We start from the raw sequence: 69,903 nt of genomic DNA, 5'->3' as shown, positions 1-69,903 counted from the left end.
CAAACGAGGAGACCTGGGGCCACGGGGAGAGGCGCACCCAGGAGAAGAGCCGAAGGAGCGACGCTCGAGACCAGCACGCGAGCCGCCGTCTCGTGACACCCGGCCTCGGGCTGGCGGCGGCAGCAAGACACTCGACCCTCGACGCCGCTGGCGGGAGAAACCGCCGCCGGCCCGCGGTCTTCTGGGACTTGTAGTTCGTTGTGCCGAACGCGCGCACTTCCGCCGCCCACCGGAAGCGCCGCCATTGCCCCGCGCTAATAGGTGAGCCTTGCGTTCGGGGCCCGGGACGGAGACTTAGATGTTGGCGCGGTGCGGCGGGATGGAGGACTGGGCCAGGGCGGGCTGAAGGGACCTGGGCCGCGCCCTGGGATGGAGCGGGCCTGGGCAGCGGCCTGTCAGGTTCAAGTCCCTCCGGCTGCGTGAACGGGGCGGGAGCGGGTCCGGTCAGGGCCCCGTCTGCAGCGGAGCCCGACGGGGTCTGATCTGGTCCGAGGCTGCCTTGCTGCAGGACGGGGCCTGGGCTGGGCTGGGCTGGTGGACGCTCCGACCGCGGCGTCCCCTCAGCGCCCAGCTGGTGGCGGGGACCTCGGGCGGGCGTAGGGGATGGGGCTCGTCCGGCAGCCGCGCCTCACGTCTCGTTTCCCCCTCAGTGCGCTCACGCCGCCCGCCGTGGGAGGCTCTCTGTGCGGGAGGGTAGGCGACAGCCTCCGTGCGGCTGCCCCGGGACGTGGACACGTTGTCTTCCACTGGTACGTGAACTCTGAACTCAGTTTGGAGAGAAAACGTATGTTTCCCAAGCGATCAGAGAACTAGGAGCCGTTCAGGCGGGGCAGACGGCATCCATGAACCCCGGGGTGTCGGGGCCTACGTTGCTTGTGTTCGCTGGCGCCCCAAGTTAGGCGCTGGAGAGGCGAGCGGGACTCGGGTGAGGAGAGCAGGGGCTCTGGTCTGGAAGCTTCCCTGTCCGTGAGGGCTCGAGCCTGGGTTTCAAGGAGCCTCATGCAGTAGAAGCATCTGGCTGTGGAAGTAACTCAGTGCAAGGGGGAGTGGAAAGAGCTGAGGACTCTGAGTTTCCACTTCTAGCGAGGAGCCAGGATGGAGGTCACAGGGCGAGAGAGAGAGAGAAGGAATTCCTGGTCTCTCCAGCGGTGTTGAGTTTAGGATTCTGGAGTGTGTGGCTGGATGTGCAGGAAGGAATGGCAGGGACAGGGAGCCCTGGAGGCAGGCAGGTCTGGACTAGAGACGGAGCATGGGGCGGTCCCTGAAACCCCACCCCACTAACAGGGAAAGAGGAAACCGGAGAAGGAAGGAGAAGAAGCACCCTCTTCCCCAGCCTTGCAGCCAGACTAGTCCCCTTCTGGGTGCAGCATGACGAACGAAGGGGACTTTTGTGTGCAGGTATAGTGATAGGACTAAATCTGCTCTGCCACTGCTGTGTGTTAGCACGATGTTAAGGTCTATAAATAGTACTCATTTAGTCCTCACAGCAGCACCATGAGGCAGGGCCTGCTATTCTCCCAGAAGTCTATAGATGAGGAAACTGAGGCCCAGAGAGGTGAAGGAGGGCTGTTCAGGGTCCTACAGTGGCAACTGGTGGAGCTGGGACTTTGAGACCAGGCAGGCTGGCAGCAGAATGGGTGCTCCCAGCCCTCACCCTTGGATGCCTCTGGACAAGGAAGGAGAGAACAGAGGGTGGAGGTGGACACAGACAGTGGGAGACTGCCCAAGGATGGGCAGGAGTGTCAGGACAAGATGGCTTCATGTAGAGTCTTGGGCAGCTTTCTTAGGTGTGGTGTACATTTGTGTGTGTGTGTGTGTGTGTTCCTGAGTGAGAGGGCAGGGAGAGGACGAGACTGGGCGTGTTGGCCCCTCTGCCAAGGGCTCAGCTGTTGAGGAGCAGCAGCCTAGGGGTAAGAGCGGGGCGCTGGGATGCAGGAATTACTTTGACCAGAAGGAAAACCTCTCCCCTGAGAAGTTGAGAGGACCCACTAGGGAGGGTGCAGGCCTAGAGGAGTTTGTGTGCCAGGAAAGTGGAGTTGTCTAGGGTCATCCCTTGGAGTGAATTAGGAGGCAGGTTTGTCTGCACAGAGAGGATAATGGTGAGAGGGGCTGGAAGAGGGAGTTCGAGCATGGACTTGTTGCTGTAAGGGGGATGGAGATGGAGTGGATGTCGGTATCGCAGTCTTGTACCACACAGGACTCAGAAGCCAGCAGGGGCAGGCTGAGAGGGCAGCCAGTGGCGTGGGGCAGATTGTGCACAGCACCCAAGTGAGAGAGGCTGACTGCTGAGCCCTGGATGGAGGATGCTAAGAGAGAAGGCAGGGGCAGTGGACTGGGCAGGGGTGTACCAGAGCAGGAGGCTGAGAGCTAGGATGGCAGGGTGCTTAGGGCCATGGGTGCAGAGTTCCTGGCTTCCTACTCCCCAGCCATAAGGCCTTGATTAGGGTTTATTCAAGCTCTTTCTGCCTTGGTGTCCTCGTCTACAAAATGAGGACAGTACTGTTAATCTTCCTTGTGGGGTTGCGGGGAGGATCAGATGCATGAATTCAGGCAAGTGCTGGGCACAGCACCTGGCTTACAAGAAGTACAGCCTGAGTGGTTGGTGGATTCTGAGGGGTGAAATGCAAGGAGAGTGAGGCAGGGGAGGAGGCTAGGGTCAGAGGCCCCGTGGTGTTTTTTTTTTTTTTTTTTTTTTTTTTAGTGTTAATTTTTTTTTTTTTTTTAAAAATTTTTTTATTTTTTCCTTTTTCTCCCCAAAGCCCCCCGGTACATAGTTGTGTATTCTTCGTTGTGGGTTCTTCTAGTTGTGGCATGTGGGACGCTGCCTCAGCGTGGTCTGATGAGCAGTGCCATGTCCGCGCCCAGGATTCGAACTAACGAAACACTGGGCCGCCTGCAGCGGAGCGCGCGAACTTAACCACTCGGCCACGGGGCCAGCCCCTCAGAGAGCAGCTTTTTACGTGGATCAGCCATGCCATTTATTTTATTGTGAATTACCTGTTCATGTCTATCACTTTCTCCTCTTCTTTCTCATGTCTTTATTTTAATAAAGAAGCTTGAGTCTAATTTTGTCAAGTTCAAAAAATAATTCTGGTGGCCTTTTTATTGAATTTACACATTAAATTTAGGGGAGTTAATTATTTTTTTTAACAGGTTTTGGTGTTCTGATCTCAGAGCAGAGGGAATCGACCTCTCTCACACATTGTTGGTGGGAGTCATAGTAGTGTGAATGCAACAGCCATTTGCCGGAGCTTCTGCAACATTTACTGAAATTTTTAAATGCAGCCATGCTCTTGGCCTTGCAGTTCTACCTCTTGGCATTTCTGTTTCAGAAATCCACAAGTGTGTAAAATATATGTGCAAAGAGATTTGTTGCCCATTGCTTATAATAGCCAAAAACAGGACAAACTTAAATGTCCATCAGAATAACTTATGGTCCCTGTGTAGAGTGGATGATCAGATAGCTTTATAAAGGAATACAACTGATGTGTTTGTATGGATATGGAGTGGAGTCCAGGAACCGTAAGTGAAAAAAGCTTCCAGTTAGTACACGTTGATTACATTTGTGTATGTGCCTGTGTGCAGATGAAGCACATATTTTATATTATAAAGTATAAAACACAAGCTTTAGACACGACATTTCTGGAAGGATACACAATAAATCACAGCATTCTGTTTTGAAAATGGGACAGAATATTCTGACTTTTCATCTTGCATCTTTGTTTTTTATATCATGAATACGTTTTTGCTTTTTAAACATTATATCCATTATGACTGTGATGGTGTTTGATAAAGAAATAAAAACTTTTAAATCTTTTTTTTTAAATCTAAACTGTCGTTGTTAATTGGTTATAACTGTTATGTAGGTTTCAGGAAAGGGTTTTTAAAGGAAACCAAGCTCTCTTTAAGAATAGAAAAACATAATGTTTTTGGTAGGCAGAATAATGGCCCCAAATATTTCCCCATCCTAATCCTCGAAACCTGTAGATATATTAGGTTACATAGCAAAAGGGTCTTTGCAGATGTGATTAAGTTAAGGATCCTGAGGTGGGGAGATTATCCTGGATTATCTGGGCGGAACCAATGTCATCACAAAGGTCCTGATAAGAGGGAGGCAGGACGGTCAGAGTCAGAGTATGGGATATGAGGACAGAAACATGGGATTGCTGACTGTGGGCTACAACCAATGAATGTAGGCTCCTCCAGGGCCCCAAGGAGTGCGGTCCTGCTGACACCTTGATTTTAACCCGGTGACCATAAAATAATAACTTTGTGTTGTTTTGAGCCAGGAAGTTTATGGTAATATGTTACAGGAGCACTAGGAAACTAATACAGTGTCAAATTAATCTTCTGAACTGTTTCAGTAGAAATTGAGGATTGTGAGGAGGGCAAAACATAGATGTTAAAGAGGGTTGAATTTCTTGTCTCCAAGCAGGCAGGCTTACAAGAAATTAAATTATTTAAATTAAAAGATATTTAAATATCTTTATGTTGCTGGTGCCCAGTTTCTTCTCAGGCTGGCAGATCTAACTGCCTGTGTAACATCTCCACTTGGAAACTGTGTCCAGTCTTAACCTGTCTTGATTCTCCTCCCCCTTTTCTGTTTCCACAAAAGGTACAACCTTTTTGTAGTTCTTCCATCCAGAACGAGAGATGTCATTGGTGACCCCTATCCCCAACATCTGTTGCACAAGCCATTCTGCCTCCAAGGTGGAGAATGAATCTGCCCATTTCTCTCCATCACCCTGCAGTCCCCTGAGTCCAGGACTCTGGCTGTAGCGCCGCCTTTTCTGTCACCACAAGAGAACTTCCTCTTGCTACCTCTTTGTATTCACCCGATCTGTACCCCATCCTATCCTTTGGCAACCACTGGTATGTTCTTCATCCCTATGGTTTTGTGTTTTTGAGAATGTTTTACTAATGAAATCATACCTAACTTTTTAAAAACTTTTTGTTTTGAAATAATTATAGATTCATAGGAAGTTGTAAAAAAAAAAAGATGTACAGGGAGATCCTGTGCACCTTTCACCCAACCTCCCTCAGTGTCCACCTCTCTCATAACTATATACAATATGAAAACCAGGACGTTGATATCGGTACCCTCCAAAGAGCTTTTGCAGATATCACCAGTTTTACATGCACTCATTAGTGTGTGTGCGTGCATCTGTATAGGTCTATGCAGTTTTATCATGTGTTGCTTCATGTAACCAGCTCCGCAGTCAAGATACAGAACTGTTCCATCACAAGGCTCCCTGCTACATGTTTATATGGATACCCACTCCTTCCCCCTAGTCTCTAACTGTGGCAACTACTAATCTGTTCTCCATCTCTATATTTTTATTTTAAGAATATTATAAAAATGCAGTGATACAGTATGTAACCTTTTGAGCTTTACTTTTTTCACTCAGCATAATTCCGTCAAGGGTCATCCACATTGTTGCATGTATCATTACTTTGTTCTTTTTTGTAGCTGAGTAGTATTTCATGGTATGGAGGTATCACGGTTTAACTGTTCACCCATTGAAGGACACTTTGGTGGTTTTCACTTTAGCTTATTACAAATAGAGCTGCTATGAACTTTCGTGTACAAGTTTTTGTGTGGACATAAGTTTTCATTTCTCTGAGATAAATGCCCCAAGTACATCTGTTGGGTTATATGGTAAGTCCATTTTTCGTTTTAAAAAACTGCCAAACTATTTTCCATAGCACAGGTGGCCGCACCATTTTACATTCCCACCAGCAATCTATGGGTTATCCAATTTCTCCACATCCTCTCCAATACGGTATTGTCACTTTTTAAAAAATTTTAGCCATTCTAATGGATGTGTAGTGATATCTCATTGTGGCTTTTATTTGCATTTCTGTAATGACTTACTATGTTGAGCATCTTTTCATGTGCTTATTTGCCATCTGTTTATCTTTGGTGAAATGTTTGTTTCATGTCTTTCATCCATTTTCTAATTGGATTTTTTTTGTTTATTTAATGTTGAGTTTTCAGAGTTCGTTGTGTGTTCTAGCTATGAGTCCTTTGTCAGATATGTGGTTTGCAAATATTCTCCTAATGTATAATTTGTGTTTTTCATTCTGTCCACATGGGCTTTCAGGCAACAAACATTTTTTAAAATTTTGATGTCCAGTTTATCGTGTGTTATGCTTTTGATGTCAAGTCAAAGAACTCTTTGCCTCATTGTAGGTCCTGAAGATTTTCTCCTATTTTTTTCTAAATGTTTTATGTTTTATATATGTCTGTGATCCGTTTTGAGTTGATTTTTGTGTAAGATGTGAGATAAGTTGAGGTTCGTTTTTTTGCCTATGCATATCCAATTGTTGGCACCGTTTCTTGGATGCTTTTCAGTCCTCCATTGGATTCTTTTATACCTTAAAAAAAATAATAATAAACTGGGCATATGTTTCTGGGTCTGTTTCTGGGTTCCCTATTCTGTTTCATTGATCTAGGTGTTCATTCCTCTGCTTATTCCGCACTGTTGATTACTGCGGTTCTGTAGTGAGCCTTAATGTCAGGAAGAGTAACTTGTCCCAGTTTATTCTTCTGTTTCAAATTTGTTTTAGGTATTCTAGGGCCCTTCTCTTTCCATATAAATTTTAGAGTAAATTTGTGCGTGTCTACAAAAACCTTGCTAGGATTGTGATAGGATTGGTTGAACCTATAGATGAATTTGGGGAGAATTGACATCTTTACTATGTCAAGTCCTGTAATCCATGAACATGGTATGTTTCTCTCTCTCTCTCTTTTTTTAATTGACCTATGAGATTAATGTTTTTCACTAAATTTAATGCCCTTGAGAGCTATCCAGGTTGTTACATGTATAATAGTTCATTCTTTTTATTGCTAAGTAATTTCCCATGTTATATATGTACCAGCCTTCAGCCATTCGCCCATTGAAGGACATTTTGGTTGTTTCCAGTATTTGGTTGTTATGAAAATTTCTGCTATGAACATTTGTATACAGGCTTCTGCATGCGTGTTTTCATTTATCTGGAATAAATGCCCGAGATTGTGATTGCTCTGTGACTTTTAAATAAATTAAAAATTTTAGAACTTTGAACATTCCTCATGAATATTATTCATTGAAAGTCTTACTTTAAAGGTTCCACAATAAAATATCAAGAGGATGTTCCACAGACTGCTTAACTCTTACCATCAAAGATTTAGGCTACACCCCCACACACCTTTTTTTTTTTTCTTTAACCTTAAAATGTCTTCCATCACTTTGGTGATGGGATTTCTAGACTTGAGACCTTGATAACTCAGTCTCTTGTTATACATTGCCATGCTGCTCTCCATTTGTAACAGATTTCCTCTGAGCAGTTCTCGTGGCCACACCTCAGCCTGCTTTTGGAGTTCTTGGTTCTGGTGAGGTTGGGCAGCTTCCTGGGTATTAGTTTACTCGGTTCTGACTTGGCTGTTCAGACCTCTTCACTTTTACCTATTGGTGACTTTTAAAAAGAAAATCATGAGTTAGGAATGCCCTCCTAGATGTTTTATAGCCTCAGCGCACCCATTTCTCAGAACAAATTGCAAAGAGATGAAAGCAATAAATAAAAAGGGCATTCAGCAGAAAAGCTTCTTGCCTCCAGAACTGTGGGAGAATAAGTTTCTGTTGTTTTAAGCTACATGTTTGTGCAGTTTGTTTCAGCAGCCGCAGGGAACCGATGCACCAGGTGAGCAGCTTGCTCATCTCATGCAGTTTTGTCAGCAGATTTCTTAGCAAGTAGGGTAGGGGTACTGTGGGTTCTGGTTTCAGTTTGAGGCCTCCACTCTGGTGCAGCACAGCCTGGCACGTGGTTCATCCTCTCAGGCCACAGGAACCAAACCCCAGCCTCTGCCAGCTTCCTGCATGGCCCCCAAAAGCCCATCGCCCAAGGACCCCACACCCACCACCACTTTGCTGTACTTTCCACTCATCCATGGAGACTTCAGTGCTGCTTTTTATCTGTGCTGTGTCTCTTATATGTTTCCTTTTTGTATCTTATCTGTCAAAGGATTAGAGTGGACACCCCAATGTGTGAACTTCGCTAGAAGCCCAGAGTTTCATTTGCATGGCCCCTAATTGGCATGGAAACAGAGACTTGAGGAGTCAGCAAAGTGATGAGGTGCTTGTCAGATGGGAAAGCACGTACCAATGACTAGAGGTGCAGCATTGGGAGCACGGGGAACTGAAAGATGTTCACGTGACTGACACACACGGTGGGCATCTGAACCAGAACTCCATGGGTGGTTTCAATCTGGAAAAGAACTTCCAGAGCCTGTGGAGGAATTTGGAGTTTAACCTGAGCACAGCGAGAAGCTGCACTTAGAAGAGTGTTGTGATAGATGCTGCATCCCGTAGGTCCCCATGGTTTCCTGGGAGAACAGGGGAAAGATAAGAGGCAGGACCCAGTCGGGTCTGCTGTGGTATCCCAAGCAAGAAGCAATAGCAGGGCCAGGCATTGAGGACCAGGGGTGTGTGATATTTGAAAGGCAGGGTCCCCGGGTTTTTGTGACTGACCGAATGTGACAGTTGAGCATGGAGGAGGTGTCAAGAAGGACTTTTAGTGTCCTAGCTCGGCCCCCCGCATTCTTGGCACAAGGGTGGGGATCAGGTGTTAAAATAAACATTTCCAGGTTGGGAAGTACATACATGAGTGGTTTGCAGCACAAAGGGCAGGGACAACGTGTTGGTTAACAGCCCAGCATCCTCTGCTTTTGTTAGCACCTCTCCTCCTCCGTCCCTGACCCTCCTACCTCCCTCTTTGTAAGGAGCACTGTGATGACATTGGCCCACCAGAAAATCCGGGACAATCTCCCCATCTCAGGATCTTGAATTGAATTTCATTTCCAGAGTCCCTTTTGCCATGGGAGGTGACATAGTCACAGGTTCTGGAGATTAGCACATGGACGTCTTCTGGGGGCCATTTTTCAGCCAACCACAGTCATGGTAAAAAAATTTGCAAAACTTGGGGCTGGCCCCGTGACTGAGTGGTTAAGTTCGCGCGCTCCGCTGCAGGCGGCCCAGTGTTTCATTGGTTCAAATCCTGGGTGCGGACATGGCTCTGCTCATTAAACCACACTGAGGCAGCGTCCCACATGTCACAAGTAGAAGGACCCACAACGAAGAATGTGCAACTATGTACCGGGGGGCTTTGGGGAGAAAAAAGGAAAAAAAAATAAAATCTTGAAAGTTTAAAAAAAAAAAAAATTTGCAAAACCCCAATCAGTGTGCAAACAGAGGGGTCAACTGAGACACTGTGAGCAGAGGAGGAAAGAGTGGAAGGGGATGTGGTCGCAGGTGTGGTGGCATCCGGTGGGTGACAGCCTTTTGTGGTGAGTGAGAGGTGAGGATCCTGAGAGCTAGCTGTCACTTCTGACCTAACCAGCCTCTGAGTTCTCCATTTCACTCAAGAAGAGAAGTTAGTGAAAATAAAGGGGGCTGAGTGATCTATAGCCTCAGATTTTCTGCAGATATGCTGATCTGTAAGATTGCCCTGAGCTGAAGAATCCTGGTGCCCCCGTGACGCAGCATTGCCCTCAAGTTCCTGTCTGTCTGTGAAGCGGAATCTCTCGTCCCTGGCACTTTCCACGCAGGAGGCCGGTCATTCTCTGGTGAGGCTGTCCTGTGCGCTTCGAGATGCTTAGTACATCTCTCACCTCTACCCACTAGATGGTAGCCAGTAGTTTTCCTCTCTACATCCACCCCTTGGCAAGTTGTGACAACCATAAATGTCTTCAGACATTGCCAGATGTCCCTTGAGGGCAAAACCACCCCCAGTTGAGAGCCACTGCTCTACAGAAATGGCCGACTTTCTTACACGTCCTGGAGACATCTTCCTCTTGGTGGCCTTGTCCTTTCATTGAGTCTGGCACTCACTGTGGAGGGGTCCCCGAGGAAACAAAGACATTTTATCAGGCAGGATATCCCCAAGGACTCAGAGGTGACCTCCCTGCAGCTGGTCACGGAATAGACCTTTCCTTAGGTTGTGCAGGACGTGGAGAACTCAGGTCTGCGGAGTCAGCCCCTTGTGTGCTGGCCATGTGGCCACCCCATGTTGTGGATGGATGGAGCTTTTGCCTTTTTGGGGGGAGGTCATTTTATTCTTTGAGTTTAATGCTGCGAGTCAGGTAGACGTGTGCTCACACCAACTCTAAGAGACTTGAACGTTGAACGTTTGTTCACAGACTTATGTTCTGCCTTAAACATTTTTTAGTGGGATATGAATGGTTTTCCCCCCAAATTCCTTATTTGACAGCAGTTCTGATCATTCTGGCATTCCATCCGTTGCCTGTGCGTTGCTGCCGTATCTCCTGGTCGGGTGCCAGGTCAGACACAGCCCTGCAGTGTGAAGGCATCATCTTCTGTGTCAGCATGGAAATAGCTGCTCAGCTTGCTTTCTCTTCATTTTCTAGTTATTCTGAGAGGAGTTGAATGCTTGTTTTGCCTGAAGAACCGTAAGTTTGTGTGAGAAAGAGAGATTGGGACCCACCGCCTAGATTGTGCCCAGAAGGAGAGCGTCCTTGCAGAGTTAAGGGAGCTCTCAGACCCCAGCTGTGTGTCGAAGCAGTAGGGTTCCCAGAAGAGACTGTCTTGGAAATAAGAGCTGGCGGGAAGCTGCCTTGGAGGGTTTCATGGTTCCAGTAGCTGCAGGTGGTGCTGGCCCTGTGTTCCTGCTGTCAGTGTCCAGGAGCGGCCCCCCGACACACGCTCTCGGGAGCTCAGGACCTAAGAGAAAGCCCAGCACCTGGAGAACCACAAAGAGGAGATGATGCTGGTGGAAGAACTTACCCAAGCATTTGAAGACAAAGGTGAGACCTGCCAGAAACATGAGGCACGGAGAGAGCATGATTTCCCTGACTTGTGACTCGATCCTTGGTTCTCCAGGAAAATGGGTTTTATAGAGAAAGTGAGGTGAGGAAAATGCCAGTGTTCAAAGCTGGGAGAATGGTGAATGTCTGCCTCCTGGAAGTCACGAGTGACGGTCGTCGTCCCTTGGGGCCTCTAGGCCAGATGGTAGTTCCAAGTTTCAAGAGGGTGAGAGTTCACCCACAGGCGCCAGGTGAGTGAGAGGCGCCATCTGGCCAAGTGAGCGGTTGTTGGGTGTGAGCAAAGGCACCGCACAGGATGCATTTCTGGGGTGTTGGGCCATCCCGCTGACCAGTGACTGGGGAGATGGTGTGCGAGCACGGGCATGGGTGTGGGTGTGCTTTCAGTGGGGTCAGCTGGAGTCAAATATGGGGAAGGATTGGGGGCAAGATTTAGGAGGGTTTTTGCCTGGCTGTCTCAGTGGGACAAGCAGAGTGTGGGAAATGATGACGAAGTGACGGAAGGCAGAGGGTGATGAGTGAGCCACCCAGGCTGTGGGACAGCATCCTTGCACCTCCAGAATGGCTCGAAGGAGGGTATGCCTGTGACAGCACCCCATCATCGAGTGTCCTCAGCTGTCCTCCTGGGAATTTTCATATCTTCCTTATCCCCATTCCCACCCCCCCAGACCCCTCATTTTTGGAAACCAGCCAGTGTTTCATTGTGATATTTAAAATTTTTTTTCAATCAGCTCATGTTTCACTGGTATCTGAAAACTAAACAGGTTTTTTTGGAAACCAGCTGATGTTTCATTGGGATATTTTAAAATTGTACTGTTGTTTTGACACTCTGCCTCCTCCTATTTGGTCTCTTGAAATGACTGGAGAAATTGGCCCTTCCTTCTCTGACTGTAGAGGGACAACTGTGTATCTATGGACTCGTGGTTCTGACACCCCAGTGCGTGCCTGGGCACTCACCTCGAGCCTGGGGCAGCCCAGGCCCAGACCCAGGCAGCTGGCCCACTCTGCAACTGGAAAGCCAGCTTTACCACCTCGTCTGACCTCAGAGCCTTGGCGAGGTCGGAGTCCTGCCTTCCTGCTCCTCACACCCCAAGAGAATATTCCTCAGCTGTACCAGCCACCTTCTCGTTTGTTGGGGGTCGGGGGTGGGCTTGTGAGCCTGGGGCTTCTGAAGTGGGGCTGAATCCCTAATTATTCCCCTAACCCCAGCCCTGCCTTCTGAGGATCTCTGCCCTCTTCACGACAACTTTTTCAGCTATGAGGAGGAAACAGAAGCGCATTCTCAGCCAGTCCCATCCCAGGTGAGTGAGGGACCTTCACTCTCTTTGCCTCAGTCTCTTCGGCTGCAAAATGGCTCCATGAGTAGCACCAGCCTCCTCAGGCCGGCACACATGGGAGCTCAGTAATGCTGCCTTATGCCTTCGGGAGACGCCCAGGGGCTCCCTGCCTTCCTTGTGTGAATGGGCCAGGAGCTCCTAGGACCCGACCCAGCCTGAACCTCCCTTACTTCGTTCCATGGGCCCAGTCTCTGCTTCAGACCTCCTGTTTGTGGTCGTTGCTCAGTGGGCCCTCGAGGGCAGGCAGAGTGGAGCCTCCATACCCTTAGAGACCAGCAGCACGCTATGGGGTAAGGAGCGGGTCCCTGACCTTGTTCAGGGTCCCAACACCACAGGCATTGTCTGCATGCTTCCCGGGTGCCAGGGCCCAGTTCCCCTCATGTCCTGTGAGACTCCCTGATATGGGAGGCTGTCTTCATAGTCATGTCAGGGCAACTCGTGCCAGAGAAGTTCAGAGACATGTCCAGATGTCCAGCTAGTAAGTTGTGAAGCTAAGATGCCAACTTGGGCCTGGCACCAGAAAAGGCTGCTCAAGCCTGCTCTCAAGGAAGGCTGGCAGGTGAAGGGCCATGTGCCTGGGTCTGTGTTTGACCTGAGTACAGCCCAAAGCCAGGAACCTTTGGGGCACTCCTGGACATTATCTTCAGTGCACGTCATCTCCGTCCCCTGTGCCACCCCAACCTCCCACCCTCCACGTCGGGAGGCAGGGCCTCATGGTAACACAGTGATGTTTCAGCCCCCTGTGAGCTTCAAGGACGTGGCTGTGACCTTCACACGTGAGGAGTGGGGACAGCTGGACCCAGCCCAAAGGATGCTGTACCGTGACGTGACTCTGGAGACCTGCAGCCACCTGTTCTCCCTGGGTAAGGCGGGCTCTGGGGCTCAAAGCTGTGGCTCTTCTCATAGGTGCACCTAGGCTGGGAGGAAGCATTCCAGAAGTGGGTTCCTTTGAGATGCAGATCCTGGGTGGGCCACTTGTTCTGCCTCCACGGCAGGTTTGTGACCTGTAGTTCAGGGAGCAAGGAGTTTGCTTGGGATGGTGCTGGGGCCTTCCTAGTCCATCCACATCTGACCCCAGGGCAAAGGGCCGGGCCCGAGGACGTGGTTCTCCTTGTCTCCAAGCAGAGCACCAAGTCCTGTGTTTTCCCCCGTTGACCAGGGCTTCTGCTTTCCAAACCGGACATGATCTCCTGGCTGGAGCAAGGGGAAGACCCATGGAGGGCGAGGCAGGGACCTCCCCAAGGTGAGAGCAGGCCCACAGCCCAGTCGGTTAACATGGGCAGAGGGCTCTCTTTGGGCCCCGGGTCTGAGGAGGAGGGAGGCCATTTGTGGGGAGCCTCCTCGGTGTTCTCTGCTGCCTCCTCATGTCTAAGAAGGCAGCCACGTTCCCATCCACGTCAGCCTGTCCCTCTGTCCCAGGCCATGAAGAACACATGTCACTGTCATCCAGCCATTTGTCACATGAAGGTTCACTCTGTTCACATCTTCCCTTTGGTCTTCACCCCTCAGCCAACTTGTCTTATTCCCAGGTCCTTGTGCCGCCTCTCTTCCTTGAGTCCCTGATCCTGACTTGCACCTGGGGCAGCAGCTCCTTGGGCCTCCCCTTCAAGCCTGGCCTTTGCCCTGCAGTTGGATGTCCACCCCTCCTCCATGTTGGACGTTTCCATGACTTCTAGGTGATCCTGAGGTGTGATGAGAACTTGTGTGACCTACGAAATGGCAGCAACCCTTCCAGGATTCCTACTAAGTGGCCATTCCTGGACCTGCTTTCCCGCCTCTCCTCATCCCATAGACCCATCTCTTTATACGTCCCAGTGTGTCAGCCTAATTGGAATTTTTTTTTTTTGCCAGCTGTATCAAGATACAATTCACATACCATACAGTTCACTACTTTAAAGTATGCAAAGGCTTTCGGTATATTCAGAGTAATTTCATGTTTACAGAAAGTTGAACAGAAAGTACAGAGTTCCCATATACCACCTGCCCCCTACAGTTTCCCCTATTGTTAATATCTTGCATTCTGTGGTACATTTGTTAAAATTGATGAACCTGTATTGATAACATTATTATCAATAGAGATCAGTAGTTGACATTAGGTTCACTCTTGGTGGTGTACATTCTGTGAGTTTGGACTAATGTATAATGTCATATATCCACCATTATAGTATCATACAGAGTAGTTTTACTGCCCTAAAAATCCTCTGCCCCACTTGTTTATCCCTCCCTTTACCCTAACTCCTGGCAACCACCAATTATTTTACTGTCTCTCTGAGTTTCGCCTTTTCCAGAATGTCCTGTAGTTGGAATCATGGATGTATAGCCTTTTCTGACTGGCTGCTTTCGCTTAGCAATAAGCATCATGTGTGTCCTTCACATATCTGACATGCCCCTGGCCTGGAGGTGTTGAATTTATCCCGTGTATTCCTGCTCCTTCTTACCCTGTGACTCTCACCTGCAGCCTGTTATGTCTTCCTCTGAAGTCTCACCTACATGTACTTATCTTTGGTTCTCAAATGACGTCATTCTGTATTCGGTTTACTGGCAGCGTCTCCCTTCTAGTCTGTCATAGACGTTACTTTCTGGCTGACCTGCACAGTCTGTCTTCCTCATTTCATGTTCCTGATGGAGATACTGCTGTAGAATGTTTAGCCTCCTTTGCCCATTTTCCAATGGCTAGGCACAACTTGGACATATCTTAGCCAACCAAAGAATTTTTTTCCTCCTTCTCATCCTCAAATACCCTTTCACTCTCCTTTGTTGAACCATTGTTGCATTTGAAAAGATTCTTTATCAACAGGGATTCCAAGGCCATACTCCAAAGGAAAACTGGAGAGTTTTAGGAAGGAGAACTATGTTGATTGTGGAGGATGTTGAGTGTAGGTAAGGACGTTGCCCAAGAGAGAAAGAGGGTCTCTGACATGAGGGAAACATCCTCTTGGAAGTTAAGGGATGGCTAGAGAGTGTAGTTAATACTTTGCCAGAAGGAGGATCTTTGTCTCCTTGGCAGGCCTGGAGAGCAAAGCATGGGGACTCAAGCAGAGGCCTTGATAGCACTGGATATGAGTGGCTACATGACTAAAATGGACAGAGTGACAAGTAAAGGGGGAATCTTGGAGGACCAGGCCAGAGTCCTGAGCTGAGAGCCTGTGGCACTCATTGTTAGACGCCCAGTATCTTCAGCAGAGGGGGGAGTCCCCAGTAGGACTGTAACAAGTGTGACTTTATCAACAGTACCATGTGCTAACAGTGCACCATGTACCACACACTGTGTGAGGCTCACATATTGACTCATTTACACCTCACGGTAAACCTTGCAAACTACACATTCTTGTTCCTGGCTTACTGCCCAGGAAAATGAGCCTCAGAAGTGGCCAGTTGGTTGCAACCCAGTTTGGCCGACCATGCTGCTTCTGGGATGACAGTGCTTTTCTGGGGAGTCTGTGGCATCAATTCTGGGGTGATTCAAAAGACTTTTTTTCTCTGTGGGCAGCCTGAAGAAATGGTAGAAGTGATGTGTTAAGAATATTAAGTCATGGGGCTGGCCCAGTGGTGCAGTGGTTAAGTGTGCACGTTCCACTTCTTGGTGGCCCAGGGTTCGCTGGTTCGGATCCTGGGTGTGGACATGGCTGTGGTAGGCGTCCCACATATAAAAAAGTGGAAGAAGATGGGCATGGATGTTAGCTCAGGGCCAGTCTTCCTCAGCCAAAAGAGGAGGACTGGCAGTAGTTAGCTCAGGGCTAATCTTCCTCAAAAAAAAAAAAAAAAGAAAAAAAATATTAAGTCAGGGCCTGGCCCTGTGGCCTAGCAGTTAAGTTCTCACGCTCCACTTTGGCAGCCTGGAGTTCACTGGTTTGGATCCTGGGTGTGGACCTACACACTACTCATCAAGTGATGCTGTGGCAGCATCCCACATAGAAGAACTAGAATAACCTACAACTATGACATACAATTATGCCCTGGGGCTTTGGGGAGAAAAAAAAAGAGAGGAAGATTGGCAACAGATGTTAGCTCGGGGCCAGTCTTCCTCACCAAAAAATATATGTATATTAAGTCAGATCAGCGATGATGGTCTAGTAGTTAACTTCACCACTTCAGTGGCCCAGGTTTGTTTCCTGGTCGCAGAACCACAGCACCCATCTGTCAGTTGCTGTGGTGAGGCAGCGGCTCACATAGAAGAACTAGAAGGATGTACAACTAAGATATACAACCATGCACTGGGGGGCTTTGAGGAAAAGAAAAAAGAGAATATTAAGTCAGTATTGGTATTTGGAATCCTGTTCAAGATCCAAAACTAGGAAATAAATAAACTAAGGGTCAGTAATCCAGGTAGAAGCACCAGTTAGGATCCCATCTTAGTTTCCTGTGGCTGCTGTAACAAATTACCAACTGAATGGCTTAAAACAGCACAAATTGATTCTCCCACAGTTCTGGAGGCCAGAAACCTGAAATCAATATCATTGGGCTGAAATCAAGGTGTCAGCAGGGCCATGCTCCTTTGGGAAGTTCCAGGACAAAATCTCTCCTTGTCTTGTCCAGGATCTGGTGGCTATGGCATTCCTTCGTTCATGCCCACATCACTTCAGTCTTTAAGGCCAACATATTCAAACCTCTCTGCTCCATTTTCATATCACCTTCTCTGTGTGTATCAGATTTCCCTCTGCCTCCCTCATATAAGGACATTTGTGATGACAGTTAGGGCCCACCAGATAATTTCCCCATCTCGAGATCCTTAATGCATCTGCAAAGACCCTTTTTCTAAATAAGGCACTGCATTCACAGGTCCCAGCAATTAGGACATAGGTATCTTTTGTGGTTATTGAGGGCTGTATACTTTCAGACCCAATTCTTTCTGTGAATTCTCCCTTAATCTTCACCCTCCCCTGCTGCTTCTTATTCCGTTGCTCCCTCTTTGGGGACCAGTCTTCCTGGGTCACCACGTCATTATCTTTGCTTGTTTTTTGTACTTTACCACTGATTTCCTGTTTCTGATCCATCCCTCCCTTTCATGTCCTGTGTGAAATTACAGTCTATGGATTAGAAACCAACCCAGAGACACTTCTCATACTTAGTGGTCTCCTTCATCTCACCCTCCCCTCTGATGCTTCTCCATTTTTCAGACATTTTGGATTTCTTTCAGACTGGAAGACTACACTTGAAAAGAAAGAGCCAACTTCCAAAGAGGGTACTGCTGCGGAGGATACATCCCACCACGTGGAAGTGAAACACTGTGTCTGGGAAGAGGGCTTCTGGTCCCTGTCATTAGGAGAAGAGCAGGATTGGAGGGACCAGCTAGGAGAGCACCAGGAGGACTCTTGGAGTCAAACAAGACTCACCTCAGAGAGACTGTTTGCTCAAGGGGAACATTGTGAGCATGACCTTTGGGGAAGTTATCTGAGCTTAAGCCTTCTACCTTCAACATTACCCATAAGAACACATTTCCAAAAGTTCAATGCACAGGTTAAAAAGTTGAAACAGAATTCAGTTTTCATTAATCATCAGAAAGACTGGACTGACTTGAAGCCCTGTGAAAGTCATCAAAGTGTTAGAGCCTTCTGTCAGAGCATTTACTTGAATAAACTTGCAAATGGTGAAATGGGAAATAAAAAACCTTGTGAATATACTGTCAGTAGTGACTCTTTCAACTGTGATACCTCCCTTCATTTTCATAATATAATTTCTTCAGCAGAGAACAGCAATGACTGTAAGGACTATGGAGACATCGTTAATCATAGCCTATCTCTGAGTGAACACAAGCCAATGCATTTTGGGGAAAGTCAGTGTGAGTGTGACGAATGCCTTGTACAAACTGAAATAAGAGATCCTGGAAAGGTACCATTCAGGTATGAGGAGGACTGTGATGCCTTCCATGTGGCCTCATCTTTTACTGACTGTGACATTCAGACCAGAAAAAAGCCATATGCCTGTAATCAGTGTGGAAAATCTTTCAGCTGTTGCTCTAAGCTTGTTGTGCACCAGAGGACACACACTGGAGAAAAGCCCTATGAATGTAGCCGGTGTGGGAAGTCTTTCAGCCAGAGCTATGACCTTGTCGTACATGAGAGAACTCACACTGGAGAGAAGCCCTATGAATGTAACCAGTGTGGGAAATCCTTCACCCAGAGTTCCAAACTTATTAGGCATCAGCGAACTCACACTGGAGAAAAACCATATAAATGTCATGAATGTGGGAAATCTTTCAGGTGGAACTCTAACCTTATTGTACATCAAAGAATTCATACTGGAGAGAAGCCTTATGGGTGTGCTCATTGTGGAAAATCCTTCAGCCAAAGCTCTGACTTTGTTGCACATAAAAGGATGCACACTGGAGAGAAGCCCTATGAATGTAACCAGTGTGGAAAATCCTTCATCCGAAGCACTCAACTTATTAGGCATCTGCGAATTCACACTGGAGAGAAGCCATATAGATGCAATCAGTGTGATAAAACCTTCACTGGGAGCTCTCACCTCATTGAACATCAGAGAACTCATACTGGAGAGAAGCCTTTTGAATGTGATCAGTGTGGGAAAGCCTTTACTGGGAGCTCTCACCTTCTTTCACATCAGAGAATTCATTCTGGAGAGAAACCATATGAATGTAATGACTGTGGGAAAGCTTTTCGGCAGCGATCACAGCTTATTGTGCATCAGCGAACCCATACTGGAGAGAGACCTTATAAATGCAGTCATTGTGGAAAAGCTTTCAGCCAGAGGTCTCCCCTCATTGTGCATCAGAGAACACACGTTGGAGAGAAGCCCTATCAGTGTAAGATGTGTGTTAAAGCTTTCAGTCAGAGGTCACGCCTTATTGAACATCAGAGAACACATACTGGAGAAAAGCCCTATGAATGTGTCAACTGTGGGAAAGCCTTCAGTGATCGATCAACCCTTACAAAACATGAGAGAACACACACTGGTGAGAAACCCTATGAGTGTAATCATTGTGAAAAGGCCTTTAGCCAGCGGTGTCAACTTACTAGGCATCAGAGAATTCATACTGGAGAGAAACCCTATGAATGTAACGAATGTGGGAAATCTTTCAGTTATAATACTTCCCTTGTTCAACATGAGAAAACTCATGAGAGAGAAAACCTATGAATAATCAAGATGGAAAAGCTTACTGCCAGACCTACTTTACTAGACATCAGATGACCAAGGTATGACTGTCAGAATGTGGTCTAGTGACCACATGCATCACAATTGCTTGGTGTGTGTGTTGAAACTGCACGTTATCAAGCTCACCCTGATCTACAAAATCAGAATCTCTAGCATTAAGACCCAGGAGCCTGCAGTTTCCAAAAGCAGCACAAGTGATTTGTATGTACACTAAAATGTGTTTACTTCTGAATTTAGGTGAGAAGCTATGACTGGGACCACTGATGAAAAACTCAGTCAGAGCTCTTAACAGGACTTGGGTACAATGCCATTCTGAATTCCCTACCAGATAATCTTTTTAGTGCAAACAACCAGCCAAACTTAATCAGATGTTGTCCCTGTAACACATTCCTAGAAATGATGGGGGACTGGAAGATATTCCTGATACAGAGTCCCAAACACTTCATCAAAGAAGAAATCATTGCATGAGGAAGTTGGTGTTGAGTGATGAACTAGAAAACCAGCCATTTTCAATGTAAACCAGTAATTAACAACACAAATTGAAGGAAGACTAAGGATGGGAAGTCTTCTGAAATGGTTTTTATTAGAATTAAAGGTAGACTCTGAGTATTTCAGGGACTCTGTTCTACTCTAACTCACCTTTGTTGCACAGTTAGGTTGACTGTAATCAGAACTGGGTGCATAGCAATATGAAAAATATCAGGTGAAATGAAAACAGGACCCAAAATAGTATGTACACAAAACATTACAACTGCATAAAAACGTGTACATAGATGGTTAAGAAGGTCAATTGAGCAGCGTGTTCAAAAAACGGCTGAAATGTAAATCAACAATGGTGAACAACATGGGAGAGACCATTACTGCAAACTTGAGCAAGATGAAAGCAGGTAGGAGATGTCGCCTGAAGATGCAGAGTGGGAAAGGCTGAAGCCAGGAGCATGAAGAGAGGACTGCAGCTGTGGTGGTCATGGGACCCCACAGAGCTGCCGACTGACAGGTGGAGCAGGAGAGAAGAGTTAATTGAAGGTCTAGCCATGAAACTCCCAAGTTTTCTCCCCCGACCTCCCCTTTTTTTCTTGTCTTGCATTAAGTATCTGGCTGTGGGTAAGCAATAAGTAAAGAAGGGAATGAGTTATATGCTAAAAAATTAGTCTGGAGGAGTAGGGAATCTGGTGTATTATGCTCCTGAACAAGGGCTGCCTTGTTTTGGCATTTCAAGGATCTTCTAGTTATTGCCCTTTTCCCCCTAAAGCAAGGTATGCCATTAAACTGCCTCCCCCCATCTATGGAGCTTCCCATCTGCTTTCCAATAGCCCCTTCAGTATGGATGGGAGCCAAGGAGCCAGAGGCTTGAAGAAAGCCTCCAACATGGAAGAAAAAATACCTAAGGAAAAACAGCCCCGAAGAAAATAACTGTTCACGGTAACCAAATATTTAAAATGTTTTGTTCTAAGAGCAAGTCAAGATATAATTGCAAATAAAAGATAAATGTAAGATGCTCTTTAGAAAAGAGAATTGTGAAAACAAGAATAGACTATGAAATTTCAAGTAAGAGGGCCAGCCCCGTGGCTGCGTGGTTAAGTTCACACGCTCCACATCGGCGGCCCAGGGTTTCGCTGGTTTGGAACCTGGGCACGGACATGGCACCACTCGTCAGGCCACACTGAGGCAGCATCCCACATGCCACAACTAGAAGGACCCACAATTAAAATATACAACTATGTACTGGGGGGATTTAGGGAGGAAAAACAGGAAGGAAAAAAAAAGATGGGCAACAGTTGTTAGCTCAGGTGCCAATCTTGAAGAAAATAAAATTTTTATAAGATTCTTGACCCAAAAAAAAGAAAACTTCCCAGAGCTGAAGGAATATCTTCAGATCATGCCAACCACTATCCAGGATTGATGTAAGATCCATACAGCATGAAAAATTGAGAACACCATTATTAAGAAGATATTGCAGAATCTTCTGGAGAGAATAATTTTGAAACCAAGAAAGGAATGTGGTTTTTTTAAAGAAAAGGAATGTTTCTTTGAATTAAAAAAAAAAAGTAGGTAATCAGAGACTTTCAGGTCAAGAAATTGTTCAAGAAAGTGTACAGATGGTACAAGACAATTGCCCAAATATGAAGCAAACTTTAGAAAGGAGTATTCATTTGACCCTGATGCTGATAATTCTTCCTGGAAGAGGCAGAGGACTTAGGAAATTGAAATAAAAGAGGGAAATATAATCAGATTCTTTTGATTGGCCCTTCACTGAACAGTATTTGCATGGATATGATATAAACAGTAGGTACTGGTGGTGTTAATTTGTGGAAGAAACCCAGAGCTGTGACATGAGCATTTCATAATGGCAGCATGGTAGAGCACCTTTGTTGTCAGCCTGTCATGAACAGTAACAGCACAGGCTGCAGCTGTTGTAAAGTCGGGGGTGGGGTGGTCCCTGTAGCCTCCTCTTAGGATGTGGGCTTTTAAATATAATAGGTTAATTAGGAGACCAAAATTGGGGCTCAAAACTAATATGACAAAAATTGGGAGCAAATAGAGGAGCAGTGATGTGAGTCAAATCTAAATTCCTCATCAGAGCAGGAAGTCAGTAAAGTCTCTAGGCCACGAAAGATCAGAATTCCAGAGGTAGCTCAGGAAGAACCGGAATGGAAATGGTAAAAGTGGTCGTTGGGTTGCATAACTGTCGGGTGGGGTGGGGCAGAAGATGCTGCTTTCCGTTTTAAACTTTCTGCAGTATTTCCTTCCCTGGTGGTACACTTGTTATTTGGCTAACAAATTATTTCAAATGTGTACCTATAGGCAAGCGAAACATGAGGACATCTGTAATTGTTTTGTGAGACTATGTACAGTTTTCCTTCTTTTGATTCAGTGTCACTGTGATAGTAAATTGACAATTTTAAAAGCAAGAACAAAAAGAAAAGATGTCAGACTCTTCCATTTGGCCAATTAGAATTGATTCCAGTAGGTCAGAAAGGCTCCTAGACTTCTTAGAAGTCCCCAGAATTAAAGGAGGTGGTTTAGTCTTTTGAGACTTGATTTTCCAGAAGCCTTATCACCAGGAAGTCAGTGGACCCCAAAAAGTAGGGACCTGGAAGGTGCTGGTATCTGGGGACAACCGGGTAGAATCCATTCTGAAGGGGCAAGACAGGTGTGTGAGTTTGCATAACCACCAACCACTGAATGTACTTCCCCAAGGTCACTCTGGCAGTTACCTGGTACCTTTCATATAACCCTTTAAGTAACATAGGCCTCATGATTCAGGTGAGACCCTGAGGTTGGGATGGGAAATGCCTTGCCTAGGGCAGTCTGGACAGAACAGGTGGGGACCTTGCCTCCTGGTTGGGAAGTTCCTCCTGGTGCCAGGACCAACGTATAGCCTTCAGAAGATGCTGGAGCCTGAAAGGAAGGACCTGTCCAAGAGATCCAGCAGAGTGAACATATGTTGACAATGCTTGCTGACCAAACATCTGAGACATTTCCATTCAGTGAGTCTTGAAAATAGCCTCGTTCAATGAAGGTGCTACTAGAGGCTGAGATACGAAAGGTGCAAGTGATACCACAGTGTCCTCAAGTCCCTTCTTTCCAAAATGGGGACACCACATGGACTTGGCAGCCACATACTCCTGGTGACTACGCCCAGTGTGAATCACACAGGAAGGATATGTGTGCAGGGATTGGAAGGACAGTAGCTGGTGTGTACACAGGGAGTGCGTCAGGCCCTGCTTTGATAGCTGTTCTGCCCTTTCGTGAGTCTGAAACCTGAGGCTCTTCAGGACCCAAGAAGTGGGCTCATTTGAAATAGGAACCTGAGACCTTTCCACCCAAAATGATTCTTATACCCAGAAGCCAGTGGTTCCGAATTGAAATGTGCGTAAGACTCATCTGAATGGAGATGAATTTTGGGTTCCCAGGACCATCTTCAGAGAGTCCACTTAGTCAGGCTGAGGTAGTACCTAGATAATTTGCATAGTTTGAGGACACTTTCTATTTTTTTTTGGTAACCTTTCGTAAAGAGTAATCTCAAAATTGTATATACATACACAGGCATGCACTGCCTAACAACATTTCAGTCAATAACAGACTGCATATACAATAGTAGTCCCATAAGATTAGAAACATATAGCCTAGGTGTGCAGTAGGCTATACCATCTAGGTTTGTGTAAGTACACTCTGTGATCACACAATGATGAAATCACCTAATAATGCATTTCTCAGAACATGTCTGCCTCGTTAAGTGACATATGACTGTATCTTTTTCCTCTCTGTTAGTTTCACTTAAATTTGTGGCTTACTTTCAAAGACCCTAAACAGATCCAGATCTGTTATGGGCGACCCAGGGGCTGCTTTTAACAGAAAACAAATCCATCCTCCCTTCCTCCTTTTTTATTTTTTATTATTTTTATTTTTATTTGTTGAGGAAGATTAGCCCTAGAGCTAACATCTGCTCCCAATCCTCCTCTTTTTGCTGAGGAATACTGGCCCTGAGCTAACATCCGTGCCCATCTTCCTCTGCTTTATATGTGGGCATCTACCACAGCATGGCTGTGCCAAGCAGTGCCATGTCTGCACCCGGGATCTGAACCGGCGGACCCCAGGCCGCCAAAGCGGAACATATGTGCACGCTTAACCGCTGCACCAGCAGGCCAACCCCTCCCTTCCCCCTTTTTAAAACACAGATATCAAAATAATCCTAAACATATTTTTGTTACAACTAGCAGTGGAACTATTAGGGGCTCACAGGAGTACCCCCACATCCAGAGATTTTCTAGAAGAATTCATGGGACTCAGCGTGTAGTTGTACTCAAGGCTAAGATTTACTGCAGGGATGTAACAAGGATAAACAGTTGGATCGTAAGGGAAAAGACAGGCAAAGTCTGGGAAAACCTATGTGTGCTTCCTATGTGGGCTTCCAATGCTCTCCCTCACCTGAGGGGGTCATACAAAGAACACTGGGAACCAGGCAAGCAGGCACCTTCTGCCTAGCATGTACCACATTCCAGACTCCCAGAAGGAAAGCAGGGCTCAGTGTAAATCACATTGTTTGCACAGTCTAGACACAGTGAGACATCCTTATCACTTAGGGTACAGACAGCATTTTAAGAGCCAAGTTCCCAGATGCCAGCCAAGGGCCAACCTTGCAAACAGGATCTTCTAAAGCCACAGCCTCAGGCCTGCTGTGTTAATCCTTTTTGCACAAGCTTTCATACCTCTTCAAAAATCAGTACAATTAGCAGTATTCACAATACCTGTTCCATCAAACTGTTTAAACTGCAACTCTGGCTACACAAGTGGCTAAAGCACATGGTTCATGTAGCTCCTGCTTGGGATTGGTTTTCTAAAACATCATCGCATCTCAGTCTTGACGTTCATTCCTGTGATTTCATCTTGGAGACTTGAATCCCATTTGCACTACTACAGGTTTAGCTTAAATGCCGCAGTGTCTTGATAAGAGAACAAAAAAATGATGCATTTTTTTCTCCTATAAATACCCTGAATATAATATATGAATTTATGTATTAAACATTCTTAATAATGTCTGGGTCGAGTTTACCAGCTGGAACTTTAATTTACTTTGCAAGCTACTCTGGAACTTTTATTTACTCTATAACCCACTCACTCCCACCCCCCATGCACACAAAAAAATGTCGGCTCACGAGGGTAGGAATTTTGTCTTACCACCAAACAGTTCCTGGTACATAATGCAAGTATTTGTTCAATGAAGAGATGTTGGGGGCTGGCCTGGTGGCGCAGCGGTTAAGTGCTCACGTTCCGCTTCTCGGCAGCCCGGGGTCCGCTGGTTCGGATCCCGGGTGCGGACATGGCACCACTTGGCACACCATGCTGTGGTAGGCGTCCCACATAGAAAGTAGAGGAAGATGGGCACGGATGTTAGCTCAGGGCCAGGCTTCCTCAGCAAAAAGTGGAGGACTGGCAGTAGTTAGCTCAGGGCTAATCTTCCTCAAAAAAAAAAAAGAAAAAAGAAATGTTGGAGAACAGTTTTTTATTTTTATTTTATTTTTTTACTTGAGCACTGGAGGGATGATGGGGGAAGTAGGAGCAGATTTGGGGAGGAATAAGAAGAGTTTGGACAAAATTACGGACCCACTAGTCATATTCAGCAAATTTTCCTTAGAGTGCTATGTGGCCTGAGGCACTTACATCCACCTCTCTGTTGCTCAGTCACCTCCCCTTAGATGAGGAGTATTCTCCAGGCCCATTTCCTACTGCACAGCCTGGGACCAAGCAGTCATCCTATGAAGGGGTTTTCAGGGACACAGAGTGAGTTAGTGGCCAAGTCCAGGCTGGAACTAGGCTCTCCAGAGGGAAAAGAAGCATCGCTCCAAATCATGGAACCGTGCCTGGCTGTGTTCTCAGAAGTGGGAGAGATGTGGAGCATTTGGAGAGAGGCCCTTTAGTTGAAGCTAAGAAGATGCAGATAGCTCGATGGTGGCTTCTATGTCTCCTGCACACGTGGAAACCCTTCCCACATGCTGGGCTCAGAGTGAGTGAGGAGAAGTCACCCTTTGCCTACTACAAACTGAGGCCACACACCCAGCCACCCCAGGTCGAAAACAGCCTGTCTCTTGAACCAGACTCAAGGATTTTGTATGTGGCCACTAAGAAGGAGCCTTTCCCTGCTATGTCGGGGGATTCCAGTCTCTGCAGCCTGCCCTCAGAAATGCTCCACCCCAGCGTGATCACCTCCCCCGGTCGTTCTCCTGGTGTTTGGCCCCATCTGTGCTGAGCTCCCCAGAAAGATGCTCAGAGCAACCCAGCATCTTTTTTCCATGAGACAGGAGAAGGGAGCTGTTCCTAGCTGCCAGGCAGAGGGCCCAAGAGGATCTACCCCAGAGAATCTGGAGCAGAAAGGGCACCCAATAAATGCTGGATGAACGAACATGGAATGATCTATGGTAGGCAAATGGTCTGAAATTACCTGGTAAAAGTAAGCTAAGAAAATCCAAAATCCTTAGAAGAAATGACTCAAACATGGCCTAGTAGTAGATACGTAGATCTAACCTAGGTGATTAAGGAAATACAAACTTAAAAGGCGAGTCTCTGTTCTGTGCCCATTGGCTTTGCAAGGATTCTTTTAAAATTGGAAAGTCCTCTCTCAGGGGCTGGTGAGGGAAATACACTGATGGAGAAGTGTCAAGGGTGAGAGTTTCTGGAAAGGGACTTGTGTGGGTATGAAGAGCTTCACAAAGTTTCAGACCACGTGTTGCAATAACCCTCTCTGTTCTGCACAAGGATGTTTTACAAAATATTTTATAAAATAAATGTTAAAATCTACAAATATTTTAAGTGGCCATGAACCTTTAGATATAGTCCAACTGAAAACTGGTAGAAATATCAGGAAAATGGGTAAATCTACAGTCATTTGGGGAAACTTTTTTTCGTTTTTTCCCTCCCCAAAGCCCCAGTGCATGGTTGTATATTGTAGTTGTTCTAGCTCTTCTCTGTGAGCCGGCACCACAGCACAGCAACTGACAGATGGGTAGTGTGGTTCTGAGACTGGGAAGTGAACCTGGGCCACTGAAGCAGTGAGAGTGCCAAACTTTAACCACTATGCCATCGGGACTGGCTCCATTTGGGGAAACTTTAACATATTTCTCTCAGAAAAATGGCTGATGAAGCAGATAAGTGATTCACCAAGAAGCGATGATTAAGAAGCTTGACATAACTGTCACAATACTTACATTCACCTACTCATAAAACACACACATTTGTGACCAAATAGGTTTTCAAATAGATTAATACATTTCTCCTGCTGGGAACTCAGTGAGCCCTTCCCATGAACTGACAAGGACTTTTGTCACATCTGAAAAGTTTCCTCAGTGATTGCCTTGATCATTAGCTTCTCCCTCTGTTCCCCTTTCTTCATCCGGAGTTCCCATTATTTGCCCGTGAGGTCTTCCGGATATGTCTACCAGGTCTCTTATCTTTTCCATCAAAATCTCATCTATTTATATTTTTGTTCTGGCATGAGCCATTTCTTCTGTGGTTCTCAACAGAGACCCTCCTCTGTCCCAGTTTGTCTACTGAGGTTCTTAACTTGACAGTCATTTCTTTGGCCCCATAAAGTCTCTATGCTCTAGTTGGGTCCCACTTTAAATAGATGAATTGTGACTAATATCTCAATAAAGCTGTTAAAAATAATAAAGAAGGGTTCAATATGCTTGTATGGAAAGATTTCCAGAAAATTATTAAATGAATAAAAAGCAAGACAAAATTCAATGTGTGGTAGCCACCACTTGTATAAAAGGGTGAAAAATATTTATACATATTTACTGATGAACACATAAAATATCTCCAGAAGGACACACAAGGAACTAAAAATAGTTGCCAATGAGGAGGGAAATTGGTGATGGGAGTCAAGGGAGAGAGGGAGATCTCACCAGACACCTGTTGTACCTTATGAATTTCTAACCATAGGAATGTATTACTTGTTCAAAAACACAATTTTTACATTTTTAAAAACAATGATGAGGGCCTGAAATAAGGCCCATGTGGTGGAAATAGAAAGGAAAGAGCAGGAGGGAGAGACTTTTAAGAGGTAAAAACCCACAAGCCAGCTTCACTTTTTTCTTTAGGGTTTGATCTGACTCCTCTTTGTGACTGACAGGTGGCCAGTAAAGTCCACAAAGTGCACAAAATATGTACAGATTTTTTGGTTGGGACTGGTGAATCCAAGAGGAATACGCAGGCTGTTTTCCTCACAGAGGGAGAAGGTTGCTGGTGTTGGCTTGGTGGTTCCAGGACGGCAGGGCCAAGGTCGCTGTGATGAAAGGTCTTTGCAGCTTAAAGGATGCTGGGAACTGTAGTTTGTAGCTGGTGCTTTGCCAGACTCCATAGTCAGGATTCCATTCCTGGGGGAGGTGCCATGTACCTGGCAGTCCCTGGAGCAGAGGAAGGGCTGTCGTGGTGTGCTCTTCCCAAGGTCTCTGGCTGCTTGTTTCATGTAAAAGTCTGATCTCATCTGTTATTTGCAGTTGCTTGTGCAAGGCATGGAGAAGAATGTAGCATGATGCCTGCTATCCAGGAACAGTCAGGAGCTTGCATTCTAGGAAAGAAAGGCGAGGAGACACTTGCTGCCCAGTGTAATAAATAAGTGGGCATGATGGAAGTCCGTGCAGACTACAGTGAATTAACCAACGGTTCAGGAACGGGCTGCACTCCTGGCAGTTCTGGAGGCTGAAGAGTCTGAGATCAAGGTGCTGGCATGGTTGGGTTCTGATGAGAGCCCTCTTCTGGGTTTCAGACTGACGACATTTTGCTGTGTCCTCACATGGGCAAAGAGCCACTTTTCTAATACTAAGTAACAAACATCCCAAACATGGAGGTTTAAAACACTGACTTCTTTAATTTCTCACCATTCTATAAGTTGACTGGGATCAGCTGGGTGGTTCTTCTCACTTGGAGCCTCTCATGCAGTTTCAGTTAGAAGCAGTGGGGGCTGGAAGCATCTGAAGGCTCAGCATCCAAGATGACACACTCACAAACTGGCAGTTGATGCTAGCTGCCAGCTGTGAGCTAAGCTGGGACTGTTGACTGGAGCGTTCACATTAGACCCCTTCACATGGCTTGGGCTCCATTCAGCATGGTGGCTAGGTTCCAAGAAGGAATGTCCCTAGAATGAGCATTCCAGGAGACACAGGCAGAATCTGCAAAGCTTCTTATGATACCGTCTGAGAAGTCACATCATCACTTCTGCCACATTTTATTGGATAATCAGTCAGGATCAGCCCAGAGTCAAGGGGAGGGAAGAGTCACAAAGAATTTTGGGCCATCTTTAATCCACCATGGAGCCTCAGTGACCAGATCAGGAGGAACCTAGAGTAACACTCAACTTATGATATAGATGACTGAGTAGGCTGAGGTGACGTGAAGGAGCAAGCTTGGAGCGCAAGGACAATATGTGTGCTTCTGGACAGGTTACAGTGAGGTACCCAAGGGACATCAAGGTGGAGCTGCCCAGTTTAAAACGTTATCCAGGGTCAGGAAAAGTCATGGTATTTGGCTTTATTTATTTAAGTCTCACAAGAGAGCTGTGAAAGTGTGTTCTTTGAGCATCTAGAGGCTTGCACTTGCTGTGGTCTCTGCCTGGGACACTGTCTCCCTAAATATCTCCATGGCTCCCTCCCTGAAGGATCTCCTTCAGACCTCCACTCACATGCCGCCTCCTCAGAAAGTGGATTTTCAAGCATATAGAGAAATAGTTTGAAGATGCTCTAAAGGGGTTTTCAAAGGAAAGATGCACATGAAAATAGGGTGAGCTCTCGAGACCACAGGAAGGTGTGCAAGAGGTCTCCAACCTGTCCACTGGGCTGACCCACATTTGTGTGACAGCAAGCACTACTGTCCATCTCAGAACATGCTACATTCTCCATTTTCTCCATTTGAGGTAGCTTAGAGGTAGAGTTGGAATTCTCCATGGTTTTCCTATTGGCTTTGAGACAAGGTAGGCTATGCTTACGTCACAAATAGACCCAAGGTGAAATGGCTCCAATAGTAAAAAAGTTGATTTCTCAGCTTAGGACAGAGGTTCCAGAGGAAAAAAGGAAGAGCTGTCCTCCAGGGGCATCCCACAGAGACTCTTTTTTTTTTTTTCCTGCTGGGAAAGATTCACCCTGAGCTAACATCTGTTGCCAGTCTTCCTCTTTTTTTCCCCCTCCCCAAAGCCCCAGTACCTAGTTGTATATTCTAGTTGTAAGTCCTTCTAGTTCTTCTATGTGAGCCGCCACCACAGCATGGCTACTGACAATCTAGTGGTGCGGTTCTGCGCCCAGGGACCAAACTCAGGCTGCTAAAGCGGAGCACGTGGAACTTTAACCATTAGGCCATGAGGGCTGGCTCCCACAGAGACTCAATGCTTTTTGTGCCATAGAACCCTTTGACAATCTGGTGAATCCTGCAGACCCCTTCTCAGAATTATGTGTTTTTTTTGTTGTTTGTTTTTTGAGGAAGATTAGCCCTGAGCTAACTGCTGCCAATCCTCCTCATTTTTGCTGAGGAAGACTGGTCCTGAGCTAACATCCATGCCCACCTTCCTCTACTTTATATGTGGGATGCCTACCACAGCATGGCGTGCCAAGTGGTGCCATGTCCACACCTGGGATCTGAACCAGTGAACCCCTGGCCGCCAGAAGCGGAACGTGAACACTTAACTGCTGAGCCACTGGGCCAGCCTCTCAGAATTATGTTTGTAAGGGCATAACATAAAATGCACAAGATTACAAAGGAAGCAAGTTATACTGAAATACAGTTATCAAAATACTTAAAAACAAACCATTACAATAATATGTGAGCTCCCTTACTAATACATTAAATGACACAATTTAGTAGCGACCCTAATAACTATCATAATTTTGGAGTAGTGATGAGTGACATGATATTTCAAGATATCTGCAATACTGTCCTGTGCTACAAAAATGTGTGAATTCTCTCGGTGACAAAGTCACAGATCCAGCTAATACCCTTGAGGTTTGTGACCAGCATTCAAAATGAAATGGAGGAGAGACATTTCTTATGTTTATCCATAAAAGAGACCTTTCCTTTAGGAAACTTGCACGGATTCCCATACAAGATATCCACTTCTGGGACGAGCCCAGAAGCTGTGCATATCACCCAGGCTGGGCCAATCAGAGTCCCCCATCTCAATAGCCACACCCTCTGGCCCAGGACTGTGCTTGTGACCCAGGCTGAACCAATCATAGTTCTCCGATCCTCTCAAGTCACACTCATTGGCCCAGTGTTAGGCACATGACCCACGCTGATTCCTATGGGGTCCTGATCCCACTGAACCAGGAAAAATCCATTTAAGCAGCAAAGGACTAAGCAGACACACAAAAAGGGACATGCAAACTTTTAGTAATACAATAATGAGCTTGAAGTAGCAGATTCTTACTAAAGATTTATGTTTAAAGAGAAATCACCTTCTCAGATGTCCCTGAGACCTGATCATCCACTGGGTCATCCATCCAAAAAACTAAAATCTCATGACCATATTATCTAATACTGCAAGAAAATGACAAATTAATAATTAGGAGAAATAGCTCAATCTTGGTATTTTAAAATATCCTCTGAAAGCTATTTGATCAAAGAGGAAAATAATAAATAAATAAAATAGAAAATAATCTGAATTTGTTTAGATAAAAGAATTAAAATACTCCATGTCAAAACCATAGGAGTACATACAAAATTATTATCAAAGCTTCCTTTTAAAAAAAGCCTACACAATTCCTCAAAAAACTAAAAATAGAGCTACCATACGATCCAGCCATCCCACTACTGGGTATTTATCCAAAGAGCCTGAAGTCAGCAATCCCAAAAGTCCTGTGCACCCCAATGTTTATTGCAGCACTGTTTACAATAGCCAAGACATGGAAGCAACCTAAGTGCCCATCAACAGACGAATGGATAAAGAAGATGTGGTACATATATACAATGGAATACTACTCAGCTGCAAAACAGAACAAAATCATTCCATTTGCAATAACATGGATGGACCTTGAGAGAATTATGTTAAGTGAAATAAGCCAGCGAGAGAAAGATAATCTGTGTATGACTCCACTCATATGAGGAATTTAAAACTATGGACCAAGAACAGTTTAGTGGATACCAGGGGAAAGGTGGGGTGGGGGGTGGGCACAAAGGGTGAAGTGGTGCACCTACAACATGACTGACAAACATTAATGTACAATTGAAATTTCACAAGATTGTAACCTATCAATAACTCAATAAAAAAAAAAATTAAAAAAAGCCTACACTGCAGACAAGCGTGTCTCGAGCTTTTTAGTCTCAAGATCCCTTGATAGTGTTAAAAATCAATGAGGACCCCAAACAGTTTTTGTTTAAGTAGGTTCTATCTGTGAATATTTGCCATATTAGCAATTAAAACAAAAATTTTAATATTTTATTAATTTAGTTTATAAAAATAAATACATCATATGTTATCGTATGTTATGGGTTGAATTGTATCCCCTGGAAATTTATATATTGATGTCCTAACCCCGTACGTCAAAATATGACCTAATTTTGAGATATGGTTTCTATAGAGGTAATTAAGTTAAAAAGAGGTCACCAAGGTGAGCCCTGCTCTAATATGACTGGTGTCCTTATAAAAAGGGGAAATTTGGAGACAGACACGCACACAAGGAAAAGTCATGTGAAGATGAAAGCAGGGATCTACAAGCCAAGGGACACCAAAACCTATGGTTTTGACATAGAGTATTTTAATTCTTTTATCTAAACAAATTCAGATTATTATTTTCTATTTTACTTATTTTTTTCCTCTTTGACCAAATAGCTTTTGGATGATATTTTAAAATACCCAGCAAACCACCAGAAGCTAAAAAAAGATGGATACATCAGAGTCTCTTCCTCTCACAGCCCTCAGAAGGAACAAATGATGTCAAAATCTTGATCTCAGACTTCTGGCCTCCAGAACTGTGAGACAATAAACTTCTGTTGTTTAAGCCTACCAGTTTGTGGTACTTTGTTCCAGCAGCCCTGACAGATACAACTTTAAAAAAAAAAAAAAAAAACCTACTTTATGGAAAATAGCTACATTTTCCAAAACAAATAAAAATTGGTGATGAGTGGCATTATATTATATTATACTTTTGCAAACCTTTTAAATGTCTGACTTGACCGAGGGCAGCTGGACTTCCATAGCTGCTTGTGCCTTTGAGAACTGCAGAACTCTCAGCACATAAGAACTCAGTCCAAACCCCTGTGCTAAGAGAGGACCAAACGTCTAGCATGACTTCTAGTAGCAAGAGGCTGTGTTCCTAGAAAGACTCCAGCATCCCATTAAAATGCGTTTGAGAAATGCTGCCATGAGAATTTCCTGTTTCCTCTAGCCAACACCTGAGAATAGGCGCCTGACCTCCCTTTCTTAGAGCATTTGCTAAAAAGGGCTTACAATCGTGAATCCATTCTCTGTCCCTTTAAGATGTCTATGTATTTCCTGCAACTTAGAAGTGTCTTTCTCAAGGACCTGAAAGCCATTCCTTTGCAATCTAATCATCCAGGAAGGATAGGGGCTTGTGTCTCCAGTCTCTGTGATAATTTTGATAATTACCAGCTAGCAGACACAGCTGGCCTAATTACATTTACACTGACCAACCTTTTGTAATGTTTCACAAGCCCCCACTCTCTCCCGCTGCCAATTCTCTCATTCTCCCTTTAAAACGCCCAGTCGCCTCTGCACAAACTCAAATGGAGCTCAGCTCTTTTCCCTACTGTCAGCAGTTACTGAATAAAATCTGTTTTCACCACTTTAACTAATATCCAGCTTTGTTTGTCTTTAACACCTTCAATCTGTTGCAATATTACTCATCCAGAAGCCTCCAGAAAACTCTACTGTACATTTGTGAGAAAATGGGAGTGGGGAAAAAAGGTATTATTATGAACTTAGTTTTGAACTTGCTGACTCAGAGGCAGTGTCAGGAACCCCCAGGGTGTGACTGGCCCACACTTTGAGAACTACTGCAATAGACAAAACCCTATAATACAATCAAGGAGAAAACAAAACTACAAGTAGTAGAAAAGAAACAATTAAAAGAATATGGAAACATCATGCATCAAAGATTCAGCACCATTAGAATCAAGAGGAAAGTTGAGCCCAGTGACTGACTCCAGAATAAACACACGGCCTGCTCCTAAGGAGAAGATAATAGATCCAGCCCCCAACCCCAACCTCGGACCTTCTCCACCCTCCGGGGGACGGCTACTAAGGGGAAGGCAGATCCTCCTGGGACATTCTCTGCCCACAGAGAAGGGGATACTGCCTGGAAAATGTGTTGGGCTCTCGGGAGAGGCCAGATTCGGTCTCCTGGAGGTTGCCTGGTCCATGGTTCGCACAGCAGCTCCTGCCATCTGCTCAGGTGAGTGAAGATGCCTGACGTGTGCTCCTCCTGGTACTGCTGACCCTGTGGGGCTGTGCCTTGGGCAGGTGGCAGAGGAGACACCCTGCTGCCCAGCAGAGAGCAGAGCGTTTGCTCGACTGGAGGGAAGAGAGGGGCAGAGAAGAGAGGACAGGGATGGGCGAGTGTGGACATAGCCAGCTGCTCCATCCCCGCCGGTGACCACTGTCGTCCACCCCTTTATCACGTCTGTGGTTTGTTGTCTCTCTCTTCCCACCACACCATGGGCAGAGCGGCAGCCCAGGAGAGTGTTTACTCCCTCACGTGTGCCCAGTTCCTAGCACACGGTAAATAGTCAAATAAATATTTGTTATGGCTCAACTGCATCCTAGTGAACAGCTGCTTCTTCCTTCTTTCCTAATAAACTTGTTAATGGCCTCTGACGGACCCACAGAAATGACACACTGCAAAGGGAACACCCCAAATGGAGAAACAGATCAGCCCTCAGAAACCGTGCGTGCCCCTTTCCGTTCACCAGCCCGCCTAAATCGATTACATGAGCACATGTTAAATGGTCACGCAATTCTGGTGCATAGAAATGCTTTAAGTACAATGGCAGAATAAAACGGGAGCCACAGGCCTGCACCTGTGCATGTCCAGCTGGACGGTACAGGCCCCGGGTTTCAAGCCCGGCCCCTACTCCAGTGTAGACAGACAGCATTCTGAGGTGGATGCGGGGCAGAGCCTGCGGCCCCCATTCCAGTGTAGACAGACCACATTTTGAGGTGGACGCGGGGCAGAGGTCCGGGCCCCACTCCAGTGTAGACAGACCGTATTCTGAGGTGGATGCGGGGCAGAGGCTGCGGGACGCTGCCTGCCTGGCCGCCGTCAACGCGCCGCCGCGTCGCAGATACGCGGACCCTCAACGGCGAGGCTGGGAAGACGATCCCCCGATCCGGGTCCCGGGAGCCTGCCGCGCGCCCTTAAAGGACAGACGCCTGTGTCACCCGGCGCCCGGCTAGCGCCGCAGCCAGAGTCGCCACCGCCCCCACCCTCCAGGACCCCCTGGCCCGGGCCGGCCTCCTGAGCGACCCCATTGGCCAGAGGTCCGGCGGGCGGAGGCTCCCATTGGCCGGCAGCCAGTTCGCCTCCATTGGCTGAAGAACAAGCGGGACGGAGGCTCCCATTGGTAGGGGGCTCGACGGACGAAGGCTTCCATTGGCCGGGCGCTGCGGCGCGCCGCACGGCCTTCTGGGAGTTGTAGTCCCAGCGTCGCCGGCGCCGCCGCCATTGTCCGGCAGGCAGTGAGTCGAGCGGTTCTGGTGGCGGGTCAAGCTGTTAGTTTAGGGTCGCCTCGGGCGCTTGTCCTCAACTTCTCCTTCCATGATGGACCCCGAGAGAGAAGCGGCAGCACTGGCGATGGCTATAGGGCCGCCGGCGGAACGGCTTCAGGTAACAATAATAATAAAAATAACGACGGCAGCGGGCCCAGGGCCGAGCTTCCCGCAGATAGTGACCTCTAACCCTCGCAGCGTGCGGTGAGCAGGGCACGGGCATTGTCCCCCTTACACACGGGGCAACAGGCGCAGTCGACGCAGTGACCGGCCGGGGGTGGAGGGGTGCAGCCGGGGTTCGAACCCGGTCCTCTGGTCCACGAGTGCGCCTGCTCCGCTGATGCCCCGGCCCCAGGATCTCGGATGCGGCTTAGGGTCATTCCCCAGGACAGGGCTGGTCCCGCTCCCGCCGATACTCCTGCCCCGCCCCAAGGTCGACCGCCGTGAGGACGGTGACAGTGACCGAGATGGCAGGTGTTACCGAATAGAGACGCCTCGGCTTGCGGAGTCGGTAGATCCCCGCGGAGAGCCCCGCCCCGCGCCACCCCTGGCCTGGGCGCGGGGCACGGCGCCTGGGAGTGAGGACGGGTCACCGCGCACCGCGTTGGTGTGGCGGGAGCGGCAGCCCGGGTCCCCGCACGCGGGGCTGTGGGGAGCCGCGGTCCAGGGCGGTCGGTGCCTGCAAGGCCACCTGGGAAGCTCCAGAAACTGTAGACACAGGAGCCGCTGCCTGTGTTCTCCACGGGTGTCTCCACGTGGCAGGAACCAAAAATAATTCATCTTTCCTGGAGCTCTCCGTCTTTGAAATTATGTACTTGTCTTTTTTTGTTGTTTACGGGGGGTTGCATTATTTCAGATTTGGTACGCAAAGCGCAACTATTGATAATCTGAGATTTGCACGTTTTCAGATGTGTGTTGTTGCAGATTTGCGTGAAATGCAACCACACTTTAGTTTGCTTTTGCTGTGGATGGAGGAGTGGGCAGGGAGTGAGCAGCGTCAAAGAAAATCAGAGCTGGACAGTAGTTAAAGCAGTAAAAACAAATTTTATTCAGGAGCTGTTGCAATAGGGGAAAAGAGACCAGTATAAAACTGGGCTCAATTTGGAATACCACAAGGAAAAGTGGAGACTTATAGCATGGGGGGCAGGTAATTCTTGGTAAACTGACCTAATGGGATTCTAGCTGAAGCAGGCCAAGCGTACAGATATTACCTGGAGGACTGTGGGGCATGAGGACTTAGAAAAGGTATAGAGAGTGATCAGATATGGAGGGTGGGGATTCTGGCTAAACTTATTTGACAGGACTTTTGGTAAAACTGGTGATGCAGAAATGGACACAGAAGCCCAAAGGTCAAGGCCTCGTTGAGAAGAGGGTTTAGAGGAGACAGACTAAAGTTTAGTCAAGGAGAGTCTTTGTCAGCAGTAAGATAGGCTTAAGTTATCTGTTGCTGTGTGACAACCCAAAACTCAGATGCCTAAAACAACAAGTATTATCTCGCAGTTTCCAATGATAGGAATCCTGGAATGACTTGGCTGGTGGCTCTGCCCTTGGCTCATGAGGTTATAGTCAAGATGTCAGCCTGTACTGTTCTCACCTGAGACTTGACTGGGGCTGCAGGATCCACCTCCAAGATGGCTCACTCACAGGACTGTTGGCAGGAGGCCTCAGTTTCTGCCATGTGGGCCTCTCTGTGGAGCTGCTTGGGTGTCCTCGCATGGCATCCCGCTTCCCACATAGTGAGTGATCCAGGAGAGGGCAAGGTGGAAACCATGATGCCTTTTGTGACCTGGGGTCAGAATTCAGTCTGTCATTTACATAATATCCTATCAGTTACACAAATCAAACCTGCTCAGTATAGGAGGGGACTACAGAAGGCAGGGGATCTTTGGGGGCCATCTTGAAGGCAGGCCACCACAGGAGACAAGGACCAGAAGTGGAGGGCTTTGAGGTCCAGTGTATTAACTTCCTGTGGCTGTTGTAACAGATTACCACAAACTTGGTTGTTTAAAACAATACACACTTATTCTTACAGTTCTGGAGGTCAGAAGTCGAACTGGGCTAAAATCAAGGTGTGAGCAGAGCCACCCTTGCTGTCGAGGCTCCGAGGGAGAATCTATTTCCTGTCTTTTCCAGCTATTGGAGCTGTAAGCTTCGGATTCCTTGGCTTGTGGCCTTTTGTCCTTCTTCAAGTCAGCAGCGTAGCATCTTGCTTTAGTGGTCACATTGCCTTCTGCCTTCTGTAGTTAAATCTCCCTCTCCCTTCCCCTTAGAAGGACATTTGTGATTGCATTTAGGGCCCACCTGGATAATCCAGGATAATCTCCCCATCTTAAAATCTCTAATCATATCATATAGTCCCTTTTGCCACTATGGTAACATTCACAGGAACTAGGATCCAGGTATCTTTGGGGGCCATTATCCAGCCAACTAGCCAGGCTGAAAGGGGTCGTCCTCTATCCAGAGGTGAGAAGGAGCCATTCAAGTGTTTTAAGCAGGAATAGCATGGGTTGGAGAAAAACCATTCAAGCATGTGAAGGGTGGCGGTAGGAGAGATACTGAGAGCTAACTAAGGCACCGGGATGGAGACGGGCTTGCCCAGTGACTGAAGTGCTGGCTGATGCCGGGGTGGCTGGGTCAGCTGTGGGAGAGTGTGTGGAGGAGAGGGGTCTGATGTAGCCCATCCCTCCAGGCGCCAACAGTGCAGAGCAAGAGGAGAGCTGCAGGGGTCTAGTCTGAGGTGGAGCAGCAGGAAGACAGCAAGGAGTGGCTCCTGCTACAATTCCAGGTGGAGACGTGAAAGACTCACATGATGCCACTGAGAGGTCTCATGGCCTGGGTAGACCAGTACCCAGTGGACCAGTACCTGGGCTGTCACTGGCAACTCATGCAGAGTAGGCGATGGTGGGTGGGGGCAGGAGGCACAGGGAGCATGTCTCAGGGTTGGAGGACCTTCTGAGTGGGAGGTGAGGATACGGGACAACAGAGACCTTTATTTCCAACCAAAGGGTGCTGCATGTTTCCTGCACAATTTTTGTCAGAACCACATGCTACCTGTACTATAATTTCTTTAATATTTTTAAGTCTATTTGTGTTTTTCTTAAAAGAAAATATCCTTTTAAAATTGAGATATTTCGTATGTGATTTTGATTTGCATTTCCCTGTTGGCTCATGATGTCAAACATCTTTTCATGTGTTCATTTGCTGTTTGTATATCTTCTTTGAAGAAATATCTATTTAGATCCTTTGCCCATTATATTAGGGTTGTCTTTATTATTGAGTTGTAAGAGTTCTTTATATCTTCTGGATACAAGTCTCTTATCAGATATGTGATTTGCAATTATTATCTCCTATTATGTGGATGTCTTTTCACTTTGTTGACATTGTCCTTTGGAGCACAAAAATTTTTAATTTTGATGAAGTCCAATTTATTTATTTTTTCTTTTGTTGCCTGTGCTTTTGCTGTCATATCTAAGAATGCTTTGCCAAATCCAAGGTTTGAAGATTTATCTATATTTTCTTCTAAGAATTTAATAGTTTTAGCTCTTACGTTTATGTCTTTGATCTTTTTTTTATTATTAAAGATTGGCACCTAAGCTAACATCTGTTGCCAATCTTTTTTTTTTTTCCTTCTTCCTCCTAAATCCCCCTAGCACATAGTTATAGATTCTAGTTGTAGGTCCTTCTGATTCTGCTATGTGGGATGCTGCCTCAGCATGGCCTGATGAGCAGTCCCATGTCCACACCCAGGATCCCAACTGGCGAAACCCCAGGCCCGCAAAGTGGAGCACGCCAACTCAACCACTCAGCCAAGGGGCCAGCCCCTTTGATCCAATTTCAGTTAACCTTTATATATGCTGTGAGGTAGAGGACCAACTTTGCTCTTTTGCATGTAGCTATCTATTTGTCCTGTAGGAAGTGTTTTGCAGTCACTTAATCCCTGTCACAGCTCCCAAAGAATGATTTTTTTGTAGACAAGGAAATGAGGCAGAGGTGGCTATCTGCTCTGCGCTTCTTGAGGAGGAAGTGGCAGAGCCAAGACTCTGATCCAGAAATATCTAGCTTTCAACCATGGCCACAGCCAGCCCACAGAAGTGTTTCATTTGTGGGACATGTTTTAGATACATTGCATCAACTTATAAAAATTAAAAGTTTTCACGTAAAAACATGAGCCATATTTTAGCTTCTTGCCAGAGATTGGCAGTTTTGATGACATGGGGCCTGTATTCCCCATGATCAGTTGGTTCTGATTCCTGGCTGCCACTTCAGATGGATCACGTATTACCTGTCTCCTCTAGCGTCACCTCTCACAGGTTAGGTCCCGTTGTCAGCACTCATGCTGCCCACTTCAGTCACTTGTGAGCCAGCTTGGTCCCTGGAGGCAGGCGAGTTTCTGACTCCAACTGTGCACCCCTCTTTTCAGGGAGGATGATGAGCCTTGCTTTGAATCTGAGGATTGGTTAGCACATCACTTAGCTGTTGCTGCATAACAAACTATTCCAAAACTTAATGACTTAAAACAGTAATCATTTTTTTAGCCCAAGGATCTGGAAGTCAGCAGCTTAGACCCTTCTCTGAGGCACCCTCACTTATCTGAGATCGGTTGTAGGTCAGCTGTGGTTGGCTTGCATCCTGCCTGGTTGCTGTCACATCCCCTTGCAGTACAACTCACACCGACATGCAGCAGCCCTGGAGGTGCCCAGTAAGACCTGACTCATGTCACTCAGCATGTGCACTCTCTTAGGACACTGGTCTGCCCATCTTCTTCCCCATTCCTCCTCCTGTTCCCGAGAGCACTGATGGGGACAGTCCAGCTGATTGAGAGTGTGTCTGATGTTTCAGGAGCCAGTGACGTTCCGGGACGTGGCTGTGGACTTCACACAGGAGGAATGGGGGCAACTGGGCCCTGCACAGAGGACCCTGTACCGTGATGTGATGCTGGAGACCTTTGGTCACCTGCTCTCTGTGGGTAAGGCCCACTTCCTGAGCTGGTGATTAGATTCCTGTGGTGACTTATTTTTCCTGGGTTGTAGGTCGTAGGGCCTCTGGTCTGTGGACTTGACCTTGGACTGGGTATCAGGGACCTTGGGTTTTCATTCCCTGTGGGACATGCAGGCAGGGAGTTTCTGTCCCAGTGCAAAGCCTTCACCTTGTTTTGAGGTGTACCCATGTCCCTGTGGTCAGGAGTCTAGGGCTGGAACCTGGGCTGGTTCCTTCTTCCCAGAGCAGACTCCCACATTCTGTATCTTTCCCTGTTTCCAGGGCCTGAGCTTCCAAAACCCGAAGTCATCTCCCAGCTGGAGCAAGGGGCTGAGCTGTGGGTGATGGAGAGAGGAATTGCCCAGGGCTGCTGCCCAGGTGAGAATCACCCATCCCTCCCAGTCCTTGGTGACCACTCATCCACTTTCAGTCTGTAGGTTTGCACGTTCTGGATATTCCATTTAAATGGAAGCTTACACTATGTGTCCTTTTGTATCTCGCTTCTTTCATGAACATGTTTTCAAGATTCAGTCACATTGGAGCTTGTGTCAGTACTTCATTCCTTTCTGTGGTGAGTAATATCCCGTTATATGGATACCCACATTAATTTATCCATTCATCTGTTGATGACATTTGGGTTGTTTCCACTTTTTCACTCTTGTCAATAGTGCTGCTGTGAACATTCCTGCACAAGTTTTTGTGTGGACTGACATGTTTTTGTAAGATCCCGCTGGGTGCTGTGCAGAAAGTCCAGTTTAGGGGCCAGAGGCGAGTGAGAACAGGAGCCTGCCACCTAGCCAGCCTCGGCTCTTCCAGCCCCTCTCCCTGGGTCCCGCTCCCCTTTGTTCCCTCACATCGGAGGCATGTAGTTTTGAGTACTTGCTACCTGTCAGCTCTAGGCACTTGGCCGTGGACATCCTGGTGTGGTGAGATGGACCCTGAGTGAATGAATACATAGTGTGCTGTGGACAGAATTCCAGCAGGTGAGGGGGCTCAAGACAGCTGGGGCGAGCAGGGAAGCCTGGCCTCCAAAGATGTCCACGTCCTAATCCCTAGAACCTGTTCTGCTGGATTATTGGGTTGGCTCATTGTAATCAAATGGTCCTTGTGTTGGGGGAGGCAAGAATGGAGATGTGACGTCAGAGAGAGAGACTTGAAGACGCTAGGCTGCTGACTCTGGGGGTGAAGGAAAGAGCTGAGGAGTGCGGACACCTCAAGAAGTTGGAAATGGTGAGACTGCTGTCCCTCCTGGAACCTCCAGAGGTTATGCAGCCCTGCCAACACCTTGACTTTAGGACTTCTGACTTCCAGAACTGTAAGAAAATAAGTGTGTGCTGTTGTAAGGTGCTAAGCTTGGGGTAAGTTGTTACAGCAGCCATGAGAAACTAAGACACTTCACTTCTCTGCACCATCAGGAGCGGAGAGCCTGTGCCTGCTCGAGGGGCAGTTCTTGTTCTGGAGGATTCCAGAACCTTGGGGCTGGTCCTTGCAAGGTTTCCTGAAGATGTGTGGGCACTTCTACTTGGTAATCTGGCCTATCAAACTTCAGGTTTCTAGACTGAGCTCCTCGTCTCCCCTCAAGTCTGCTCCTTCCCCGCTCTGTTCAGTGGCTGCCTCCCCAGCTTCTGAGGGCAGGGCTTTCGTCTGTTAGGGTCATTCTTCATCCCAGCATCTAGGGCCACACAGTAGATATCTTAGGCTTTTCGGGCCACATGCAATCTCTGTATGTTTTTTCTCTTGCTGCTGTAACAAATTACCATGAACTTTGCAACTTAAAACAACACACATTTGTTATGTCATGATTCCGTCAGTCAGACTCAAGTGCTTTGTCTGCTCTGGGTCTCACAAGGCCAAAGTCAAGGTGTCGGCTGAGCTAGGGGTGCTTGTTGGGAGGCTCAGGAAGAATCTGGTCCAGGCTCGGTCAGGTTGTTGGCAGGATTCAGTTTCAGGCACTCATAGGAGTGAGCTTCCTGTTTCCTTGCAGACTGTCAGCCAAGAGCTTCTTAGCTTCGGGAGAAGCTGCTTGTGTCCCCCTGCATGGCCAGCCTCTCTCTTCTACCTCCTTCTCCTGCTTTTAAGGATTCAGGAGATTGCTTTGGGCCCACCCAGATAACCCAGCATCATCTCCCTGTTTTAAGGTTGAAGGTCAGCTGATGAGAGACCTTCATGTCACCTGCAAAAATCCCTTCACAGCAGTACCAAGTGACTGTCTGATTGACAGCCAGGGGACAGCTTTAGAATTCTGCCTGTCTCTGTCACATACTCTCTTTTTAAAAAATTTCCACAGCCCTTTAAAAACATAAAAACCATCTGTCACTTAGGGGCTGTAGTTTGCTGGCCCCTGATCCAGGCCAGTACCTGGACCCATGGCAGATGCTCAAGAAATTTTTGTTGAAAGAATGAATGAGTGAAGCTGTATTTGCTGAAGGGGCACTTGGTGTCAACATAAGAGCAGAATCAGGATTTGCCTGGAGGCAGGACTTGTAGTTAGGACATAGGCCTCTGTGTGTTTTTTCCACCAACCCCTCAGAGCTCTTTGATTTTCTTTCAGACTGGGAGCCTGGACCTGAAGGTCGAGCGCCACCTGAGGAGCAGGGCCTTCCTGAGGAGGAGCCATCCCATGTCTCAGGAAGGGAAGGCTTCCTGAGGGATGCTCCCTGTCCCACAGCACTAGGGGGAGACTGGGAACCTGAGAGCCAGGTAAAGACACCCAAGAAGGACCAGGATAATTTGAGGCAATTGGAATTTAGCCTTGAGGAAGCACCAATTCGAGATAGAGGCTACAGAAGTCTCGGACTTGGAGAAAACTGTGTCCTGAGTTCAGTCTTAAACCCATTCCCGGGGATTACTGGGAGAGAAGGTTTCTGTACTTACAACTCACAGGTTACAGACACAGAGCGTAACTCAGGCTTAGTCAGTCAGCAAATAGGCTCCTCAGGAGAACAGCCATGTGACAGCAGTGACTGGAGTAAAGCTTCCAGTCAGGCCATTCCTGTTGTGGAACTCACACGCAGCCAGGTACAGGATAAGCCCTACAAATGCACAGACTGTGGGAAGTCCTTTAACCATAATGCACACCTCACAGTACATAAGAGGATCCACACAGGAGAGAGACCTTATATGTGCAAAGAGTGTGGGAAAGCCTTCAGCCAGAACTCCTCCCTGGTTCAGCACGAGCGAATTCACACAGGAGACAAGCCCTATAAGTGTGCCGAGTGTGGGAAGTCTTTCTGCCATAGCACACACCTCACCGTCCATCGGAGGATTCACACCGGAGAGAAGCCCTATGAGTGTCAGGACTGTGGGAGGGCCTTCAACCAGAATTCCTCCCTGGGCCGGCACAAACGGACGCATACTGGAGAGAAGCCATACACCTGCAGTGTGTGTGGGAAATCCTTCTCACGGACCACTTGCCTGTTTCTGCATCTGAGGACTCACACTGAGGAGAGGCCCTACGAGTGTAACCACTGTGGGAAGGGCTTCAGGCATAGCTCCTCCCTGGCCCAGCATCAGCGGAAGCATGCTGGGGAGAAGCCCTATGAGTGCCGCCAGAGGCTGATCTTTGAGCAGACACCAGCTCTAACGAAGCACGAGTGGGCGGAAGCCCTGGGCTGTGACCCACCCTTGAATCCAGATGAGAGGGCTCCCCGGAGCGATAGGCCCTTCAAGTGTAATCAGTGCGGGAAGTGTTTCATTCAGAGCTCGCACCTCATCCGACACCAGATAACTCACACCAGAGAGGAGCCCCGTGGACGGAACCGGCGTCGTGAGCAGCCATTTGGCCGAGGCTCGCACCTGGGCCAGCCTCAGCATCAGCACCCACACTCGGGCGAGCACCCTGGGGGCGAGACAGAGGTGGGACAGCCTGCAAGCCGGGCGCTTGCTCTATTTGACATCCACGAAATCATGCATGAGAAAAACCCGGTGCATGTCATCGGGGTGGAAGAGCCTTCCATGGGCACATCCATGTTATTTGACATCAGAGAATCCACATAGGGGAGAAAGCCTACAGATGACTTTTGAACCACAGGTACAAAAATGTGGTAAGTCCACATAATATATCCACAGAAAGGGGTACTGGGGTAGAAGTGGCGATCGTGACCTCTGATGTCCTAGGGAAATCGTGCTTCCTGACACCTGAGATGGTGCTTCTCAAATCTGTCAAGCCCAGTGTCCCTTTAACCATAGATAATTGTACTGTTGCCTCTATCACCCCGAAATAAATTCATAGGTAATGTAGTCTACACACATGTGTAATGTGAAAAAATCAATATACAGCCCCATTTTGTAAAGGATAATTAAAAGGAAAGTAATTTGTGATAGAGTAACTTGTCCTGAGTTGGTACAGTATTTATCTGTTTGACTGTGTGGGCCATTACACCCAGAAATCTGGGACATTGCCTGTCACTTGCCATCTGGCACACGAGGTGCGGTGTTGGCCACAGAAATATTGTGAGGGGCCTTCCTGTATGGGATGTGGTTTTCCACAGTGGTGACTAACTCCTGCAAGAGCTTTGAACAAAATAAAATGCTGTTGCGTTTCTGGAAGATTCTGTATAAAATTCTAAGCATGCAGGAATTAATTTGTGTTAATATGTGAAGTTGACTTAAGATCTCAGTTCATACATTATAAACAGGTTGTTTCCCACATACATATGTGATCCACTGGGGCCACTTCTGCACTTCACAGTCATTAGAGCACGCTTGGCTCCTGCCCACATGTCAGCCACACTCACGCCCAAGTCAAATGCCAGAGAAGCCACTGGGAAGACCCACAGCATTCCCTTGGGGTGTCACAGCTCCTTTGAAGACCATTGCCTTAGAACAGCCAGTGCTGCTCTATACCAGAGGTTCTCAATCGGGGATGGTTTTGCCACTCATGGGACATTTGGTGATGTCTAGAGACAATTTGGTTGTCATGAGTGGTGGAAGGGAAGGGTGCCCCTGGCATCTAGTGGGTTGAGGCCAGGCGTGCTACTAGACATCCTATAATGCCCAAGCCAGCCCCTTCAACGAATTATCTGGCCCCAAACATGTCAGGTGGAGAAACCATGCCCAACACTGCAGCCAGCTTTTTCCAAACCTTGTAGATTGATTGATCAGGGCTGTACTAACAATCCGATGTTTGATTTTAACAAATGACATCATTAGCTATTTTATGCACAATGTGTTTTTTTAGTAGTCTTTTTCACCATTTTTCAGCATTCGTAGTTGGTGTGAAGAAAAGAAGATAATCCACTTCTTTTTATGAATAATCTAAATTTTACCATTTTATTGTGGACCTAGCAAAACACAGATAATATATTTCCACTGGTATCCTACCTGCCATGGGACTATTTTCACCTCAGTCCTAGAAATCATCTCATTTCATCTGTCGTTCTGACTATATCTCTAAGAGGAGGGACTTAGGCTGGGCCACGGGACAAAACCATTTTCATAATAATCTTGAGCCATCAATTGCCTTTTGGCCGTGTTGGCATTTCACTGATGGTGCAGCAGCAGCAGTGGGTGAGACTGCCAGGGCCTGGTGTCCTGGGGGCCTGTTTGTATTCTTCCTCACTGGGTATTGCAGTAAAGAAAAAAAAAAAAATGCTTGTTTCACTTAAGAATGTCTGTGATGAGGGGCTGGCCCCGTGGCCGAGTGGTTAAGTTCGCGCGCTTCGCTGCAGGCGGCCAGTGTTTCGTTGGTTCGAATCCTGGGCGCGGACATGGCACTGCTCATCAAACCACGCTGAGGCAGCGTCCCACATGCCACAACTAGAAGGACCCACAACTAAAATATACAACTATGTACCGGGGGGCTTTGGGGGAAAAAAAAGAAAAAATAAAATCTTTAAAAAAAGAAAAGAAAAAAAAGAATGTCTGTGATGAAGCAGGAAAATTTTTATTAAATCTTAAGTAAAACTGTTGCTATTATCACATCTAAACAGAAATAACAGTTAATTCCTCAAAATATCATCCAGTATCTAGTGTTCACATGTTTCTGGTTGCCTCGTAACTTTGTTTTGTTTTCTCTGATTTGTTCTGATCATGATCTAAATAAGATCTACACGGTGCATTGGTTGATAGTTTTCTTAGGTCTCTTTTATTTTAATCTGTCTCCCTTCTTTCTTTTTTAGTCTTTTCTTTGTTGGGGGAAAAGAACAACAGGGAAACCTAAATGCTGCCCTCATCCTGAGCCTGGCCATCAGACCGTCCTCACTCAGGCTGGTGGGATGACTCCTGGTTTGGCATCAAGCCCCGGGCTGTGCTGAGGGGCTGTGTGAGCTGTGTGACTCCCTGTCTTTTCAGGCTCATCTCCGCATCTTGCATGGGGTCTCTGCTGGAGGTCTCAGCTGTCAGTGCCAGGTAAAGCCAGACCCCTGAGGAAATGGTTTATTTTTATATGATGCAGAACATTCAAACATGACCATTTTAACGCCCACAGTCGGAAACTTCTCCTTATCTTCTTGCTTTCCTCCACTTTTACTCCTGAGGAAAGCAAAGCTCTGACCTTTGTCTGTATCTTCTTGACCTAAAGAAGAACACTGTGATTGAGGTGTGATCCTTGGTGTCTGACAGCACGAGGGATATAAAAACCAGACTTTAAACCTTACCTACTTTCTACCCTAAAATGAAACAAGTCATGGACTGTCAGTAAGCACTATGCCTGTCCCACGGGGACACTGAGTCATGTGCTCCATTGTACAGAATGGCTGCCTTTGTTTCTATGTCTGCTGTTCCCATGGCAGTTGCATCCTAGTGAAGTTAAACGTAAATCATAAACATCGAAAATTGGAAGGAAGGAAATTGATCACAGCACATCTCAGCCTCTAGAAATCAGTTTCCTATAAACATCCTGCAGAAGGGATGGATGGGCAGAGCGTAGAGCTGAGTGGAAGAAACATCATCCTGGAAGAATACAGCAGCAGCTCTGGCGGCTGTGTCGGGATGATTGACCAGAACTCTCACTGCCAGAACATCATGGCGAGTGTCAGAACTCTGTCCCAAATCCTCGTGTCCATTTTTGTCCTTTGGATGCTGTGAGTGTCACAGCTGATGAGTTTCCTTCATGGCAGAGCTGGCTTCCAGGCTCTCAGAGCCAGCTGTGCTGCTCATCTCCAGGGCTTCTACAAGACCCTCCTGAGGCTTGTTGCTCCGTGCTCCCCTTTCCTCGGGGGCTGTCCTCACGTGTTTCCCTTGTCAGCGCCCACTTTTCACAGTGACTCTGTCCTCGTACCTTGGCCTGCACCACCTTCCATTTCATTCTTAGCAGATAACCTTCATTTACCAGCTAAGAAAAGGTGTGTTTTGAGACAGATGGTGCCTTGGTCATGGTTCTGTGAGGTAGCACCCTTATACATAGAAGGAAAATATGGCACAGGACAAAAGTAACCATCCCAAGGTTATACAGCTGGGATTGGAGGTAGACTTTGAAGTCAACACCCAGTCAACAGTGGGTTAAGCAAGTTAGGCTTCTTTTAAGCACTGTCCCTTCAGTGGGTCAGTGACGTCAGAGGCAGGGTTTTCTGCAGGGTTTTCTCAACCTTTCCCTCACGGTCGCAGGGAGACTGCTGCAGCATCAGCTGTTGCTTCCGCAGTCAAGACCAGAAGCAGATGGGGAAGGGCGGGCCAACACTCATCTCTGATGAGGTTTCAAAGAAAAGGCTTTCCCAGAAGATGCCAGCAGATGCCCACTTTTGCCTCATTGGCCAAGACTAGCTCACAGGGCCACTCTTACTGACCAGGGGCTTGGAAAGCTAGTGTTTAGCTTTTCTAACCTCCGTGGTGGAGACCTCCACCCACAGGAGGTCTGGGGAAGTGGGGGTGGATAGGCAACTAGCAGCATCTGCCGCCTTTCTCCTCCAGTCTTTTCCTGGAAGAATCACCAGTGCTCCCCATTGCCTGGTCAGGTGCCACTGCCTCAGCATCTTCTGTTCACCTCCTGGATTGTTCAGCCTGCTTCCTGGGCCCTCCTTGCAACCCGCAGTGCCCTGACATTCTAGGATGCTGCACTCTTCTGGATTCCTTCCACCTCTTGAGGGGCTTCTTGTTCTCCCTCACCTCTTAAATGTTGGGGTCCCTGGGGTGTTGTCCCAGGGGCCCATCTTGTGCTCCACACCTTCCCCAGATGTCCTCATCTGCACCCATGGCTCTGCACTGCTCACTCCCAAATCCTGGTCTCTGGTGCTGAGTCCTGGACTTCAGGCTGGAACAGCAGCATTGTGCTGCTGGCAGCTCCCCCTGGATGTGCCATGAGCTTCAAGAACATAACCTTCCCAGAACAAAATGTCCTTTTCCAATCCAAACCAGCCCCCTTCCCCTGGGCCATTTCATGGAGCATGTGGCCATCCACCAGTCCGTCCCTGAAGGCAGGAGATAGTTGTCCTGTTGATCTTAGTGTCTAAACATCTCAGCTCTCTTCCCTTCATCCTGTTTCCACTACCATCGCCAGTGCAGGATGGCCCTGAGAAGGGAAGTGACATGTCACCAAGGGGCCCAGCTGCCAGAGCCCCACTTTTGACTGTGCCTCCACCTCACTGCCCCATCAGTCGTGTAGGATGCGGGCTCAGGAATGCTCCAACTGCCAGTGCCCTCTGGGAAGGGAGACGCAGCTGTAATTTCCTGGTTCCGGACTGCTCTGGAGGCCGGGCCTCAATTGCCCTGTGGCCTCCACCTTGGCCCCCAAAATGGCAGCTCCTGAAGGGTTATGGTTCCACAGTTCTCAGAGTGGACTCTGGGTGGACCGAGGTCACGGTGCCCTCACTGGGTCAGCTAGGAACAAGCTTGTCACTGTTGGCACTTGCCTCCCTCTCCTGGCAAGCACAGATCTTTGCAAATTTTTCCACTTTTCATTTCTAATCACCTTTTCTAGGCATATATTCCTACTGATTTCCTTATAGAAATTTTGAAACAGATAAGAAACTCCTCAGGGGAAATTACTATAAACTAGGGAAAATGCATGGTTTTATCAGTTTATGGAAGTAATGCAAATTAATTATAGCAAAACCTGGAAAATGCACAAAAGTAAAAGAATACACGAAAGTATGAAGATTTATTTAAATTTTAATCCCTCATACTCCCACCATCCAGAGCTGGTCATTACTATTAAGATTTTCTTAATTTTCCTTGTAATTTTTTCTTGAACGCGTGTATGTACATTAAATCTTATACACACACAAAATATATATGTGTAGTTATCTTGTGTTTAGAAAATTGGAATCCCTTCTAGTTCTCCTGTAACACTTCTTACTATATTTTGAGCATTTTCCTCTGACAATAAATTTCATGTAGCTTTTTAAATAAACTTTCAGGAGAATTGTAGCAATGTGACCTCCACTCAGCATTTTACTAGCCTTGACTTTTACCCAAAAAGGGGAAGAGAGTTTCCTCCGCATTTCTAGGGGGAGTATGAATTGACACAGCCTTTGTAGAGGGCAGCTTATCAGTTGCCATCTAAATTAGAAACACAAACCCTTTGTCTCAGCAGACCTGTTGCTGGGAATGCATCCTACAGATATATTTGTACACGTGCAAACTGTTTGTACATGGTTGTCACTGTGGTATTGAGTTCAAAAGTAAAAATTTGGAGGGCTGGCCCCGTGGCCTAAGTGGTTAAATTCTTGCACTCCGCTTCGGCGGCCCAGGGTTTCACCAGTTCGGATCCTGGGCGCGGACATGGCACCACTTGTCAGGCCATGTTGGGGCGGCATCCCACATGCCACAACTGGAAGGACCCACAACTAAAAGTATACAACTGTGTACTGGGGGGGGCATTTGGGGAGCAAAAAAAAAAAAAAAAAGATTGGCAAGTTGTTAACTCAGGTGCCAATCTTAAAAAAAAAAGAAAAATTTGGAAACAACCTCAGCGTCCACCATGGGGAACTAGCTAAGTGATGTATGGTGGATTGTACACAGCTGTAAAAATGGGGACTGTCTATGTACTAAGGTGGGAAAGAGGTCCAAGTTACGGTGCTGGTGCTCCTGCTGCGGGAAAAGGTGTAAACTAGTGTGGATCGTATGCTTCCATTTGTCTGAAAAGGAAACATTTGCTTACACACACACAATTTCTGAAGGGTACAAAGTAACCAGGCATAGTAGTTCTTGGGGAGGAGAAACCAGGATGAGGAATAATTTTCACTCTATATCTTTTGATATTTTTGGAATTTTGAAATGTGAAAATATTACCAGTTCAAAAAGTAAATTTAAATTAAAAGTCTCAACTCTTTCACATTAAAGTTTGATAATTTGTTTCATTGTGTACTGTCTGTCTCCCCCACTAAAACATCCACATGACTGCCTCTTGGCCTCAGCTGTTCATAGACACACTTGCTCATGTGTATGTTAACGGAACCAGCTGAGTGTAAAGTGACTTAGACTCTGTGAAGTTTCTTGCAAGCTGGTTGTAGCACATAAATTTCCAAGTTATTTTATTAAATTCCCTATATCAGCCCAAATTATGAGAACCCACACACAAACTGTGGCCAACAGCCCAAGATCCCATTTTCAACATCTCCTTGCACATCCTCAGGGATCCTCAAGTCATTTGTACAAAAGGTAACTGGGAAGAAATCTGCACCCAGTCTGAACAGCAGTCTCCCAGTTCTCTTGTAAGGAGATCCAAGGTGAACATGTTCCAGAGTGTGCTGTCCAGTGTGGTAGTAGCTAGCCACATGTAGCTATTTAGATGTAATTTTAAATTAACCAAGATTAAAAATTGTTTTTTAGTCACAGTAGCCACATTTCAACTGCTCACTAGTTACAAGTAGAAAATGTCCATCATCATCTCAGAAAGTTCTTTTGGATGGTTCTAGTCTAAAGGGACGTGGCTGAGAGATTTTTTTTTTAATTCTCCTTGTTATCAACTGACTAGAAGGAATGAAGGACAGGTCAGCCTGCACATCAGGAGTCAGCTTCTCTACCAAGTCACAGGCATCTGCTTCTGGATGAAATTTTCAAGTCCCACATTGTACCCAGGCACATCCCTTAATTAAGAAGGTAATTTGCATCACACAGGTCCTATCCATTCTTGATTTTTTAGGGAGTCGCCATGGATATACAGAAAAATGCATGTACAGAGATATTCATTGCATGTGTTTATAGTAGCTCAATTTCCAGCTAAAGGTGTGGAGGAAGGGTGTGATCGTGATTTATAATAAGAAACACGTATTTGGTCTTTGTCCCTCTTTCTGGCACACAGCTCCTAAAATGCTTGGAATTTCCTAATTTATGGGAGCATGAAAGTGTCTTGTTCAATGTGAATGAGGTGACTTTTGGAAGCACCTAAGGATGGGGGCTGATTGCCAAGAGAACCAACCCTGTGACTGGGGTGTTGGAATGTTCAGTCCCTCCTCTCTGACCGGAGGGGGAATTAGTCACCAATAACCAATGATTCAAACAATTACGCAGGTCGGCCCAGTGGCGCAGCAGTGAAGTGCGGACGTTCCGCTTCAGTGGCCTGGGGTTCGTTGGTTTGGGTGTGGACATGGCACTGAGGGGCAAGCCATGCTGTGGTAGGCGTCCCACATATAAAGTAGAGGAAGATGAGCATGAATGTTAGCTCAGGGCCAGTCTTCCTCAGAAAAAAGAGGATTGGCAGATGTTAGCTCAGGGCTAATCTTCCTCAGAAAAAACAAGAACAAAAAAAAAAACAATTATGCTTATGTAACAGCCACTAAAAACCCAAAAGATCAGGGTTCGGAGATCTTCTGGGTTGGTGAACACGTGGAGGTGCTGGGAGAGCAGCACCTGTAGAGGGCACGGAAGCTCCGAGCTCCTTCCCACATGCCCCACCCTATGTGTCTCTTCCATCTGGCTGTTCCTGAGTTATATCCTTTCACAATAAACCAATAGTCTGAGAAGCAAAGAGGTTTCCTGGGGTCTGTGAGCCGCAATAGCAAATTAATTGAACCTGAAGAGAGGGTTGCAGGAACCTCTATTTGTAGCCAGTCCATCAGAAATATAGGTAACAACCTGGACTTAGCGACTGGTGTGTTGGCAACTGATGTGGAGTGCACTCATGCAGGACTGAGCCCTTAACCTGTGGGACCTGATACTATCTCCGGGTAGACAGTGTCATAGAATTGCTTGTTGGTTTGGAGGAAACCACTCCCCCTCGCCCAACTTTGGAATTGAGGCCAGAACCCAAAAGAGAGGGTAAATAAATTATGGTAAATTCATACGGTGGAAAACTGTGTTGACATTTAATAAAAAATAGTTTTCAAAAAATATTTAACGAAGTGGAGAAATGTTCAGAGTCAGTGGAAAAAACAGGAGTATGTAAAATCTGATTATGATTGTTTTATATATAAGGGAACAATCAGATAAATCTAAATTGGAAGATAGTTTGGAAAACTGGCTTGGATACATGAAAAATGTCAGGATTATTAAAAAAAAAAAAAGGTCAGGGTCTCTTCTAGATTGAAGCCACCTCAAGACAGGACAGCAGAGTACAATGCATGTTTTTTGATTTGGGCTTTGTCAACACAATCCGTAACCAATCTATAAATCAAAATTGGGGTGAATTTATTATGAGCCAGATCTGAGGACCAAATAGCCCAGGAGAGTCCTTTCACAAAGGAATGGAGTGCTCCAAAGAAGTGGGGGTTGACGGAGTAGTTATAGACCGTCAAAGAGCATGTAGCACAGATAATTGGAATGTCCCTTTTACAGTAGTCACGAGACTGCTTTGCTGGCACTGCGATTCACACAGCAATTGATGAACAGAGCAGGTAGCAGGTCTGTGGTCTCCAGCTGGGTGGTCACAGGGTGAGAGCAGCAGACCAGAATCAATCCTTAGTTTAGGGAGACGGGCTTATTCTTAAGGAAATGTCAATGTGGGGGAAGTTACATCCTTATCTTTAAGGGCATTGTTCTTGTTTTGGGGACACAGTAAATACTTAAAGCAGGTATACAATGCATGCTCTATGGCCAGAGTCAGGCCCTTTTGGAAAAAGATGTTCAGTTTTACACCAAATGGCTTCGCCGTATACTCCAATATATCCTATTTGTCATTTATTTATCAGCTTGAATAAAATGAAAACAAAAAGGCAGGTAGGACGTTATTGGGAGAAATTAGCTTACAGGACTGTGGCTTAAATAACGGTGGTTCCAAGGTCGTTTCCTGCGTGGGTGGAAGAATGTACCTGTTCTTAAGGGACTTCTGCTGAAGGATTTACACGATATACAGGATTGGGGGAAATTTTCCCAAAGTATACACTTATATATGCATGTGTGTATGTGTGCGAACGGGAAAAAGTACACACGCTGTATACTTAAACGAACAGACATAAAACTACGCTGGTCAGTACACGACGGTCCCTGTGTGTCCCCTGGGGTAGAGCGACCGACAAGTTCCCACGCTCCCCTGGGGCGCCATCGCACTACGGACTCCATTTCCCAGGACGCCATTCACCCAGTGCCCGGCCGGCTCCAGTCCCGCGGCGCGCAGAGCCCTCTGGGAGGTGAAGTCCCGGGCAGACCGCGGGCCAGTTGGCGGAAGCGCGGGCCGAAGTGCCTTTGGCTGCTGTGCATAGGCGGCGGGCGCGCCAGTGGCGGCGCCCTCGGGCTGTGTGAGCAGACGGCGGCGGAGGTGAGTGTGCTGCGGTTGAGGCGGCCCGGGTAAGCGTGAGGGACGGGGAGGCCCGGGCGGGGAGAGCGACCCAGGACGGCCAGGCCGTGGGATCGGGGCTGGGGGTGGGGCGGTGGGGAGGGAGCGACCTGTGCGTGCAGGTGCGACCTCAGGTGTGTGTGTGGGCCCAGCGTGTCACTGCCTGTGTGTGCAGGTGCGACCTCGGATGTGGGCATGTGCCTGAGTGTGTCACAGGGGAAGGGTGTGTTGCGTAACACTACCTGTGTGTGCAGATGAGATCTCAGGTGTGTGGGGGCCGCCCGGTGTGTCACCGTACGTGTCAGAGGGGAGGGGAGTCCTGCATGTGTGACACCACCTGCGTGTGCACCTGAGGCCCCAGCTGTGTACATGTGGCCGAGCATGTCACTGTGCACGCATATCTGCATGGAGGGAGTGTTGAGTGTATGACAGCCCCTGTGTGTGCAGGTGTGACCTCACATGTGTGCCTGTGCCGCATACCCCCTAACCATCACTACTCATTCCCTTTCTTCCCCAGCCCCTGGCAACCATTAATCAACCCTCTGTCTCTGTTCTGGACATTTCATGTAAATGGGATCATACAATAGGTGAGTTTTTTGTGTCTGGCTTTTTTCACTGAGCATAATATTTTCACTAAGTGTGCTGTGCTATGTATGTATCAGTACTTCATTCGTTTTTATAGCTGCATTACATTCCCTTGTATGGATGTACCACAGTTTGTCCAAATAATGCTGCTGTGAACATTCACGTACAGGTTTTTGTGTGAATGTGTTTTCAGTCTGGGGGAGTGAGGCAGTTGGTCTGTCCATTCTGTCTCTCAGCCACATATCCAGGAAAGGGACAGAGCAGGGCCCGGCAATGCAGACACCTGGGAGGAGGTCTTAGCAGGCGAATGAGTGAATGGTGGTGCTGGGCAGCGTCTAGATAGGAGGTGGGGGCTTTGGGTGTTAAGAGTGGTAAGTAGCTACTCTGAAATCAGTGCTGCCTCCTGACAGGCCCCTTCTCCATGGGGTCCCTAAGGACACAGCCACACACGGGCAGAGGAGCTGTTACCAGAGCCTGAGGGTGCCACTGTGGGGGCAGTAAAGGCCATGTTGGGGACACATGTTGTGGCTTGCACCACATGCCATCCTAGCCTCCAAGCTTCCCCTGCCCAGCCCTGAAGGGGAGGGAGACCACAGAGGTGTGACAAGTGGCTTTGTGGGGGGCTGGCAAGGGCCATCCAACTGTCCCTCTAGGGGCTGCAGAGCTGAACACTTTGGGAAGTGCTGAGGAATCACTGTGTCTTCATCTGCTCAGCCACTACAACAAAATCCCACAGCCTGAGTGGCTTAACCAACAGCATCATTTCTCACACTTCTGGAGGCGGAAAGTTCAAGATCGGGGTGCCAGCAGGGCTCAGTTCTGGGGAGAGCTCTCTTCCAGGCTTTCGGGTGGCTGCCTTCTCACTGTCCTCACGTGGCGGAGAGAGAAAGAAAGAGCTTTGGTCTCTACCTTTTCTGATAAGGGCACTAATCCCATCATGGGACTCCACCCTCAAGACCTCATCACCCCAAAGGCCCCACACCTCCAAACACCTTCACTTTGGGGGTTAGGGCATTAACATAGGGATTTGGGGGAGATACAGATATTTAGGTGAGACTACAGTATCCAGTATCAAGGCGATAATACTGCCAACTCTTGGCTTAGGCCACTCAGCATGAGCCCCTGACAACAGAGCGTTTCCCAGAACATTCACATCTGCTGTTCCCCATGGGGCTAGCCCTGGTCAGACATGGCCCATGGCTGAGCCAGTGCATGTGGCATGTTTCAGAAGCCAGTGACATTTAAGGACTTGGTTGTGGACTTCACGCGGGAGGAGTGGGGGCTGCTGGGCCCAACACAGAGGATCCTGTTCCACGACGTGATGCTAAGGAACTACAGCAACCTGGTGTCCCTGGCTGAGGCCTCCCTGTCACCTCTTCATCCATGTCATTTGTGTGTGTTTCCCCTGCCTCGTCCTCGGTCATTCACACCCAGGTGTGTCCTTGCTCTGACTCATGTCCCCCAGCCAAGTCCCCCCAGTGCAAAGACCGGGTGCCCCAACCTATGTCACCAGGTAGAGACCTTTCCTGTGCCTCGGGACACATACAATGCCCTATTTGGCCCTGGCTGACTTGTAGCAACAGCATCAATGTTTTCCTCCTCCCTTCTCACCATGGGCAGGACTTCCTGATTCCAAACCAGACGTGATCTCCAAGCTGGAGCAGTGGGAAGACCCCTGGACTGTGGGGAGAGATGCCCCGAGAGGTCCAGGTGAGTGAAGGAAGGGTCTCCCTATCAGATCAGTTTATTATTTTTTTAATTTAATTTTCCCCAGCTTTGTTGAGGTATAATTAACAAATAAAAATTCTATATATTTAAGATGGTATTTTGATAGATGTATATGCTATGAAATGATTACCACTATCAAGCTGATTAATATATCCATCACCACATATAGTTATGAGTTTTTTCCCCCTGTGGTGAGAACACTTAAGATTCACTCTCAGGAAAGTTGAGACGTACAATGCAGTGTTTTAACTGTAACTGTTGTTAACTGTTCTTTCTCCTCCTAGGGCAAGAAGGTGCAGTGTACAACCAACAGGAAAGAGTGGGTAGGTGCAGGAGCCTGGAAACAAACCCAGACTCATTAAGCAGTCCTCTCCCAGCCCTGAGAACAACTAGTCTACTTTCTGTCTCCACGGATTTGCCTGTTCTGAATCTTTCATATAAATGGAATTTATATAAATGTATTCATATATTTTCATATAGATACATATAAGACAAAATGTGGTCTTTTGTGTCTGGCCTTTTAGCATAGTGTTTTCATAGTTTATCTACATTGTAGCACAGATCAGTCCTTCATTCTTTTTTGTGGCTGAATAATATTCCACTGAGTGGATAGACCATGTTTTGTTTATACATTCTTCGCTGATGGAGAGTTGGGCTGTTTTCACATTTCGGCGATTGGGAACAGTGCCACCATGAACAGTCACATGCAGGTTTTTGTTCGAGCACTTGTTTTGCACTCTCTGGGCCAGGCCCTGCTCCAGTGAGGGCATGGTTGTGAAACAGCCCCACCAGCAGCTGACAGTTGGGGTGGCTCCTGAGGCTTTGGCCCGTGTCTTTCTGTGTTCCTCTACCCCTTTCCTTCCCACCTGTGCAGCAAAGGGTTAACACAGCAGGCCTGTGGCCACCATCCCCCAAAAGGCCTGGGGCAACGTTGGCCTTTGGCTGGTGTCTTGGAACTTGGATTTCAGGAGGGTCCTCACCATCCCCTAAATGATCAGAGTGGCTCGTTGTGCCTAAACCGTTTTGGTTTATACTGAACACGTGCTTTCCTTCTTGGGTTCAGGAATTTTGGTACATGCTGTGCAGTGGGTACCTGAGTCCCTGTCCCCTTCCTCAACTGCGGGAGCCCCTTCTAAAAGCCGCAGATTCTGGGCCAGCCCCGTGGCTGAGTGGTTAAGTTCGCACGCTCTGCTGCGGCGGCCCAGGGTTTCGCTGGTTCAAATCCTGGGCACAGACATGGCACTGCTCATTAGGCCAAGCTGAGGTGGCATCCTATATGCCACAGCTAGAAGGACCCACAACTAAGAATATACAACTATGTACCAGGGGGCTTTGGGGAGAAAAAGGAAAAAAAAAATCTTAAAAGCCACAGACTCTACCACCCTGGCCTGCAGCTCGTTCTGGCAGCCTAGCCTGACTGCCGAGGTTCTGGATTGGCGGTACACAGTCAGGGTGGGGCTTGAGCATGTTTCTCTGCTTATTTTTCAGACTCAGAGCCTGGGTCCCAAGCCATATGGCTGCTTCCAGACCAAGGCGCTCTTCCTCAGGGGCAGATGACAATGGGACTCTTGGGGCAGGATTTCCGGCACATAATCCTAAGAGAAGTCACGGAGCATGGCAGCCAGGTGGCAGAAAGACATTGCCAAGCAGTGACACCTAGCCAGAGGGAGAGGAGCCTTGGAGGAAGGTTCCTCTGGTGCCGTTTCCTCACTGAGCATCAAAATCGTCCCCCGGGGGTGCAGGCTCCCACAGACTGTGTTCATAAAAAGGGTCTCCCATGTATTTCAGTCCTAGGTCAGGGGCGCCCCTGCCAAGGAGAGGGTGTGTGTACAGAAGCCTGTGACTCTTTTCCAGACCTCCGTCACCCACAAGGTGTCCACACTGAAGAGGGCACACTGGCGTGTGGCGGATGGGAGGATGCCTTTGGCAAGAACACAAGCTTCCTGAGCTCTCAGCGGATTCCTGACAGGTGGAAGCTCTATGTGTGTGAAGAGTGCGGGAAGGCCTTTGGGTAGAGCTCAAATTTCATTCAGCACCAGAGAACCCACACCGGCGAGAAGCCGTACATGTGCCGGGAGTGCAGACGTGTCTTCAGCAAGAACTCATCCCTGGTTAAGCACCAGCACATCCACACAGGCGAGAAGCCCTACATGTGTGGCCACTGCAACAAGCGCTTCTGGGAGAACTCGTCCCTGGCCAAGCATCAGTGGGTGCACACAGGTGAGAAGCCATACGCTTGCGGTGACTGCGGGCGCACCTTCAGCCAGAGCACCCACCTTGTGCATCACCAGCGAGTCCACAGTGGGGAGAAGCCATTCACCTGCTGTGAGTGCGGCCGAGCCTTCACTGACTCCTCAGCCCTCCTGATCCACCACAGAACCCACATGGGGAGAAGCCCTATGAGTGCCATGTGTGCTGCAAGGCGTTCAGCCTCAGCTTGTCCCTGGCTGAGCACATGCGCTGCCACACGGGAGAGAAGCCATATGTGTGCCAAGAGTGTGGGAAGGCTTTCAGCCAGAGCTCATCCCTCATCAAGCACCTGAGGACACATACAGGCGAGAAGCCGTACATTTGCAGTGAGTGTGGGCGCGCCTTCAGCCAGAGATCCTCCCTTACCAAGCACCAGCGGGTGCACACGGGTGAGCGGCCCTCCGTGTGCAGAGAATGCGGGAAGGCCTTCAGCCAGACCTCCTACCTGACCCAGCACCTCAAGATCCACAGTGGCAAGAAGCCGTTCATGTGTGGGGAGTGCAGGAAACCCTTCAGTGACTCTTTGGCCTTGGTCCACACAGGAGAGCAGCCCTACACGTGTGGGAAATGTGGGAAGGCCTTCAGCCAGAGCAAGTTCCTCACCCAGCATGAGCGGATCCACACTGAGGAGAAGCCTTTCGTGTGCGGCGACTGCGGCAGGGCCTTCATGCAGAGCTCCTCCCTCGCCCTCTACCTGAGGACTCACACTGGGGAGAAGCCCTACAAGTGCAATGAGTGTGGCAAGGCTTACATCCAGATGTCACACCTCACCGAGCATTACCGAGTGCACACCAGGGAGCAGCCCTATATGTGCAATGTGTGTGGCAAAGCCTTCGGGCGGGGCACACACCTCCTGCAGCACCAGCGTGTCCACGTGGGTGCCAAGCCCTTCACATGCGGCGTGTGTCGGAAAACCTTTCCAGAGGCTGCGGCCCTCATTCTGCACCAGAGGATTCATGCTGGAGAGAAGCCCTTTGAGTGTCACAAATGCAGCAAATCCTTCAGCCAGAGCAGGTCCCTGGCCCAACATGAGAGCATTCACTCCCAGGGGAGATCGTGAGACCATGGCAAGTATCAGAAATCCTTCAAACACTGTTTGGTTCTCATACATCGGTGACGTGGGGATGTGCCCAGTGTGGCAGAGACTTGTCCTTGATGTGTTGTCCTCCATCCTGCGGAGGGCCAAGTGTCAGGAACCCTGGGCCAGCGCAGAGCAGACCGTGTTGCACATCTCACACTTCTATCTTCAGAGTCACCTAGTTGGATGAGAAAGCTGGTAGTGGGCATCAGATCCATCTTCTGGATGCTTCTCCATAACCTTCAAAGGGAACAATGACCACCCCCAATTCTTCTCCACTGTACAGGTTCACCCAGATGCCCACCAGCTGGTAGGATCCACAAGTGTGAATGGTCTTCCTCTCAGCAGGCCTGGAACAGAGCTCATTTCAAAGTTTTTGCCAAAGCAAAAATGTAATTAAAAGAAAAAAAAGGGGGGCCGGCCCCATGGCTGAGTGGTTAAGTTCACGTGCTCCGCTGCGGCTGCGCAGGGTTTCGCTGGTTCGGATCCTGGGCGCAGACATGGCACTGCTCATCAGGCCACGTTGAGGCAGCGTCCCACATGCCACAACTAGAGGGACCTGCAACTAAGATATACAACTATGTACCAGGGGGGATTTGGGGAGATAAAGCAGGGAAAAAGAAAAGATTGGCCACAGTTGTTAGCTCAGGTGCCAATCTTTAAGGAAAAAGATGCTTTTCAGTCGTTGGTGCCTTGTATTAACTCAGGCCACTTGGTTTTGTTTTCCCCCCTCAAAAAGTAAGCTCTCTATTCAAAAATGCGGTGGTGTGTCACCAAGTCCAGCTCTTTAGAAAGAAAACTCTATGTCATTCCTCCACTTCAGCATGAGGACTTCATTAAAGCCAGAGAGTGATCTTAGCATAAAATTGCACACTTTCTGAGCACTTACACACACTGTCCCATTTTGTCCTCTCAGCAGCCCTGGAACACAGGTGTTTTTATCCCCACTTCAAAGATGAAGTTGCTGAGACTTTGAGAGGTTAAACCACATGCTCAAGGCCCCCCACTAGAAGCCACTCACTTTTCAGGATGAAGACACTAGACTTGGCAGGTAAGGACAGAGTGGCAAAAGGGCCTCCTTCCCTTTCAGCAGACCCCCAGAGGTCTGTGAGAAGGCAGTTCTAGAATATTAAGTTCCCTTGAGAATGAGAGACAGTGGGATGATCGGGTCCCACCTGAAGAAGCAAGTGAGGCCATTTGGCTGACTTGAGGCAAAGGCAAAGTAGGAGCTGGGCAGCCATTGCTCAGGCCAGATGTTGGTTAAATTCCTGCTAGAAGACACACATTTGTTCCTGTGATGGGTGAGCCTTTCACTGTTCCCTGCAACTTCACTCAGGGGTTCTCTGTCGCCTCATCCACCATAGCCCGCCTTTCCAGGCTCATTCCCCATGTCCCATGGGCAGCCTGTGTTGACCAAACCTACCTTTTCCCTTTTCCTTGGACAACCCAGCTTGTTCTGGTTTCATGTCCTCAGCATCAGCTCCAGGGTGACTCCTCCCTGGCTGAATCAGAAGCCTGTCCTCTCTTCCTGTCCCCACAGCAGCGCATACATTGCGTTGCCATTGTCCCTGTCCTTGTCCAGAGCCGCCTTGGACCAGGAGCCCCTTTAGCACACACTCATGTCTCAGGTGCCTCTGTATCCCGATTACCTGGCACATATAGGGCCAAAGTAGACAGGAAATGAGTGAGTGAACCAGTGAGACACTGAATACAAAATGACAACTGAGGGGTCCCTAAGACCACCTTCAGATTTGAGGACTCACTAGAAGGACTCACAGAACTCAGAATAAGTGATAGACTCTTAATGGCTTCTTGCAGTGACAGGATACAGGTTATAATCACAAAGGTAAAGGGTGCACAGGCTGGAATCTAGGAGACCAGGTGCAAGCTTCCAGTTGTCCTCTCCCAGTGGAATTGTACAGACAGCTTAATTCTCGCAGTAGCAACTGACAGTACACGTGGAGTATTGCCAACCAGGGAACTCACCCAGGCCTGGTGATTTTATGGGGGTTGGTCACATAGATGTGGACTGCTTGCATGACTGACCTTACTCAGCCTCCAGCTCTCTCAGAGGTCAACCTGATGCAGTGTGACCCAAGGTCCCCATCATAAATCACACTGTTGGCACAGACTATCTGGTATGGCCCAAGGCCCCCAGTAAACAAAGACACTCTTATCAGGCAGGATATTCCAAGGGCGGGAGGGTCTCAGGAGCTGATCAGGGGCCAATCCATTCTTTGCAATGTGCAGAGTTTGGGCACCCTAATTCTGCTGAGTTAACCCTTTACTGCACAATGAGCCAGCACACTGCAGCCCGGGAATGCCTCCTTACCCGGCTGAGGGCCACAGCTACTGTAACACAAGAGGGAGAAGTGTCAGTCGACAGAAGTGGTGTTGGTCGGGATGCTCAGGAGTTTCTCAGCAGAAGAGGCAACTCAGTTTTGCAGGGGCAAGACCATCAGGGGTGCAGGGGGAGTGGACATTTGGGAGAGCACCCCATGAGTGCCCCAGAAACCAGGCCGAGAGGCAGGAAGAACCAGGCAGCTGTTGGGCCTCTGAGGCACCACATGGCATGGATGGGGCAGGGTGTGCTGGCTATACCACACACCCCTGTAGCTTGTCATGGGCCACAAACTCAGCCTTTGTAAAAATGTCCTGGCAGCAAGGTTGAGATGAGGAGAGATGTGACACTGCCAGCCCTCAGCTTCCTTCCTGAGGGGTGGTCAGGCATAAGAAACAGCTGCCTCCAGCTCCATGAATTTGAAGCCCAGCACTGCCCAGCTGAGCTCTGGGTCTTCTCTGTGCCTCACCTTCCTAGTCTGTAAAATGGGAGTGGTGATGATGCCTGCAAGGATTTAACATACTAACTTGTAGAGGAAACGTGTACCAGGGCCCCCGTCCAGTGTGTTATTCTGCCAGGAAGCAGCCTCTGCCCGAGGGAGGTGGGTGTGGTCACAGGTTGGCTGTGGTTGAGTGACTGAGTGCAGCTGACGACAAGTGCGGGTGACGCTGCAGGAGCGTGGCAGAAGGCCGCAGTTGTAGGGGCAGGAGCTTTCAGATGGGGAGGACCTGAGGTTTTCTGACCTGAGGGTCAGGGCAGAGGCTGACATAGTGCTACATGGAGCAGGGGCCTAGCCAGAGGATGTTTCTGGGGTGGTTCATTCCTCCCATAAGGCCAGAGGGCCTTCAAGTTCTTTAGCTCTTACTGTCGTTCTTCCATGTGTCTCATACCAAATGCCAGTGTGCGGAGCGCTGCCCAGACCCTGCGTGGAGGGCAGGGCAGCTGTGGGCACTGGCTGCAGGAAGCAGAGGCTGGACCTCAGGCTGTGGGTCCTGCGGGCGTCCGGGCTCAGGCAGACAGTCCTGGGGCAGGAGGCGAGAGGAGTCCACAGGGCCTCAGGGCTCTCACTTCACCCCTTGGGCTGGTTCCCTGGCAGGCTGCAGCCTGTGACCTGGGGTGTGCGTCTGCACTCATACGCCATCATACACACACAGGTGCACACACACACACCATCACACACTCGCACCCTGACAAAGATTCTCTCCATGACCAAACTAGTCAGGCTCTTCTGAGCTCTTTTTGACTAGGCCTCAAACCCTGGGGTTCTGGGGCCTTCCTTAGAGTCCAGTTTTAGCAGAAATCTTAAATCAGTTTAGCAAGACTCTCCCATCCTCCACATCTGATCACCCTCAGTTATCTACTCCAGTTCCTCATCCCCACCCCCCCAGGTGATATCTGATCACTCTGGCCTGCCTTCAGCAAGAATCCTGTCAGAATCCCCTCACCCCTGAGGCTTCCTCTTAGTAATCTTCTACCCATTGACCCCCACCCTGCTTCTTGGCTATAAATTCCCACTTGTCCATGCTGTATTCAGAGGTAAGCCCAGTTCTACACTGAGGTCTCTTTTTCCCCGATTGCAATAGTTTTTCTTAATAAAATGCTTTTACTGCTTTAACTCCTGTCTAACTCTGGGTAATTTTTTCTTTAACAACACACACACATACTCATTCCCACACTTACACATTTCCCAGGGCAGCCTACCAAGGATGCCACAGCAGTTACCTGGCAGTGGGAGCATCTGGGCCTCTCACTAAGGAGCCCCAAGAGTGTGGGGTTCTGCTGACTTGCACAGTGGTGGGGTGCTAAGAAGGTCTCTGGGATGGAATCCAGGGCTGAGAGGCAGCTGCTGGGTCCTCCATGCAGAGGCTGGGCGGTGGGGGAGCCTACCTCTGGGTGGGAGTGTATGTGTGTCTCTGTATCTGTCTCTGTGTGTCCGTAGGTGTGTGTCTATGTCTGCTTCTTTATAAGAGCTTTATTTAAAATTCACATACCATAAGTTCACCCTTCTAAAGTGTACAATTCAGTGGTTTTCAGTATATTCACTAAGATGAACAACCATTACCACTAATTTCAGAACATCTTCATCACCCCCAAAAGAAACCCCATACCCATTAGCAGTCAGTCCCTATTCACCTCCTCTAAGCCTCTGGCAACCACTAATCTACTTTGTCTCTATGGATTTGCCTTTCCTGGATATTTCATATAAATGGAATCTTAGAATATGTGACCTTTTGTGTCTGGCTGCTTTGAACATAATGTTTTCAAGTTCATCCATGTATCAGCACTGAGTTCCTTTCTGTGACCAAGTAATATTCCATTGTATGGCTAGACCACATTTTGTTTATCCATTCATCAGTTGATGGACATTTGCGTTGTTTCCAGTTTGGGGCTGTTATGAAAAATGCTGCTATGAACATTTCTGTACAAGATTTTGTGTGGATATATTTTTTCATTTCCTTGCAATTGCTGGGTCATAAGGTAACTCTTATGTTTAACAAAAAGTTAAACCACAGTGGCTGCATCATTTTCCATTCCCACCAGCAATGCATGAGGGTTCAATTTTCCCACATCCCTGCCAACACCTGCTGTTACCTGTCTTTCTGATCACTGCCATCCTACTGGGTGGGAAGTGGCATCACAGCATGGTTTTGATTTCCATTTCCCTGATGACAAAGGATGTTGAGCATCTACTTATATGCTTAGTGGCCATTTGTATATTTTCTTTGGAGAAATGTCTACTAAATCTTTGCTCATTTTTAAATTGGGTTGTGTTTTTTTGTTATTGTTGAGTTGTAAGAATTCTTTATATATCCTGGATACCAATTTACTTATTTATTTATTTTTTAGGAAGATCAGCCCTGAGCTAACTACTGCCAGTCCTCCTCTTTTTGCTGAGGAAGCCTGGCCCTGAGCTAACATCCGTGCCCATCTTCCTCTACTTTATATGTGGGACACCTACCACAACATGGCATGCCAAGCAGTGCCATGTCCACACCCAGGATCCGAACCGGTGAACCCCGGGCCACTGAGAAGCAGAGCATGTGAACTTAACCACTGCATCACCGGGCCGGCCCCCTGGATACCACTTTAGTATTTGTGTGTCTGTGTGTCTTTATGTGGGTCTGTATGTCTGTGCATCTGTGTGTCTGTGTGAGTGTTAAGTGTGTGGCTGTGTCTGAGCAGGCACAATTTTGCCTTCCACCATGGACATGGGGAAGCAGAGGGTATCATGATCAGCTGTGAAGAGGGGAGGGTTTATTATCTCCATGATACAGAGAAGGAAGTAGAGGGCCAGAGAAGTGAAGTCATTTGCTCAAGTAAGAGAGTGAGAGGTGGGACTAGGAACTGAGATGGGCCGGAACCCTCTCCATAGACTGTGCTTCCTGTTGCATCGTGCTGTTTCTTAGCCAGTGGTCCTCAGCCTTGTCTGCACATTAGAATTGCCTTCAGGGGCCGGCCCCGTGGCCAAGTAGTTAAGTTCGCGTGCTCCACTGCAGGCGGCCCAGTGTTTCGTCAGTTCAAATCCTGGGCACGGACATGGCACTGCTCATCAAGCCACGCTGAGGCGGCGTCCCACATGCCACAACTAGAAGGACCCACAACTAAGAATATACAACTATGTACCGGGGGGCTTTGGGGAGAAAAAGGAAAAAAATAAAATCTTTAGAATTGCCTTGATACTTTTATAAATCTGGATGCCCAGGCCAAATCCTAGACCAATGAAATTAGGATCTGTGATAGGCAGAATAATGCCTCCCCTCTCCACACTCAAAGATGTCCACATCCTAATCCTCAGAACCTGTAAATATGTGACTTTACATGCAAAAGGGAATTTGCAGATGGGGAGAGTATCCTGGATTACCAGGTGGGTCCAGTGTAATCATAAGGGTCTTTAAGTGAAAGAAAGAGGCAGCAAGGCCAGAGTCAGAGAAGATGTGATGACAGTGAGGCAGGGAACAGAAAAAGGAATGTGGAGACAGCCTCTAGACGGTGGAAGAGGCAAGAAAATGGATTCTCCCTTACAAGTAACCCTGGAAGGAACCAGCCCTGTCAACGTGGTCACGTTAGCCCAGTGAGAACCATTTTGGACTTCTGACCTCAGGAAATGTAACATTTTTGTTGTTATAAATCACGACATTTGTGGTAATTCGTTACAGCAGCCATAGGAAACTAATACAGCCTTTCTAGATACAAACCAGACCAGTTGTGTAGCGCCAACTGCACCAGCTGGAAAACAGGAAGAATGATGGTTTGGAAAGTGATAAAACAGAAACCAGGAAAATCTGGGGCTCCCTTCACTGGTGGGTGGATGGGGAGGCAAGTTCTACTTGGAGGCAGAGAGGTGTCAAGGCAAATATGCAGGGAGACATTGGTGATGTGAAGCTGGGCTTGGCAGAGGGGGCAGAGCTGGGGGCTAGGAAGTAGGAGCTGCCAGAGATAAAGGCTTTGGTGGTGCAGAAAGGGAGAAGGTCACAGGCAGAGTTGGCAATCAGGATTAACAGACACTGCCCAGCGAGTGTCTGGTGCACAATAGGGGCTCGATGAAGATCTGGTTTATTGTTGCGATTATTGGGGGTGGGCATCTTGGGGCTCTGCCTTCCACAACAGAAGTGTGACAGCAGGGGGCTGGCCCTGTGGCCGAGTGGTTAAATTCTCGCGCTCCGCTTCAGCAGCCCAGGGTTTGGGTCCTGGGCGCAGACATGGCACCACTCATTAGGCCATGTTGAGGCAGTGTCCCACATGCCACAACTAGAAGGACACACAACTAAAAATATACAACTATGTACTGGGGAGATTTGGGGAGAAAAAAAAAAGGAGATTGGCAACAGTTGTTAGCTCAGGTGCCAATCTTTAAAAAAAAAAAGAAGTATGACAGCAGAAGGCAGAAACCCACAAGGAAGCCCAAGACCCAAGGAAATGAAGGCAACCAGTGCTGCCCACAGGCCAAAGCCCAGCCCAGTGTTTGATGGATGAGATGAGGTTGGTTGGGGAAAGCAAAGGATTCCTTGGATTAGGACACCTGGGGTGTATCTACTGATGGACAGAAAATGCAAAGGGATCATTTACACAAAATATCTAGAACAGGCAAATCCACAGAGGCAGAAAGCAGATGACTGGGTGTCAGGGGCTGGGGGGACAGGGAGAATAGAGAGTGCTAAAGGGTATGGAGTTTCTTTTTGGGGTGATAAAAGTGTTCTGGAATTAGACAGTGCTGATGGTTGCATAACCTTGTGACTATACTAAAAACCACTGAATTGTACACTTTAGAAGGATGAACTTAAGGTATGTGAATTACAGCTAAAAAAAATGTTAAAAACTTTTAAAGGGAAAGAAAATGGAAAAAGGAGCAGGTGAGGGGGGAAAGCCCAGCATAGGGGAGAGAAGCAATGAGAGCCTGTGAGGTACAGGACGAGGGTGATGTGCTGCCTCAGGCCTTCAGGATGGTGAGAGGTGACATAGGACATGGTGAGAGCACAGCCACCAGGGCTATTCCCTGGGGTGGAGCTTCTGGTGCTGGAGGAGAAATGAACTGTAGTGGAAGGCCTTGCCACTCAACACACATGTATGGCTTCTCACCCGTGTGGGTGCGCTGGTACTGGCTGAGGTGTTAGCGCTGGATGAAGGCCTTGCCGCACTTCAGGGAGGCACAGGGCTTCTCGCCCATGTGGATCCACTAGTGCTCAGCAAGGTAGGTGCTCAGGCTGAAGGCCTTGCTGCACTCTGGGCACTCATAGGCTTCTTACCCATGTGACTCTGCTGGTGCTGGCTAAGCTGTGAGCTCTGGATGAAGGCCTTGCTGCGCCAGCCACACGCATATGGTCTCTCACCACTGTGCATCCTCTGATGGCAGATGTGGGGCTAGCTCCACCTGAAGGCTTTCCCACACTCCTGACACTCATAGTGCTTCTCCCCTGTGTGAATCTGCTGGTGTTTCCACAGGTCTGAACTTCCCTGGAAGGCCTTGCTCCACTCCCTGCATTTGTGTGGCTTCTCTCTGGTGTAGGTCCTCTGGTGCAGTGTGAGTGTGGAGTTCTGAATGAAGACTTTCGCACACTCCTGGCATTCGTAGGATTTCGCTCCAGTGTGGATCCTCTGGTGCACAGTGAGGTTGGACTAGCACCAAAAGACTTTCACACAGGTGCTGCATGGATAGGGCTTTTCCCCGTGTGAGTCCTCTCGTGCACACTGAGGGCCAAGTGCTGCTTGAAACTCTTCCCACAGAAGCTGCACCTTCAGGGTATCCTGTTCACACAGGCTGCCTACAACACAGCTGGCCCTGGAACTTGCTCAAAGCTCCCTCCATGTGCAACTAACATGTGCGGTTTCTTCTCCACAGCAACACTCTCTTGTTTGATAGGGCTGGAAGGTATCCTGACACTTCTCACAACTTCACTGCCTCCACAGCCTCTCCCCACACTAGGAGTTTCCATGTCAGGAACTGACTGTTGCTTTAAATCTTCTTCCCAGAAAAGCAAATGTTCCTCCACATCTCCAGCAGAACTTCTGTTCTGGTTCCTTGAGCAGGCCTCAGGAGCACCAGTCTGGGAAGGCAGAGCCACATGAAATGTCTTCTCTGATGACTTCCATTACCATCCCCGTGAGGGGTTGTGGCAAGTCTTTGGATATGCCCTGTGCTCACTTTCCTTGAACTGAAAAAAACCAAGATGACAAATGTTGATTTGTTGACTTCACCCTGGAAGAAAAGAAATCAAAAGGATTGATGAAGCAGATGGAATTACTGGCTTGATTCTTCACCCCTCTTTGTGTACATACCCTTGGCCATATTTGTGGTTTCTCCCACTAAAGGCAGCAAAGATGTCCCTTCCTTGACTTTGGGTGTGGCCCTGTGACTTACTTTGGCCAATAGAATCTGAGTGGAACTGCAAATACGTCAGTCCTGAGCCTAGGCCTCAATCCCATTGGCATCTCTGCCACCAGTATGAGATGAATTTGCCCTGTGAGCCCTGCAACACAAGTGCAGCACAGGTGGACCCAACTTGGAGCCTGGAGCTGAGCTCATCCCAGATCGGCCAACCCTCAGAATCATGAGAGAAATAAGCACTTATAGCTCTGAGCCACTGAACTGTTGTAACTATTTGTTATAGAGCAATAGCTGACTGATACAACTGCCAAATTAAAATGAAGACTCCCTGAAAAAGATGAGGTTTGAAACCTGGGGAGAGGATGAGAAAGACACACGAGGCAGAGAAGCGGGGCGGGGAATCTACTCAGGAGAGCCCAGCAGCCTAGAGCACTGGTTGAAGAGTCAGAGAATAAGCACAAAAAGGGCCTTCTGAGGGCTGGGGTAGGGAGTGGAAGGGCTACAGTGGGTGTGGGAGGTAAGTGAGAATCCAGCAGAGCAGCTCCAGCTCGAGCAAGCATAGTCTGTTGGTCTGCCATTTGTTCATTCATTCATTTTTCAGCAAACTTTTCTTGGTGCCTGGCCCTGTGCTAAGCACCATGGATGCCCCAGCCTCAGGCTATGGAGAGGCCAGGACTCCTCCCAGTGCTAAGAGCACAGACTCACAATCTGGGCAGAGAAGAAGGCACTAACAAAAGCCTCCACTGACTTTCCAAGTCATCCCATACCTGTTAACTGTCAATCCAGCTCTTCCTTCTTGCTCTCCCTGGCACCTGAGTCTCCTCCAGCTGCTGCCCTCTCTCTCCCCTCTCCTCCTCTAGAGACTTCCAGACAATATCCCCACACTCACACTAATGCCCTTTCACCCCATTATGGACTGAATTGTGTGCCCTCAAATTCATATGTTAACATCCTAACCCCCAGTACCTCTCAGAATATGACTGTATTTGTAGATATGGCCTTTAAAGAGGTATTTAGGATTAAATGAGGTCACATAGATGGGCCCTAACCCAAC

At 47.8% G+C, this 69,903-nt stretch overlaps 3 protein-coding genes and 1 long non-coding RNA gene across 16 annotated transcripts in view; 3 read left to right on the top strand and 1 right to left on the bottom strand.

Moving 5' to 3' along the window:
• Positions 1 to 20,940, top strand: part of ZNF544 (zinc finger protein 544) — a 23,223-nt gene extending 2,283 nt beyond the window's left edge. Inside the window, exons 1-8 of one of the 9 annotated variants that reach the window (XM_046680590.1) lie at positions 294 to 399; positions 651 to 749; positions 9,464 to 9,604; positions 10,406 to 11,052; positions 12,029 to 12,120; positions 12,893 to 13,019; positions 13,316 to 13,399; positions 17,294 to 20,940. In XM_046680590.1, the coding sequence (XP_046536546.1) occupies positions 10,914 to 11,052; positions 12,029 to 12,120; positions 12,893 to 13,019; positions 13,316 to 13,399; positions 17,294 to 19,251 (2,400 nt within the window). In that variant the 5' untranslated portion in view covers positions 294 to 399; positions 651 to 749; positions 9,464 to 9,604; positions 10,406 to 10,913 and the 3' untranslated portion in view covers positions 19,252 to 20,940. Of the gene's footprint in view, positions 262 to 293; positions 400 to 650; positions 750 to 9,463; positions 11,053 to 12,028; positions 12,121 to 12,892; positions 13,020 to 13,315; positions 13,400 to 13,685; positions 14,230 to 17,293 lie in introns of those variants that run through there. The other 8 variants (XM_046680591.1, XM_046680593.1, XM_046680589.1 and 5 more) reach the window with 8 other exon arrangements.
• Positions 20,941 to 35,445: 14,505 nt separating this feature from the next.
• Positions 35,446 to 50,090, top strand: ZNF8 (zinc finger protein 8). 2 transcript variants are annotated; one of them, XM_046680613.1, is made up of 5 exons: positions 35,446 to 35,597; positions 40,319 to 40,445; positions 40,739 to 40,834; positions 43,008 to 44,499; positions 46,576 to 50,090. In XM_046680613.1, exons 1-4 carry the CDS (start codon positions 35,529 to 35,531, stop codon positions 44,450 to 44,452), a joined length of 1,737 nt encoding a protein of 578 aa, XP_046536569.1. In that variant the 5' UTR covers positions 35,446 to 35,528; the 3' UTR covers positions 44,453 to 44,499; positions 46,576 to 50,090. The 2 variants fall into 2 exon arrangements, with proteins under 2 accessions (XP_046536569.1, XP_046536568.1); XM_046680612.1 differs by lacking the exon at positions 46,576 to 50,090 and having other exon boundaries at positions 43,008 to 45,004.
• Positions 50,091 to 53,929: 3,839 nt separating this feature from the next.
• On the top strand, positions 53,930 to 60,126 carry LOC124249566 (zinc finger protein 135-like). 3 transcript variants are annotated; one of them, XM_046680633.1, is made up of 6 exons: positions 53,930 to 54,026; positions 54,562 to 54,631; positions 55,858 to 56,063; positions 56,250 to 56,339; positions 56,642 to 56,680; positions 57,846 to 60,126. In XM_046680633.1, the coding sequence occupies exon 6, from the start codon at positions 58,813 to 58,815 to the stop codon at positions 59,665 to 59,667; it is 855 nt and encodes a 284-aa protein (XP_046536589.1). In that variant the 5' UTR covers positions 53,930 to 54,026; positions 54,562 to 54,631; positions 55,858 to 56,063; positions 56,250 to 56,339; positions 56,642 to 56,680; positions 57,846 to 58,812; the 3' UTR covers positions 59,668 to 60,126. The 3 variants fall into 3 exon arrangements, with proteins under 3 accessions (XP_046536589.1, XP_046536587.1, XP_046536588.1); XM_046680631.1 differs by lacking the exon at positions 55,858 to 56,063; XM_046680632.1 differs by lacking the exons at positions 54,562 to 54,631; positions 55,858 to 56,063 and having other exon boundaries at positions 53,933 to 54,026.
• Positions 60,127 to 66,828: 6,702 nt separating this feature from the next.
• Positions 66,829 to 69,903, bottom strand: part of LOC124249568 (uncharacterized) — a 5,124-nt gene continuing 2,049 nt past the window's right edge. For both annotated transcript variants that reach the window (XR_006891422.1, XR_006891423.1), the window contains exon 3: positions 66,829 to 68,720. This is a non-coding gene — a long non-coding RNA (uncharacterized LOC124249568). The remainder of the gene's footprint in view (positions 68,721 to 69,903) is intronic.

Source organism: Equus quagga, chromosome 13, assembly GCF_021613505.1.
Source record: "Equus quagga isolate Etosha38 chromosome 13, UCLA_HA_Equagga_1.0, whole genome shotgun sequence".
Classification (NCBI taxonomy): Eukaryota; Metazoa; Chordata; class Mammalia; order Perissodactyla; family Equidae; genus Equus; species Equus quagga.
This window is presented reverse-complemented; position numbering and strand designations above follow the sequence as displayed.

Coding starts and splice junctions, on each gene's coding strand:
- ZNF8 (XM_046680613.1), top strand. CDS start 35,529: ATGATGGACCCCGAGAGAGAAGCGGCAGCACTGGCGATGGCTATAGGG. Junction 40,446..40,738: donor TGGTCACCTGCTCTCTGTGG/GTAAGGCCCACT, acceptor CCCTGTTTCCAG/GGCCTGAGCTTCCAAAACCC. Junction 40,835..43,007: donor TGCCCAGGGCTGCTGCCCAG/GTGAGAATCACC, acceptor ATTTTCTTTCAG/ACTGGGAGCCTGGACCTGAA.
- LOC124249566 (XM_046680631.1), top strand. CDS start 58,813: ATGCGCTGCCACACGGGAGAGAAGCCATATGTGTGCCAAGAGTGTGGG.